This window comes from Musca vetustissima, unplaced genomic scaffold (assembly GCF_032173495.1).
Source record: "Musca vetustissima isolate MV318-11 ecotype Yass unplaced genomic scaffold, APGP_CSIRO_Mvet_v1 utg6842, whole genome shotgun sequence".
In the NCBI taxonomy this organism is placed as follows: Eukaryota; Metazoa; Arthropoda; class Insecta; order Diptera; family Muscidae; genus Musca; species Musca vetustissima.
The window spans coordinates 1-67,905 of NW_026885655.1; the positions used below are offsets into that span (position 1 = coordinate 1).

The 67,905-nt window shown below is 35.1% G+C and overlaps 4 protein-coding genes across 4 annotated transcripts; 2 read left to right on the top strand and 2 right to left on the bottom strand.

Moving 5' to 3' along the window:
• Positions 1–3,823: 3,823 nt before the first annotated feature.
• On the top strand, positions 3,824–11,656 carry LOC133332883 (uncharacterized). The gene is made up of 9 exons (XM_061541251.1): positions 3,824–4,602; positions 4,674–4,962; positions 6,899–7,170; positions 7,243–7,486; positions 7,542–7,679; positions 7,734–7,956; positions 10,353–10,634; positions 10,981–11,221; positions 11,281–11,656. The coding sequence occupies exons 1-9, from the start codon at positions 3,824–3,826 to the stop codon at positions 11,654–11,656; spliced, it is 2,844 nt and encodes a 947-aa protein (XP_061397235.1).
• Positions 11,657–17,659: 6,003 nt separating this feature from the next.
• LOC133332884 (pupal cuticle protein Edg-78E-like) lies at positions 17,660–18,405 on the top strand. Its single transcript, XM_061541252.1, has 2 exons — positions 17,660–17,712; positions 17,992–18,405. The coding sequence occupies exons 1-2, from the start codon at positions 17,701–17,703 to the stop codon at positions 18,403–18,405; spliced, it is 426 nt and encodes a 141-aa protein (XP_061397236.1). The 5' UTR covers positions 17,660–17,700.
• A 2,981-nt stretch (positions 18,406–21,386) lies between these two features.
• LOC133332885 (pupal cuticle protein Edg-78E-like) lies at positions 21,387–21,836 on the bottom strand. The gene is made up of 2 exons (XM_061541253.1): positions 21,825–21,836; positions 21,387–21,764 (listed from the first exon to the last, which is right to left on the bottom strand). Exons 1-2 carry the CDS (start codon positions 21,834–21,836, stop codon positions 21,387–21,389), a joined length of 390 nt encoding a protein of 129 aa, XP_061397237.1.
• An 8,640-nt stretch (positions 21,837–30,476) lies between these two features.
• On the bottom strand, positions 30,477–30,920 carry LOC133332886 (pupal cuticle protein-like). The gene is made up of 2 exons (XM_061541254.1): positions 30,909–30,920; positions 30,477–30,836 (listed from the first exon to the last, which is right to left on the bottom strand). The coding sequence occupies exons 1-2, from the start codon at positions 30,918–30,920 to the stop codon at positions 30,477–30,479; spliced, it is 372 nt and encodes a 123-aa protein (XP_061397238.1).
• Positions 30,921–67,905: the final 36,985 nt, after the last annotated feature.

Sequence of the window (67,905 nt, forward strand, 5' to 3'; positions counted from 1 at the left end):
GTATGATGCGAAGCACCCGATACCGAATCAGTTTCCTCATATTGGGGAAGATGTACCCTAGGAGTGGCCGGTTGATTGCTCGCTTGAGCAGGGACAGACGCTTTCGGGGAACCTCGAAGTTGATCCACTTTTCTATTAATGGAAGATAAAGTGTTCACATAAGCTTTATAGGCGACGTGATATTTACTCTCTACAGAGGTAAATTCGTCGTCAGACGGTTCATCGGCGGAGCGAAGGTCGTTCAAACATGTTTCACACCTATCTTTTACCTTAGCCCAAAGTTCTTTTACCTCAGAAGCTTGAATTTCTAAGGCGTATATGTCCATATTGTCACCTTGCAGATCACTAAAGTTCGCATCGAACTTAATAAGAGCATCAGTGGCTCTGATGAAAAAGTCCAGCGAAGTTAAAGGCATATTGGAAAAGTTAAAATAATCTTTTTGACCGAAAGAAATCAAAAAACCAAAATATCTCGAAGGACCACAAATAAAAATCGATATTTATTTGAAAAAATTAGAAAAAGGAAGCAGTAAAAAATCGAAAGTTGTAATAAATATAAGAAAAAACCCACAAAAAGATGTATTTTCTTGGCTAAATTGAACGAAAATTCAAGCCAATAATTTAAAATCAATAGCAGAATGCTAAAAACGAGCAATTGCAATGATGTATCGTAAATACAACACAATTTTTTTGAAAAATGTAGCGAAAACTACTCAAATTTGAACAAAAAAGCCAAAAAATAGATATGTAGTGTGCACGGACTGTAGGGTACACACAACCAAAATAAATTTTTAAAAATGGTTAAAATTTCAAAATATTTAAAAAATGTTAAAAAAACAAGTTAAAATAATATATATAATAAAATATAAAAATAATAAAATTATTTTATATATAAATAAGTTTTAACGTGGGCCGACTGTAGGGTGTACCACGATTTTCCAAAATTTTTTTTATATTTTTTCGAAAAAATTTACGAAAATAAATTTCAAAACGAAAAATTTAATTTTTCACAAAAAAATTATTTTTCAAAAATTTTTGTTCTAATTTAATAACCCTATTTGTCGTACACAAAGGTTTGAAGTGGGAACAGTGATATTACCATCCAACATTAACAACAACAACAATAATGGTTAATGCTGTTAATGCTGTTGTGTGGCTCACTCAGTGTCTGTAAATTTGTTATTGTATTTTTTTCTATTTTCTTTTGTGCGATAGCCTTATTTTTTTTATTATTCAAACAGAATGTAGGCTTTTTGTTTGTATAAACACGCACTGAACTATGACTAGACACTTTTTTCACTGTTCTCACTGTTTTTTATTTTATTATTCTCGTAGAGAAATATCACTTTGTGCACAAATGGGTTGCGAGAATATTAACAACAACAATAAGCCGCGTATTGTAAGACGACCGGAGATTATGTTTATTTGTTTGTATATTTTTGCGAAATAAAAACGAAACACTCCGAATGCACTCTCTTAAATCAAATTACGTACCTTGTAGTTTTTATTTAGTTGTAAATAAAGAAATGAGGATGAGAAATTTGATGAGATGTATGGTGATGATGGATGTATTGGCAGCTGGTTGAGCTTCTAGGGGAAGAAGAAGAATACTTTTTAATTAATTGTTGTAAACAACTAATTTATCCGGCTCGAAGGACCAAATGTTTGCGTAGCAACGTAAATAATAAAAAAGAGAAGAAATAAAAAACAAATTGGTTTTATAAATTTTGTCAATATTGACTTGTGGGGTTTTATTTATTATTTGGTAATATTATTGGAAATAATATTTTACCTTAGTTGTAATAGTGTTGTGTGGACGTAATCCAAGCAAGCGAATTAACAAAAGTTACAATGTAACTAGCATATATGATGCAAAGCGGCGCTAAAAACTCGTTAGAATTTGACAGTCCTTCAAGCACAAAGCTGTACTTAAGGGTAGTAACAAATTCTAACGTAGACAAATTGTACAACAATTAGCTTAAAATTAATTGGATAGGAATCCAATGAAATATGTGTTTTGAAATTAAACACCCTGAATGAAATCAAAACTTCACCGAAAACTATAGGCGTCGTCCTTGACCATAATCGGAACTTCATGTACAATTTCAAAGCGATCAGCGTGACATTTCCGTCCTCTAATGGAGTAATAGTAATAATATGCACATAGTCACCTTTACTTAATTACGTATAACTCCCGCATCGGAGTACATACAGCCATATAATTGATATCAAATTGAAGGTCAACAACTCATCTTGGACATAATATCAATATCTCGAGTATATGTCCTTCAGGAGCAAGTATATACGCCCCAGAATAAAAATTTTGTAACTTTTCACACAAAAGTCAGGGTCCATTTGAACCGCTAAATAAATGCTTATTCTTATTCTTAGGCCCGATCCTCTTCTCCATGTAAAATTTCACGATGTTCGGACATAACTGCGACCTCTGGAGCGACCAGAAAAACCGACAAAAATTTGGTCCATGTCTTCCCTTAATATTAACCGATCTTTACACAAAAAGCAATAGGGTCTTCATTGGCCAGAACCCATCCTACATGCATAATTTCGTGATGATTGGTCCATAACTGTGGCCTGTATCGAGTTTACAAATTATAATGGACAGACGGACGGACACACATGTCTGGATCGTCTCAGCTAGTCGAGATATGACGATCGGTATACTTAAAGGTGGGTCTAGGACCAATATTTCGCGGCGTTACAAGCTTTTTGGGCTGCACAAAGCTATAATACCCTGACAACATAGTTGTGTAGGGTATAAATATACCACGTGTTATAATACTTTAAAAATGTCCTTTAAAAAATAACGCCTAATAGCCCTTAAAAAATAATCTCTAAAAAATACTCATTCATAGACCTAAAAAAAAGGTATTTTTTTCAAAAAATCCACAATTAAATATTTTTTTAAATCCAAACCAACTAAAATTAAAACAAAATCTGCGACTTTTACCCTTTGTGGCCCGAATTTTTACCCGTGACAATAGAACTATTTTCTGTGCACAGATTTAAAGTAACTATCCTAAATACGATATGAACAAAAGTTCATGTCGCTTCATCCTTGCATTCGGGAGATATATTACATTCTTTTCGAAAAATAAAAGTATAATATCAACAAAAGCAAATACAATATCGAAGGGAAATATTTTGGACTGTATACACAATTTGGTACTGTAGTATTTTTGCACTCATCTATGTATTGGAAGGCGTATAACTTGACCAAAATTTTGATTCTTTTAACCTCCATGCCTTTCTTTAAATATTCTTTAAAATTCACACATGTCATAACCCCTTAAAAATATTATAACGGTTATATTATTATCTTAGCCAGAAAGTTGGGCCAATATTGACAATATAAAATTGTAGCCAATTCGTTTGAAAAACGCGCCCAAAATATCGAAATTTGAAAGCAATCGTTGTATGGGGTTTTCTTGTAAAAAGTTGACCAATATTGATAGTTTTCGGTACGAAGGTTTGTTGCCGAATGAGAATGAAAAAATACCTAATTACCATTATATGATATTTTCAATATCAAATATCCCGTGATTTCAAAATATACACACCAATTTTTTTCAATATTCTTGCATCAGAGTTGTTTTCGCAATTCCTTCACTTAGCCCAGACACGAACCTTTATGTATGGTGTCCGTTGCTAAGTAGCACAATATTTGTTTATCTAAACAAACATCCTTGCCTAAAACTTTATTTGAAGTAAATTTTCATCTCTTGTGAATCAAAAGATTCAATTTAATTGCACTAAAATGTCTTCAAATTATAATAAAAATTCTAAAAATCACCAAATACCAATAATGTGTGATACAAAAAGTGGCAGCCCTGAAAAGGAAATCAATTTAAATGAGTTTTTGGATTTTTTAAATTTGTCCTGTCATGTCAATGACATGATTTCTCAGACAACGACACAAATCGGAAAGGATAGTAGTAATCACTTGCATCATCAACATCATCATGGCGTTGGAAAAACTCCAAACACAGGTGCAATTTCAAAATCCCATAATTCCCAGAAGTCCATAGATTTTCAACAATTGGCCAATAATCGTTTGGTAAATGATTTATTTGGTTATCGAAATAGTCCGAGGCAAACAACAAATATCACCGATGAGGTGACAGACAGTGGTCCCAGTACTGGTAGTAGTGGAGGAAGTGGTGGTGGTGGTTTTACGACTGAGATAAACCGTTTGCGCAGACAAAATTCAATAACAATGGCCAAGGCAAAATCAAGCCATCCCGGCTCTGATGGAACTTTACATCCGAAATTAAATGAAAAATTAGATTTCATTCTCAATGAAGGTATTTTGGATGCCGTGTTGCCCTTCATATGTCCCGTACCATTGCCGGCTAATTACAATAACCGCTTAAAGCCCAAAGGTAAAGAAACGAACGGCAAAGCTTCATCCACAACTATAACTGAAGCAAAAAATACCACAGAAGGCGAAACTGAAGCATCAACATCAACAACAGGCAAGGAGTCGAATACCAATACTACAAAATCATCGGTCAAAGCTCCGACAACATTAAGTGTGGCAAAAACCATGACAACTATCCACACGGGTCCATCCAACAAAAAGGAGTGAGTATTTGATTTCAAATAAAAAAATATTATTTTTGAAATGTTAAAAACAATATATTTTTATATATTAGACCCGAGGTCATAATCCATGTCTGCGATGAGGTTAAGAACACCTCCAAAGATTTCCAGTGTCCTCAGAGTTTGTTAGTCAGCAAGATGGGCTATTTTGCCGATGTTACTGCCGGTCAAAAATTAGAGGACATGGACATATCCGTACATTGCGATATTCAAATATTCGATTGGCTTATGAAATGGGTAAAATCGGATTCCGTATCGAGTGCAGCTGATCTATCTGATGGGCCACCAAATTTGAATGTTAATAATGTGGTGCCCATATTGGTATCGGCCAGCTTTTTACAGGTAAGGACATGTTCGTGTTTCTCTTTTACCTCAACCTTCAGATAAAAAGGAAATGCGAACAGAACTCTTCTTCACCATCTTCTTTTTTGTCAATATTGGTTAAAAATTTGCCTTTGGAATAATATATCCAAAGTTAGGTCAAGATCGAAGTGACTATTGCTTTTGTTCTTAGGGAATTATAAGTCCACATACTCTAAGTGCGGAACCCTAATTTGTAATTTGACACTCCGGGAAGGGTGAGCAAAATCTTTGATGTAAATTACAGGACGAGAAAAATCTGTGCAGAACATTTTTGATATAAGTCCATTTGTCGATATATCCCTCCGAAGTGACTGTAAATTTCAGTTTCCTGGAGGGTGAGATATAATTTGGCAGAATATTTTTTGATAGAATCCCGAAATTGGGTTCTTTGAGGATAAGGAACTAATTTTTAATATAGGCCTTCTTATCGATGACCTGGACGTTATTATCGGTCTTCTTATGGAATACGTGGAGGCCCTCTTATAGAATACCTGAAGGTCTTCTTAGTTAAAACCACGAACTCTTCTTATCCAAGACCTTAAGCTCTTTTTATATAAGGCCTGGAAGTCTTCTTAAAGACGACCTTGAGCTCTTCTTATCTAAGACCTATACCTGAGGTCTTTTAGAAGGCCTTGAGGTTTTCTTATCGAGAGTCTTGATGTCTTCTGGAGGTCTTCTTATCGATGACCTAAAGCTCTTCTTATCGAATACCTGTAGGTCTATAGAAAGCCTTGAGATCTTCTTATCGAAGACTGCAGGTCTTCTTATCGAAGACTGCAGGTCTTCTTATCGAAGACTGCAGGTCTTCTTATCGAAGACTGTAGGTCTTCTTATCGAAGACCTGTAGGTCTTCTTATCGAATCTCTTCTTATAGATGATCTTAAGCTCTTCTAATAGATGACCTGAAGCTCTTCTTATCGAAGACGTGGCGGTCTTATATATGACCTTGATGACTTCTTATCGAAGATTTTGAAGACTACTTATCAAAGACCTAAAGATTTTCCTACGTAAGACCTGGCGGTATTTTTTTTAGAAGAAGTGGAGGTCTTCTTATTGAAGGTCTTCTTATAGAAGGCATAAACGTCTTCTTATCGACGCTGAAAGTTTTCTCATCGTAGATCTTGAGGTCTATCGAAGGACTTGAAATCTACTTATCGAAGAACTGTAGGTCTTCTTATCGAAGACCTGTGGGACTTTTTTGTAGAAGGCCTTGAGGTCTTCTTATCGATTACCTGAAGTTACTCTTATCGATCAAAGACCTGGTCGGAACCCTTAGCCTTATGCCAGAAATTTTGGTAGGATTTAGAAAATCAAATAAAAAATGGTACACGCTTAGTTTGGAAAATTCGGCTTATATCTTTAACATGCCGAAAATGGAGCGGGTCCATGTTAACCCTTTCAGTGTTTTTGTCGAATATATTCGACATTTAAAAATTCTCTCTTTCTTTGCGATTTTTCGGTTATCCTATGTACCGTTAACTTTGATGTTTTTGTTTTTGCTGAAAAACAGACGAAACTGTCCGAGGGTTAAAATGAAAATTGCTTTTTTTCTAAACTATATGCCTTTATATGATTTTAAGTACAAACTTTTAGATTTTTATTCCGACAAAAATTTTATTTGACACTGAAAGGGTTAAAATATGAACCAATGCCAATTTAGAAAAAATACATATTGGCTCAAGAAAATACCAAAAATTGGACAGAAAGAAGTTTGCTATTTTATCTTCAAAAATTCAGAAATGCCTATTAATAGAAGTATCGCTTGTAAAATAAGAGAACAGCAGCCCAAAAAAAGGCGGTACCTAGAGAAATATGAAAAGTTGGGAATTGCCCTCTAAGAACCCGAAATGTCAAATTACACGACTAATATTTCGAGCTTTGCTGTTTCTTTTCATGACTTTCTTTCACATTATAGATGGAACCTTTGCTATTGGATTGCCTGAGCTTTTGCCACTCGCGTCTGGGAGAAGTCGTTAAGGCCTCTACAAATCTGTCGTGCCTCAACGATTCGATTATCACTCGCCTGGCGGATATGTTTACAAATGTCGAATTGGAAATGGTGCGTGACAAAAAGGATCGTTTATTACCAAGGCTGTGGACGAAACTAATACAGAGTTTATGTGAACCAGAACCAGAGGCATTAAGGGGTCACTATTATAGTTTGGCTGGATTATTTCGTTGTTCCAAGTATGCAACATTTTCTATGCACAAAATTTTCAGAATTATTTTTTTTTATATTTCCGCGTGTTTTTTTTTCAGATGCAATCGCTGCCTGACCAACACCATGAAAACCTATGTCCCTTGTATACAGGGTAATGTGCGGCTGAATCGTTGGGGTCAGCTGATAAGTCATCATGTTCGTGATACCATGTGGGATTTGAATTTATACATTGCCCAGTTATTTAAAGAGTTGAAATCATGGCGTCGTGTCTATTGGAAATTATGGGGCCATGCCCACTACCTGTACTGTTGTTTGTGCGAAATGTATTTTCCTGTTTATCAGGTACAGTGGGGTGCCATAATTAGAATTTTAACTCACACTATTATGCATTTTCCAGATGTCTTGCTGTCGTTATCATCCTGAGGCGCCAACATTTCTGGGACCGGTGACTGATGGCCGTACAACTGGTCCCGCTGGCCGTTATCCTTGCTGTGGTCAACAGGCATTTCGTTTTGAAACTTTACCGGGACCAAATGTAACATTTCGTAATCTTTGAGAAAAATGTGAATTAAAAAATATATATTTTTAGGGATGTCAATTTCGTGAACATAGCGTTCTTGTGGAAACTGATCGTGAACGCTCCATTTTATCAATTGTTCAATTGGCCACTGAGGGACATGCTCTAGGTGATTGTCCTCCCCCGAAAATGTTGGAAACTATGGCGAGTGGAGAAACGGAATCCCGCTGGATGCTTTTATCGCTAATGCCGCAACGTTGCCGTCAAGGGCTATTGCCAGTCATAAATCCGGATGGTGAGTCCAAGAACAACGGTACCCATAATATTCGGTAATTTGATTATTGTAAGAGGTTTTCATGCGAGTCGGCTGTAACTTAGTATTTAATATTCTCATAGGATAGGAAATCACCCTACCAAATATTATAAAAATTAACATAAGTTTTCGCGTAGCTCTCATATAACGGTACCCAACATTATTCGGTATTTAGGGATTTTGGATACGTTTTTCTGCCGAAAAGGTCATAAGTAAAATCAGGTCTTTCTACAAAAAATATAGCCCGCTAATAAGAGCTCAGATAGATTTTAGACATTTGAAATGACCACTTCATTACGAATATATAAAAAGTTCAGACCGATTGAACTTAACGGTGTCGTTCAAGAACCACCGGAGAGAAGTAATCTCGATCCTCGAACTTAAAATTCGATTCAGAAATTCAAGTTCGACTGACTAACTGTCTTAGAATGCCGGATGAGCGAAGATACTGATAAGATGGTGGAAGAAGTGAGCAAGCTAACAGCAAAATAGTAGCAGTAATCTAGGACACAGAAACGGAAACTGGCGCTTTGTGCAGCCCCAAAAGTTTGTAACGCCGCGAAATATTGGTCCTAGACCCAACTTTAAGTATACCGATCATTATATCTCGTCTAGCTGAGTCGATCTAGACATGTGTGTGTCCGTCCGTCCGTCTGTCCATTATAATTTGTAAACACGATACAGGCCACAGTTATGGACCAATCTTCACGAAATTTTGCATGTAGAATGGGTTCTGGCCAATGAAGACCCCTATTGTTTTTGGAAAAGATCTGTTAATATTTAGGGGATGAAATGGACCAAAAACTTTATTTTTGTCGGTTTTTCTGGTCGCTCCTGAGGCCGCAATTATGGCCCAAACACCGCGAATTTTTGCATAGAGAAGGGGATCGGGCCAAGGAATAAGCATGCCTGTTTTGATAATGATCGGTCAATATTTAGCGGGTCAAATGACCCCTGACTTTTGTGTGAAAAATGACAAAATTTGTATTCTATGGCGTATATATTTGCCCCTGAAGGACCAAGGCCCGAGAAGTTTATAGTGTGTTCAAGAGGATTAGTTGACCTTTAAATTGATACCAATTATATGGTCGTATGTACTCAGATGTGGGAGTTACACTTAAATATTTACAGGAGCTTACGTATTCAGACATTATTTAGTAACCCAATACCACACTAGAGGGCGGAAATATAGCGCTGATCGCTTTGAAATGTTCAATGAGGATCCAGGTATGGTCAGGGATATCGGGTATAATTTTTGGTGATGATCAGATCAAAATTTTGGGATGAAGTGGACCGAAAACTTAATTTTTGTTTATATTTTTTTCGAGACGATCTATAGGCCACAATTATAATCCGAACATCACAACACAAGGGGATCTGAACAAGTAATTGAAGAGTTGTACTCAATATTGGGAATATTCGGTAAATATGTCAGTGTAAGGAAGAGGTGCTGTCGATCTTAAATCGGGCAAGAGGGTGCAATTATCAAGAAATATTGCCCACGCTCAGAATTAACGCATGTCAGGATAATCCGAAGAACCAGACGCAAACAACAGACTGATGCCCAGAACGATGAGTCTGACTTTTTTGCACTACCTAGGAAGAGGATTTGGTGTCCGGAAGAACGCCAAACCCGCAAGGAAGAAAATGAGCTTCCCGTTGGCTGATACAAAGAAAAAAATCTAAATTGAAGAGCAGACGGATGCCCAGAAGGATACGTTTGACATCCAAGGCAGCAGCGAAAAACAATTTGGAGCACAGAGGCGGAAACTGGGACACAGAAACGGAACTGCCCAGACTAAACCGGAGAAACAAGAGCGAATTGCAGATTGATGTCCAGAAGGATGAGTCTGATATTCCGTGCACTTCCTAGAAAGCGGCGAAGAGGATTAGGTCTCCGGAAGAGCAGACAAATACCAAATCCGCAATGTAGAAATAGAACTTCCAGTCGGCTGATACAAAGAAGAAAATCATCTTACCCAAAGTTAAACGAGACTGCCTCGGGAATCCATCGACTGCGGCCGGCAGACTGGCTATAGTATCGAGCAGACGAGCGTTGTATCGGAATTTACCATTTAGACCATGAATTCCAAAAGGACTAACCAGATTGTACAAAAGGGGAAGATTGTAGCAACAACAGGTAAGGATCCGACATTTTATTGGAAAAAGGTACCACACAAGGAGGTTCTACAGAGTCGAGCCCTACTACACAGTAATCGACGAAAATAGTGTATCCAATAAAGTGAAACAGGAACATCATAAGGAAATGGTGGATGCGGTCAACAATTAGATGTTGGATCTACGAACGAATTTCACCTCAAACTGGTGAGGAAATAGGAATTTCCTTAACTACAAAAGCCAAGTGTCTTCGTCAGCAGTTGTGGCAGCGAGCAAAAATAGTACGACCGGCAAAGTGAAACAGGAGATCCTTAAGAAGGAGTTCGATGCAATCAAAGATAAAATATTGGATCACCAGCTGCAAGGAGGCACCCTTTCGATTTGTCCAGCTGCAATTCAAGGTGTATTATCTAATTCGACAAACGTAACAATCAAACTCAAGCTGGAGAGGAAATTTGACATTCCTCCATTACAAAAGGCAACTGTCTTCGACAGAGGTTGTGGCAGCGAGTTCACAACCGAACGCATGCTCGAAGTCGTTGGTCTGTAGAACAAGACACTACTTGTGAAGAAGTGGGAAGACTTCAACAGGGAAAAAACGAGAATTGGACAATTTTTTAATGACAACTATAGACAAGACTAGGTTTCCAACGGTGTCTTTTACCAAATTGTGTAGGCAAGGATTGAAATTGTGTAGGCATGGAAGACACAAAATCAGCTATTGTGTTATCTCAAGGGTAAAAAACCTGCTGACAAAAATTTACCACGCATAGCACCCATGGTATGGTATTTAAAATTCATATTTTATGGTCAACAATCTAATCATAATAATTATAAAATGCCATATCTGACCGTAAATAAAATAATCTTCATTTTCATTTTCTCAAGAATCCCACAGCCGCATTGCCAGACGTGTACGACCGGCATCATCGAAATTTTTCGCTGACTCTAGCACCGAAACCGAAAGTACCGACAACACTTTGGAAAATCTACGAGCCAATTCACGTAAATTTGGATTAGGTGATTATGGCAGCAGTTTTTCGACGAGTAGCAGTGATGGTTGTGAATCATCCGATAGTAAAATTACCGCACCGAAAAAGCATTACAACAAGAAGAATAATCGAAAGAGGTAACAATGAAATAAATCGATTAACAATATGTGATTCGGCATTTTTCGTTAACCTACAGCAAACAACCTTTAAATCCTGGTCGCTATTGGTCTGGCGAATTGTCGGCACGCAGCAATCAAGATAATCAACGCGAGTTTGAAGAGAAGGTAATGAAACAGGTTATTGCGCTTGTGCGAAAAAAGAATGGCACCGATGTCAATGTCAACAAACCGAACCGGCCATTGGGTGGCATCTATGTTAAATTGGAACAGGAATGGAAGGACCAGTTGAAACAACGTTTCTACAACAACAACAACAACTCGACGGGGAATACGGCCAACAACGCTCAGGGGAATGGTAATAACTGCGGTGGCAGTATGACATCATTGTCGGTAAAGGCTTCACGTAAAAAGACAGACAATGCCAATGGTGGTGGTGGTGGCGGTGGTCAGTAGAGTAGTCAACAACAAAAGAAATGCATAACTAATTATGTAAAATAAATTAAAGAATATACATAAATATATAACGCTATTCCTGCCAAAAAGTTGGTTTTTTTAAAAACCATTTGTCGCCTTCTCTTAATCTCTTAAGAAATTCTTTAAAAAATATATTATTCGGAAAATTATTATATAGCCATAGGATAAGTTTTTGAGTTATTGCAGGTCATTTTTCAAACTCAGATCTTTAGTCAAATCAAATGAGCAATATTTTTGTAAAAAGTATCCTAATTCCATGACGACGAGTCCTTGTGTATCTTTCTCTTTCTCACACCTACACAAGGATTCATTAGCAGCAGTATAGGGTTTTGGGGCCATCACTGCAAATGTCATCAAAACATTTCAATGTTGAATAGTTCAAACCACAAAATCAATGATTCAAATCAATTACTTTGATTTCCAAATATTTTTTTTCTTATTTTATTTGATATAATTTCTAACAATGACTCAGCATGACATTTATCAAAAAATAAATAAATTATTAAATATATTTTTAATTGGAATTTTTGTTTTCATTTAAATACATTTTCGGATACCTTTACAAACAAAAACACTCCCCCACAGTTGAAAGTTTTGCCGAAAAACTATTAGAATGAATAATTATATTTCAATAATACCATTAAAGTTCACCGAAAATTATGAAAAAAAACAATCTGCAATAAATCATTGTTTTAACAACAGCAACAAAATTTGAATTTCAAATGAGACCACAAAAGAAGATAAATTATTCAGCAATTATGCAAAATCAAATCACATGACATTTATCGTCATATGCTGTTATTTGTTTTTATTTTTATGTTGTATACACACTTTAACATAAAATATTGATTAATTTATGTTTAAATTTTAAATGTAACAATTGTTCCGAGTATCGATATATTATATATACTTTTTTATAAAATATTATGATAATATGATACAATTTTAAGGAAAAATAAAATATATAATTATTAAAAATTTGACCACTATGACAATGTCCAGTGGCCGGTAGCGACAAGACCAGCGCCCATGTGTTCGGACGGTTAACGTTAGGGACCTTCATCAACATCGGTCTATGCTACGGTAAATTTTTATACTCTCAGCCTTATGAGGGTATATGGGAAATTACAAAATTCCTTTAAATCAGTTGAAATCAGTTGATGGCATGAGGTTTTCATATATACCGAATCAATCTCTTCCAATAATTATGCATTTTTCGAGGTTTCATTAAGAGGTCAAGTGTGCCGCTCGATGCACTTTACTGTGCAAAAACCCCAAAAATTACTAAAAATCCGATTTCAGTAATCTCCTATGAAAATACACAAAAGGACACCTTTTTTAAAAGGATCGGTTAAGAACCGCGGATGTGCCTCCACAATCGATTTTGGATAAAATACGCATATTATTCGCGTATCGATATATTTTTGACCTATTTTCACACAGGTTCGCGAATATGATAACACAAAAATGAATGTATGTGAAATCAATTCGAAGAAAATCGCGATTATTTACGCGAATTTGTCGAAATAAGTTTTTGCAGTTTTTCCTACATTCAAGGTATCTATATCCGCCGTTTTATTGGGCGGAATTGAACATGGATTATATCCGCCACGTAAAAAAACTAAAATCACACGGGGTTCCACGGAATTTGAATGGAATTTCTTAATTTTAGACTCAAAAAATATGTTTTTTATAAAAATTTACGCACCAAATTTTAGTCTTTGGAACCCAATTGCAAAGAACGTACGGTGAACACATGCATGAGATATACACTAAACGAAGCAAAATCTGGAGTTCTACAATCCTATAATTAGTTTAGTCCATTATCTGGATGAGCGTCCTAATTATAAGAAAAATTCAAAAAACAACGAAAATCCGGCTTCAAAATTTCAGCATCCATTTTAGGTGGATGCAGTGATTATATCGAAAAATCATACATTAGAACCATATTGTTCATGGGGTATTCTGCAACTTAGTCACTGATCACATGTGCGTGCGTTGTGTACTTTAGCCATAAATCAGGTAGGAACACAAAGAAACTCGTTGGCTTCAACACATTTTCACCCATTTTTTTACATTACCACCATCATAGCTTCCACGCAACTTATTATTTATTACCAATATTTTCAGATTTTGACAAGAACACTACATTTTATAGAAATGAATTTAAATTATATGCAATATGTTCATATTTCGCGAGTTATAACCTTGCAAACCTCAGTTTCAAGGAATTTAAAAGATTTTTGTAATTTCCCATATATACTTTGATACGGTGAAAATGAAAATGTGTCTCATCGAAATATTGGTTTTAGAATCCATGTTTCTGTCGTCTGTCTGTCTGGCTGGGAACTCTCGAAGGGAATAGACGATTTAATCCAAACTTTGCATATCCTAATATTTCGTCCACACTTAGTTTTGAAGTTCGAAGATGGGGATTATCGGTCCACTCCTTATGGTACCGCCACACAAAGTCAAAATTCTGGTGAAATTTAATTTTGTAATATCATGCGAGTTTGGTTCAAATCGAATAGTCCGATTTGAACCAAACCTTACACAACCTATTACCTTTACCAAACCTAGATCAAGTCCGAAGTGGGCATCCATTGGCCCACTTCTTCTGGTACCACCCCCGCAAATGGTCAACATTTTCAATATCTACAAATCCAATATCAGGCGAATGAAATGTCCGATTTGAAGTATACTTTGCACAACCTTTAAACTTTACTCAGCCTAGATCAAGTCCCAAAATGGGATCTATTGGTCCACTCCTTCTGGTAGCTTCCGATTTGAACCAAACTTTGCACAATCTATTATCTTCACCAAGTGTAGAAAAAGTCCAAAGATGGGATTCATTGGTTTACTCCTTCTGGGGACCACCCTCACGAAAGTGTCATCATTTTCAATATTTATAAATCAACATTATTTTTTTATTTTTATATATTTCTTGTTTTTTATTATTATTATCAATGTCAGGTGAAGGCACTATTCGATTTGAACCAAACTTTATACAAACTACTATTTTTGCCAAGCCTAGATCAAGTCCGAATATGGGACTAGTTGGTTCCCTCCTTCTGGTACACAAGGCCAATATTTTATGAGCATGTGAATTTAGTTTAAAGCTAAATGAATAATCGATTTGGTCGACATTAAATCCCAGATCTATTGGTTCACCCAAAATTCAAATTGTACCAAATTTAGTACACGTAATAGCGAATTTCCAAACTACCAACATACCTCAATTCTACAAAGCAGTAGTAATCTTATTTCGAAATTTCGGGATTCTAGCTGCATCCGTTTCTCCAAATTCAATTTGTACCAAATTTAGTACAGTTTGGTACTTTTCGTAAAAGTGGGTACACGCTATAAAACCACCTCCTTATATCGACTCTACTTCTTAACCTTAATTCGCCTTTAAAATTTAAATTTTTAAACCTATCCATTCACATTCTATGAAATTGTACCAAATTTAGTACATTTTAATACTTTTCGGGTATTTATAGTTCCAATGTTCAAAAACCCTTTGCTAGAAATATTTTAAACTTCATTAGTGTCCCTAATTTTAAATTTAAGAGTTCTAGCTCTATCGGTTCGCCAAATACAAATGGTTCCACATTTGGTGCTTTTCGTGCCGTTATAGTACGCATTTTCAAAAACCCAGCCTTGCCTTTGGACAAAGAGTACACATTGGAGTTATGGGGTCTACCCTAAAAAGTGGACAAATTCTGATAATATAGGTTGGGGAAAAGAAATCCATTTTTTATCGGAAGATGGCTGTACTGACAGATTTCTCGTAAAGTACCGATAAAACAATTTTAGATTTATGGTCGTTAGGGAGGGTGAGATTTCACAGTAATTTTTTTGGTATTTAATTGTGAGTTACAGGGTGTTAAAAATGGAAGTGAACAAAGAGAAAAATCGGTACATTTCAAAGTTTTTATTTGACAAAGGCGAAAATGCAAGCCATGCGGCTAAAAGTGTGAATGGTGTTTATGGTTACGATACAGGTAGGCCGGTCGTAGAAAATGTCGATAAAATCGGAGAAATGATTCAAGTTGAACGGCATGTTAGTAGTTGTAGCATCGGCCAGGAGCTAAAAGTGGACCATAAAACTTTTTAAAGCTGGATTTAAAAAGAAGTTCGATGTTTGGGTGTCACACCCATTAACAGAAAAAATTGCATGGTCGACAGCCAATTATGATGCACATCGTACAGGTAAGCCGGTCATAGAAAATGTCTATAAAATCGGAGAAATGATTCAAGTTGAACGGCATGTTAGCAGTTGTAACATCGGCCAGGAGCTAAAAGTCGACCATAAAACATTTTTAAAGCTGGATTCAAAAAGAAGCTTGATGTTTGGGTGTCACTCCCATTAACAGAAAAAATTGCATGGTCGAATTTCCATCTGCGAAGCCTTGGCCAGCCGGAATGGCATAGACCCATTTCTTAAACGGATGGTGGTTTTAGATGAGAAGTGGATCACATGCGATAACCCTTTGCGAATACGATCGTGGTCAAAGAGCGATGAAGCACCTCAAACGGTGGCCAAACCAGGACTAACGGCCACGAAGATTCTGCTATACATTTGGTGGGACTGGAAGAGAATTATTTATTATGAGTTGTTTCCATATGGCCAAACACTAAAATCTGATCTCTACTGTCAATCACTGGACATCTTTAAGTTAGCAATTGACCAGAAACGCCAGAATTGGCCAACAGGAAAGGTGTCGTGTTCCACCAGAGTAACGAGGCCACACACAACTACAGTGACTCGCCAGAAACTTCGGCAGCTTGGTTGGGAAGTTTTAATGCAGGGATGCACACGGTGAGAGGATGACAATTTGTGAATGTATGTGTGAGACTAGAACACAAAGATTAAGCGGACCACACACGGAAAGCATGTGCGTTCCATCGGTGTGAATGAAATAAAAAAGGGTCGTCATTGTCGCTGTCCAATTAAAATCTTTAAAACGAAATTAAGTTTCGTTGATTCGTTTGTGTCCTAGCAGCTTCACATCGATCAAACGTACATGTTTGACGTGTGTGGGCTGCTTAAGCGTAGCCGCAAAAATTATGTGCACCACAATAGACATGTTTACTTGTTGAAGTCTCAACAACGACTAAACAAATGAGCGTAAGAATCCGTGTGAGTTGAGTTGACCGCCAGAGTGCAAGGGCGTACATCCCTTTTTTAATGCATCCGCCATACAGTCCGGGTTTTTTATGAGGACCCTATGTCAAAATATGAACATATTGATTTTTTGCAGATCGTTGTCTGTAAAGGTATTTACACTGCTTGCTTCCCAACATAAACCCTCCCATATGCTTCAGATGTATGATAGATCCTCTCCAAACACAAATATGTGTATGTATATTTCTTATCAGGTCAGATCTACAACCTAAATACTGACTATCATGAAATGGTCTCATCCTTAATGGTCACCTATTATGTGCTAAAGAGACCAGCAACAATTCAGAAATTCTCACTCAACTGAAAGCCGGAATTGTGCCGGTTTACTATACCCACTCACCCGTCCACAAATACGTTGGGGATGAATACAAGTGTTGTAAACAATGGTGTTGCTATAAAACTTTATGAGAACTACCAAAATTCAACCTAAACCATAGCATTTTCAAAAAACAAAAGAAAAGAAAAAAAAAAACAATCAAGATTCACATGAGCCTAGCCCATATTTAGCATCTTCAACTCGAAATGTAGCGACAACAGCGGACAAGCCATAAAATGGCTCAAATTCGTTGTTGGAGAGGAAATAATGTGATACAAAAATAACAACAACAATGAGATGTCGGCATAACCCGGATTGCTGTAAAATGGCATCGCTGAATGAACGAACGAATGAATGAATGGCTGCCGGGTTAACTTTTATTGACCACAGCACCAATGAATCGCTATAAATTGTTCGATCACAGCAATGTTCGATATTAATTCTTAACCGAATCTAAAAGAGGAAACACCTCAAGCACCACCACCACACCAACTTATTGAAGAAATCATCAACCACAACATGGCCAAATTGGTAAGTATCGAATATTTTTGCTGGTTTGGCTGTCTGTCAATGACAACCATCAATGGGAATCGAATATTCAAACTAAAAACTGTCGCATCGTAACATTATAATACACCAAACATATATGTGCATGTGTATGTATGTTAGTAAAATCTACATTGTAGACTGACACTGGCATTGTTTGGTATATTCGAATCATTGGGAAACAAAAGGGTTTCTTTGTTTTTGAGGTTTTTGTTCAGTTACACCACATTTAATGCCATTCCATCTCTTTGTTGCTTCCCACAGTTCATTTGCTGTCTTGCCGTATTGTGTGCCGTAGCTGTGGCCCGACCCGATCAATATGATGCAGCTGCCGAGACACGCAGCTTCTCCTCTGACATTAAAGAGGATGGCAGCTATCAATATCAATTTGATACCACAAATGGCATTGCCGCCCAAGAGTCTGGAGTTGGTGGTTACTATGCCAGTGGCTCATCGGCCTACTATGCTCCCGATGGCCAATTAATCACCTTGACATATACGGCTGATGAAAATGGTTTCCAACCATCCGGTGATCATTTGCCCACACCACCACCAATTCCCAATGCCATTCTTAAGTCTTTGGAATACATTCGCACTCATCCCCATCAAGAGGAAAGACAAGGTGGCGCCCAAGTCAAACCTTTCAAACCTGGTCAGATTTATTATAATAAGAATTGATTTTTGTTGTGGCTTCATGGTGTCCTCTGATTAGATCTAGGGTTTTCCCCCAATCCATCTCCCATCCAACCACCTACAGTCCATCCTGTTTATATCCCATCCATCCAAACAACAAATATCCAAATAAAGCCTTTATTTGTCCAGCCATTGTTACATGTTATGAAAAAGAAAATAAAAAAAAAACAAATTAAAAAAACACATAAAATAATAAAAAATAAACGTATTAAAGAAATAAATAAAATTATTTTGTTTTTTTACTAGCCGAAATTGTAAAAAGAAATATTTTTAATTATTATTAATTAGTAGATATTCGAGGATACACTATCCGTTTTAAAATTTGTACCAAATCTGTTTCAGACTATTTGGAATCGTTTTTGAAATGACCGTCTGTGATGCGTAAGATAACTTACGAAGGAGAACCAAGTAACCCTGCACATCAATATTCTTTTTAAATTTAGATTATGTTTGAAAATGTGATAGCTCTTCCAAATAGCGCAATTTTTGAAGAAAAACTAATATATAATGTCATGCGATGGGTCCCTTTAGTCTAAACCTACTAGAACTTTTTTGGGATAGTATCTGGAGAAAATTATGTGAGTACTTGCCATTTTGCCTACCTTACAGTGGCTGAGCCACAGGCGGAATTACGTCCACCAGCGCACCAGCACCGAAGTGCTGTACCAATTGGAGAGCATAAGGAAGGCACACTATCCCCCCTTGGGCAGGGTCGAAACCACAAACTCCGCGAATCTCCTCAATTATCTGGCTGGATCGACAGATTCAGGGACACCTGACATCCGCGGTACGGATAACCTCCGATCCGACCGAAGCCTCTCCCCGTCCGGGCTGGTATCTCAATACATGTCCGGGCTGGTATCTCAATACAAAAACAGACACAATTCACTTACCACGTTTCCGCAGCAGCAACACCGCATGTGACAAGACGAACACTGCCACTGAAAGCAACAACAATGTACAAAAATACGGAACACAAACAATTAACATGCTGTCCTGGCGAACTGCACCATGGCCCCAAAGGACTGCGACAACGGACAACATAGCACAAACACTCAAAAAAAAAAAAGTGGAACCACGAGGAAGCCCACGACGCAACAGCCACCGGAAGCGAAATCGCTCCTCGCTAACCACCACCAGGTACAACCGACTGTCCTTCTCCTAAATGCTTCAGAAGAAAAACTACTTAAACAACTATGGGTCCGATCGTCTTCAAGAACCCTACTGAAATCCCACCCCGTCCCTCCATTCGATATACCCATGTTTGCTAAATATCTAATGTCTTCATAGCATTCCGTCAGTATATGCTTACAGTCTTCAATTATCCCGAACCCTCATAAATCCGTCTAGTACAGGCCTATTTTATGCAGAAACGCATTGAAAGAAACATGTCCCGCCAGTAAGAAACCAGTATTTAAGCCGAAGCCAAAGTCTGGCCGGTCCACTAAGAACATCACGAATAAATTCGTACGTCACCCTCCCTTTGCCACTGTCCGTCCACCTAGTCCTCCACCACGTAGTCCTCCACCTATCAACAACGCAATCCCGAGGTATATTTCGGTACTGACAACCATTCCCATTCACCAGAGCGGCTTGAGTAAATCATTTTCATCCATCTGAAAGCCACTCTTAAGCTTATTCTTGATAGTCTTACATCTCACATCAGGATCAAGCTGCACGGCGCCAAGCAGCACTTGCAAAGCCTCTGTGAATACAGTGCGACACACTGGCAAACATGCTTACATGACGACCCGCTGACACGAAAGGAGATTCTTCTGCCCTAAAACAGATGAGGCAGTTCTGTGCCATATAGGTGCACCATAAGTTGCACAGGCAACAAATAGCCCACCATATATGACACGCACAGCTCGCCTACTCAAGACCGAATCAGTTCGCAAAAAGACGATTGATGGTACCAACGACTTTTTCGGGACATTTGGACAAAGACTACCCAAAATACCAGTCATTTCGGTTGAAAAGCGTGACCAACATCCTCAAAATAACTAATTTTGAGGTGAACCTTTTTTTGGGAGGCTAAACGAAGTCGCGGGCTGATATATTCCATTCTTGGTCAGATTAAAATTCTATATCGGTCCATCCATATGTCCGCCTGTCTGTCTTTTGAAATCACTATTGGGATCGAAATATTAAAGATAGTCCATTTATCGTAATAACGGATATATCGGTCCACGTTTAGGTATAGGCCTCATAATAAAGCGCTGCACCATTTTTGGGATTTTATGTTATGTTATTTCAATGTTGTTTCAAAAGGTTCTTCCCAGAAAATTCGGCCCATAAATGTTTTCGCTTAATTTTCGGTACTTTGGAGTTCCAGTTTTCCATCCTTTGTGTCTGTAATTTATTTTTTCAGATCATATACAAATGCACACTACATGCTAAGTCCATCTTTTGACTTGTCCCTTATATAACGTTTCGGACCGATTTTAGGCATTTTTAACGCCAAGCTCATGATGGCAGGGAATTCCCTTGAAATTATATTTGGTTTGGCTTACAATCCAACTCGATTGATATCGACCCACTCTGATGCCTCGGATCGTAATATAAACCAGATACGATGTCCGGAAAATAAATTTCTGATACCCCGGATCTTAATACAAACCACAGACGATGTCCGGAAAATAAATTTTATTTCCGAGGAAAAAATAGATCTTACAGCATTTCAAAGTAGGCAAATTGAGGTTCAAATATGTCTCAACCTGACCAAGAATTCAGTAATTTTTAAACGAATTGAACGAACGTGATATATACAATGACTTTGTTCGACAGGGTACAAAGGGTTAAAAAGTCAACAATTTCATAATATGTGCAATAGAATGACAAATACATTTGAATATCACAAAATTTATTTGAATGTTATAAACAAATGGACCACATTTAAAATGTTATTATATCTAAACTAAAATATGCTAACTTTTTAAATTTAAAATACATCACTTTTTCACTATTTAATATCCTCCTCCTCCAGTTCTTCCTTCTTGTTGCGGATGTGTGCGTATATATTCAATAGATTTTAATATGGCTTCCGGTATTGGATGAGGTTTTGGTAAATGTTCTGCACTCGGGTGGAAACCAAGTTCATCGGCCTTATATGATAATTGATATAATTCTTCATTATCTGAATAGTAGGCAAATCCACCTTTGGCATAATGGCCACCCTCACCTTCTTCTTCTGCCGTAATACCATTTGAGGTCTCATAGTGATATTTATATGTACCACCGTGATTCAGTTCGTTAACGAAACGTATAATTTCCGTATGAGCATCCCCGTCTTCACTGACTGCAATGATACTGCAAACCGAACAGACGATTATCAGAAGACAAATCTAAAATATTCACAATCTTTTTTAATACATATCCTTTAAAACGAAAGTTATGAAGCTTACTAGTGATTTCATTGTGTCCTTGGATTAACCTCGAGTACCTAAAGTCTAGTTAGTTTATGCGGAATAAATTTTGGTCGATTTAGTTTTTTATAGATTTAGAAACATGGAATGCAATAGCAAAGCTATTATGACACGGAGTGTGTATATGAAAAAAGCTAGCATTTGCTCATTTATATTCCTCGTCAAAGAACCCCCGTAGAAGCAGATCCGGTTTTATTAGAAACACTTCAATTTTTAGTTTACTCTAATTGACATAAACTAATAACCTCTAAATGAAACTGAAACAAAAGTTATTTGAAAATTTTGTCTAAATGAAATACCTGATTTTTTTAAGTTGAGAAATTATATACGCTTTGTTCCCGTATATTTTTAAAGCATCTGCATATTAAATTTGTTATCCGCTCGAGAACCCATGAAGTATAAATATTTAGGATCAGAATAAAAAATTGAATGTTGATTTGACCATATTCTCTGCCCATCTGTTTGTCAGTCAGTCGGTAATTGTTTGCAGAACATTTTCAATATGGGATCATGTTTTGACCTAACCCTCATATATAATTCCCGCCATTTTTAAGGTATTTTTATGGCATTCGATGTATTTTCCAACCGAATTGGGAGTAATTTGCCAATCCGTGAAATTGTTAGGAGAAAAGCTTTTTATTTACAAAATGAGTTTAACATAGCCTGGCCGAATTTGTAATAAGTCAGTAATTTGGTATTTCGTAAATATAAAATATTAGATTGGGGAAAAAGAAATCCATTCGAACGTCGAAAATGTAAATAAAATCGGAGAAATGATCGAAGTTGACAGGCATCAGATATAAAACTGTTTTAAGGGACCCCCCCCCCCATTCACGGTGTCAAAATTTTTTTGATTTAATTCGAATCTACTCTAATTCTAGAATGTCCCGACAAAATTTTAAGTAAAAATCTCAAGAATTCTTGAAGATATACCTGATTTATTGTGTCAGCATCAAGGGACGGCAAGAGTGATTCTCAAACTTTAAACGCATTTCTCGAAGCGAATGGCGGGTACGATAACTCAAAAACTAAAAATCCAATCGGTCCCAAATTTTGACGCGTTTCTCTGGGAGTGTATAGCTCTCGTATGAACTAGGATAAAGCCAATCGGTGAAGATCTTCCTTATTTTTTAACCTAGTTTGTGGTCAAAAATAGGAGATTTTCCAAAAAATATATATATTGAAAGTTCCGCCATTTAGTTAATTGTTGTGCGAAGTCAATCATCCTAGTTGATACGAGAGCCAGACAAGTACTCTTTCTAACACCGTTTGAATTTTCGGATTCCGATGTTCAAGTGAGGAGTTATCATGCCCGCCATGAAAAGTAAGGACTTTTCTTTGATCACAAAAAACAACAACAAATTTTTGTAAATTATTTTTCTTCCTTTTTAAATCTTCAAATATATATATATATATATATATGCGAAGTTACAAACCTTAACAAGCATTAGTATTCATTTACCAGCCAATTTAAAATCTTAAAAATAAAAAAATCCAAAAGGGTGGGGGGGGGTTCCCTTAAACCATTTACACAAATCTAGATTCAAAAAGAAGCTCGATGTTTGAGTGCCACACCAATTAACAGAAAAAATATGATGGATCGAATTTCCATCTGCGATCAAATTCTATGTTGATTTATGCATGTCCGTCTGTTGAAATTACGATAGAGATCGGAATATTTAAGAACTTTTGTACAGTCTTTGCTAGTAATCCTAAAATGTTTGGTATTGCAAATAGGATATATCGGTCCAAGTTTTGGTGTAGCCCCCATATAACAGTATCGAAAATGTGAACAAATTCGAACATATGAACTACTCCGACATAAAATAGTTCACCTAATCGAGAGTTCACTGCATTTCCCAAAAATAATTCCAAATTTCATGATTCGAGCTCTATAGGTTCACCCAAATCTTAATATCAGCAAATTTAGTACCATTTAGTACACATTAATATAAATCCAATAGAAATCATATTTCCCAATTTCAGTTCACCCAAATTCACATTTGGTACCATTTAGTACACTTTAGTACAAATTTCCAAAAATGCTTACATATTCCATTCCTACACCGCAACAATCATCCTATATCCAAATTTGAGGATCCAGATCTATCGGTTCATCCAAGATTTAAATGGTAATTAGTACACATTAGTACCAATTTACACATTTCGTCCTACATAACTCTACTTTACATCCCAACAGTGATCTTAACATCAAATGTCAAGATTCCAGGTCTATTGGTTCACCCAAACCAACATTTGGTATAATTTATTACACATTAGTACGAATTTCCCAAACTTCCTACATAGGCCAAACCCACAACGATCCGTACTACAAATTTGAGGATTCCAGCTCGATCGGTTCACCCATAATTTAAATTTAGTACACATTAGTACGAATTTCCTACATACATAACAATTCCCTAATTCCAAATGTCAATATTCCAGCTCTATCAGATCACTCAATTCCAAATTGTACCAAATTTCGTACACATTAGTACGAATTTCCTACATATCTCAATCCTACACCCCAGCAATGATCCTGACTCCAAATTTCAGGATTCCAACTCTATGAGTTCATCCCAAATTCAAATTGTACAAAATATAGTACCATTTCGTACCCACAAGTAAAAATTTCTTAAACTGAATCCTTACTCCAATTCTACACTCCAACAGTAATCTTATTTCCAAATTTCAGTATTCCAGCACTATCGGTTCACCCAAATTCAAAATGTCCCAAATATAGTCCAATTCAGTACCTTTCTTACACATAGGTACAAAATTTCCAATCCACCTACATATCGCTATTCTACACTTCGACGGTAATGTTAATTTCAAATTTCAGGATTCCAGCTTCATCCGTTTCTTCAAATTAAAATTGTACCAAATTTAGTACAGTTTAGTTCTTTTCCTATAGGAATATATATGTGTATATATGTATGTACATATATGTATATATGAGTACACGCTTTCAAAACCACCTAATTATGTCGACATAACTTCTCAACCTAAACTTGCTGTCCAAATTTTACTTATAGTTCGAATGTCCAAAAGATTCTTTGCTACATCTATTCTGCACTCTACAAATTTAATAGATTTAGCTCCACAAATGATACCAAATTTAGTACTTTTTAGTAGTTTTACAAAAACCCAGCCTTATCTGACACCTTTGGACAAAGAGTGACCCTCACTAAAAATTTCAAGATTTTAGCTGCAGCTGTTTTATCTGGGCGTTGATGAATCGTTAAGTCAGCCAATCAGTGAATCAATCAGTCACTCAATCACATTACTATTTTATTAGTATAGATATATAGATATTCGAAGAATTTGACTACGAACTGGCTGTCCATTAATAAACATATTTAGTTAGCATATTTATTAATAAATGCGTATACATGTATTTTATTATTATTTAATATTATTTCTATTTTTTTTTTTTTTTTTTTTTTGTGAAACAACAATCGGAATTGTGTAAAAGCATTTATTGTTCTCCGAATTTTATTATGAACTTGACATTGAAACAATAAAACGGCAAACCAACAAGTATGACTGACTGTGATTTTTGAGAATACAGAAAATAAAATAGTTTTGAATAAATTAAAAAAAACTAGTTAGAAAGTAATAGATGGTGTAACCGATAGATAAAAAATAGAGTAAATATTTATCGAAACATTTGTATGTTAATTGGGATGAACAAGTGACGGGTCGAACAATTCTACTGTTCATTTCCGCAGCTATAGAATGCTAATATTTCAACTTTTAAAACCAATTGGAGACTTATTTTACGTTATTTCAGATTTATAATTTTTCAAAAAAAAAAAAAAAAAAAACTGTGGCAATTTACGGGGATGAACCTATATAAAAAATGTATGAACTATAAATCAGTGTTTAGAATAAATATAATGGTGTGCCAATTTTCAGCGAAAAAGTTTTCAATCATTCAAGAACAGGAGATGAAATTGTAGTTCCTTTTGGTTGTGAAAATGCCGTTCCTATGGAGAATATACCGAAATGTAAACCGATATATCCAATTTTCCATAACAAACATAATAGAAATAGTAGCAAAGATCATCCATAAAAATTGCGATCTCTATCACCATGAATCATGAATCATTTATGGGGTCTCCGGAAGGGTTACAAATATTTTTTGTAGAAATGGAAAAGGAAAAATGTTACCATTATTGGACGCAATAGAGGCAGGGGTATTTAAAGCATATTTTTCAAGGTCTCATCACAAGGGCGGATTTTTAACTAGCACCGGATTTTTATACAATATTTTTTTAAAGCCACAAACAAGGCTCGGATTTTTATAAAATATTTTTTAAGGATGTGGGTTTTTAATGAATATTTTTTCTTAGACCCAATAAGGGCACAATTGGTGGGTTTTTAAACAATATATTTTTAGAAACCAATTAGATGTGTTATTTTTAAACAATATTTTCTAGGACCTAACATAGGCGTGAATTTTCTAAAGAATATTTCTTTCATAATCCTAACCAGTAAGTAAAGTAGTAAAGTCGGACTGGGCCGACTATATGATACCCTTCACCACTTTGGGTATATTGTACATATGTATCCTTACAATTGTATGTTAATGTGTTTCTGCAACCTATGATAAATTTAATATCATTCAGGACGATTTAGAGTCGTCTGCGAGTCATGGGACAAATTTATGGAAAAAGATTTATAGCAAAATTGATACACGATATTTGGTACGCCGCACTGTTAAAAATGTAATTTCAATCAGACACCCTTTCGAAATATATATGGAAGCTATGGCTGCATCTGCACTAATCGGGCAAACATTAGGAGTTTGGTAAACCATTTGTGTAAAATCGGACAAAAATATATATGGGAGCTATATCTAAATCTGAACGGACCTTCACGAAACTTAGCACACATCATTATATACTCAATTCAGTACGATATGCCAAATTTCGTGCAAAACGAAAAATATACTCGGACTTCGGTGCACGTTTAAAAAAAAATCTGAGATATCTATATCTGAACCGATTTTCACGAAACTTGGCACACATATTTTCGATTTTCACGAAACATAGCACATTTTCGTCCGATTTACGACAAATGGTACACCAAAGTCCCTAAATATCTTTCGATTTGCACGAAATTTTGCATAGCGTACTGAATTAAGAGTAGAATGATGTGTGTTAAGTTTCGTGAAAATCGGTTCAGATTTAGATATAGCTCCCATATATATTTTCGTCCGATTTAATGTAAATGGTGCACCAAAGACCCTATATGTTCTTCGATTTGCACGAAATTTGGCAGTGCGTACCGCATTGATTTTCGATTTTCACGAAACATAGCACAATTTGGCAGTGCGTACCGCATTGAGTCTAGAATAATCGGACTCAATGCGGTACGCACTGCCAAATTTCGTGCAAATCGAAGAACATATAGGGTCTATGGTGCACCATTTACATTAAATCGGACGAAAATATATATGGGAGCTATATCTAACTCTGAACCGATTTTCACGAAACTTAACACACATTATTCTACTCTTAATTCAGTACGCTATGCAAAATTTCGTGCAAATCGAAAGATATTTAGGGACTTTGGTGTACCATTTGTCGTAAATCGGACGAAAATATGTATGGGAGATATCTAAATATGAACCGATTTTCAACAAAACCCAATATCGTCATTCAAGTCTCAATTTGACACATTGTGCAAAATTTCGTGTTAATCGGACAAACATTAGGAGTTTGGTGAACCACTTGTGTAAAATCGGACAAAAATATATATGGGAGCTATATCTTAATTCTAGAGTTAATTCAGTACACTATGCCAGATTTCGTTTACATTAAATCGGACGAAAAAAAAAGGGAGCTATATCTAAATCTAAACCAATTTTCCGAAGCCTAGCACACATCATTCTAGGCATAAGTTAGTACGCTGTACCAAATTTCGTACAAATCGAAAGATACTTACGGACCACAGTGTGCTGAAGGGTATAAAAAGGTGAGAATTTTTAGGAATATTTTTCCAAGGCCTAAAAACATTGAGGTTTTTGTTATTGAATGTTTTTAAAGGGCGTGGATTTTTAATGAATATTTTTCCCAAAAAAAGATGTCAATTATTTTAGCAATATTCTTTCAGGACCCAAAACATGTGTGAATTTTTTTAATGAACATTTTTCCAGGAAGTATGGGTTTTTAAAAAATATATTTTAAGCACACAATAGATGAGCGGATTTTTATAGAATATATTTCAGGGGCTCAATAAAGGGGTTGATGTGCATTTTTTAAACAAATTTTTTTTCAGCTCCCAACACAGTCGCGAATTTTTTAAAGAATATTTTTCCTTGATCAAAAAGTGGTGTGCATTTTTGGGAACACTTTTTCCAGCAGCCAAAATATTTGTAGATATTTTTTAAGGAATATTCCAATATTCCATGAACCAAAAAATATATAAATTTTTTAGGAATATTTTTTTCAGCACCCAAAATATGTGTGGACATTTCAAAGAATATTTTTTAATGTATATTTTTTCAGGAACCAAAACAGGCGTGGATTTTTAAAGATTTTTTTTCCAAGTCCCCTAGGGATTTGAAAAGAAAATTTTTCCAAGGATGTGGATTTTAAATATTTTTTAAGGTCCCAAAATGGTTGGGTATTTTAAAATGATTATTTTCAAATGATATGGATTTTTAAAGAATATTTTTTCCAGTTACAAACACAGTCTTGGATTTAGAATATGTTTAGAATATTTTTTTCAGGGCCCAAAACCGGTTTAAATCATATTTTTTTTAAAACCCTGAACCGGTATGGATATTTAAAAAAAAAATTTTTCAGAACCAGCGTGGATTTTAAAAAAAAAAAATTTATCACGACCAAAAATAAGTGGGGTTTTTTAAAGAATATTTTTTCCAGGGCCAACAAAAGTGTGAATTTTTCAACGATTAATATTTTCAAGACCCAAAAAAGATGTAATTTTTTTAAAAAATATTTTTTCCAGGACCCAAAATTGATGTAGATTTTTAAATAATATTTCAAGGAATTAACACAGGTGCGATTTAAAAAAAATGTATTTTCTCCATTATCCAAAAAAGGTTTGAATTTTTAAAGAATATTTTTCCAGGACCCAACAAAGGCTTCGATTTTAAAATAATTTTTTTTCGAGATTCCAAAATAGTTGGAGATTTTTAAAGAATATTTTATCCAGGGCCTAAAACAGTGTGGATTTTTTATATTTTTCAGTACCCAGCCTAGTCGTGTATTTGTCCAAGGCCCAAAAATATTTGGGTTTTGGAAAACATATTTTTTTAACGGACCGAACCAAGGCGTTTATTGCCCTACAGAGTCCATCGTCAGGGTATTATAGCTTTGAGCAGCAAAGAGTTTGCAAAATCGCGAAATATTGGTCCTAGACCCACCTTTAAGTACACCGATCGTCATTTCTCGACTAGATGAGCCCATCTAATTTGTAAACACTATACAGACCATAGTTATAAACCAATCTTCACGATATTTTGCAGGTAGGATGGGTTCAGGCCAATGAAAACCCCTATTTTTGGTAAAGATCGGTTAATATTTAAGGGATGAAATGGACCAAATACTTAATTATTTTCAGTTTTTCTGTTCGCTCCAGTGATCGCAATTATAGCTCTAACATCGCGAAATTTTACATGAAGAAAGGTATCGAGCCAAAGAATAAGCATATCAATTATATAATCGTATGTACTCGGATGTGGGAGTTACACTTAAATATTTACAGGTGCTTACGTACTCAGATATTATTTTAGTAACCCATTAATACACTAGAGGGCGGAAATATAGCGTTGATCGCTTTGAAATTTTCCATGAGGTTCCAGTTATGGTCAAGAACAACACCTATAATTTTCGGTGATGATCAGATTATAATTTTGGGATGAAGTGGACCGAAAATTTAAATTTTTTGTTTTTCTTTCGAGTCGATCTATAAACCACAATTATAAGCAGAATAGCGCAACACAGCCCACGGTGAAGTAATTACAAGGGCTGTACTGAATATTAGGACTATTTGGAAAATATGTCAGTGTAAGGAAGTGGTTATGTTCACCACTAATCGCCCGTCCAACTTGACTGCTCCGCTCACTGGTTAAAGAAAAAATTTAAAAAGGCACAATAGAGAAGGGGTTTTTAAAAAAATATTGTTTTGTGGAGCCCAATAGTAACCTGGATTGAAAAAAATATCTTATGTAACACCCTACAGTGATCTAAATTTTTTTTCTAGCAGAAACATATTTTTTCAAACCCCAACAGATGTCTTTGAATTATGAAATTTTTCACGAAATAAAATATGTTCACAGTAAATGTATGTTTGCAACAGCGTTTGTACTACCGGCTTGATTTGATCTACGGTGATTTTGTCGTTCTGAACTTTTAATTTACTCGCCATGGACTTTCATCACGATAAGGAATTTCCAACCCTAGAAAAGTCTTGTTACACAGTGTTATTTATTAAATTTGTTCATTTTCACAGTCCATGTTATACTCAGTACAACTCCGAATCATTCGATCCTTTTATTTTTCCATTATAACTATTAATTTCATTTTGGCACTTAGGAATTTTCAATTTGAAAATCTCACTAACTATAGCACATTCTTGGACTCTCTCCCTCCCATTCTCTTAATACTCCGGTTGATAATGATGAGTTCGAGAATATTCCAATGATTTTAAAATGGCCACTGGTATTGGTGGTGGTGTTGGCAAATGACTGCCAATCGGTTGGAAACCACTGGCATCGGCTGTATAAGAAACCTGAATCAACTCATGTTCTGGTGATTGGTAGGCAAAACCACCTTTGACAGCTTGTCCAGCTATGCCCTCTTCCTGTACCGTGATACCATTTGATGTTTCATAGTTGTAACTGTATTTGCCATCCTTTTGAATATCATTGACTAAGCGTACAATTTCGGCATGAGCATCTTCACTGTCGGCCGACACAGCACTGACGGCTACAGCAACAGCAATAAAAGTCAAAACTAACTGAAAATTTCGTTACAATATTTGTGAAATATTAATTCAGTGGTTAAGATACATTTCAAGAGAACTACTTACGAATTTATGCATTTTGTATGCAGTCTTATTTCTCTTCCTTTTTATCGTTGCAAAATGAAATGAAATTCCTTTCAACCAACAAAAGGGTCTGCATCTTTGAATTAAATGCTCTTTGATTTTTATAGAATTTTTGGTGTGGCTACAAAATAGCATCTGAGCATAAATAATTCTATAACCATTGGTTCTATTAATTTTTAATCCGGTTAGAGAATTTGCACAATAAAATTTTTATTATAATCTAAATGTTAAACAATTGTCTCAATATTGGCATAATTTTTAAAAACCGGAATTATTCTAAACAATAATCATCCGGCATATAATAAATAAATCGTCGACACTCGTGCGAGATCTATATATAGACTAGTTCAGAAAAATATAAGCGCTTGACTACACTGCATTCATAACAATCGAGATGGACTGAATATTAATTTATATGTGAAAATTCATTTAAAGGAAATTCTGCCGATTACCCTTAATGACACTGTGTCGGGGTCGCGGTCAGCAGGGTGGGAAAAATCCGTATGGGTATACAAGGCCTCGGGAAGTATAATTTCAAGTTTTTGAGTTATGACGTGACGAATTTGTTGCTGGTAACGCTAAAGTTCGTAAAGAAATATTAATATATAAAAGAGCTACGAGGGCAGTTGGGAAAGTTCTTAGTTTAGTACAAAAATCGTGGTATAAACAGAAAAAAGTTTAGTGTTTTAAAAACTTCCATCTCTGTTATGAAAACATGTTAAATTTTGTTTCGATCTGGCAACTCCTTCATATATATAGCAACAGGTGTTCATAAAAGACGCATTCGCAATTTTTTACAATGGAAAAATTTGAAATGCGTGCTTTCATTGTAAACCAGTAAGGAAAGTAGTAAAGTCGGACTGGGCCGACTATATGATACCCTCCACCACTTTGGATATATTCTACATATATATCCTAACAGACACATATATATATATATAGACCGATTTCAGGAAAACATTCTAGGCTTTTTCAGTATACTATGCCAAATGGACTTTGAACTTTGGTACACCACTTACCTTAAATCGGACGAAAATATATATGGGAGCTATATCTAAATCTGAACCGATTTTCACGAAACTTAGCACACATTATTATAGACTCAATTCACTACGCTATGCTAAATTTCGTGCAAATCAAAAGATATATAGGGTCTTTGGTACACCATTTACCTTAAATCGGTCGAAGATATATATGGGAGCTATATCTACTGAACCGATTTTCACGATACGGACGGACGGATGGATATGCATAAATCGACTCAGAAAGTGATTCTATGCATATTCTCAAAAGGAACCATGGGTCTATCTCGATTATTTTTACCTGTTACAAACATATGCACAAAGACATAATACCCTGTAGCACAGTGTGGTGAAGGGTATAAAAAATTGCGGATGCGTCTTTGCCAGATGCTATATGAAGGAGTTGCCAGAACGAAACTTAGCACACATCATTCTAGACTTAATTCAGTACGATTTGCCAAATTTCGTGCAAATCGAAAGATATATAGAGACATTGGTACACCATTTACCTTAAATCGGACGAAGATATATATGGGAGCTATATCTAAATCTGAACCGATTTTCACGAAACTTTGCACACATCACTATAGACCTTTTTCCCAATTTCAATAGGGTTTGTCCTTGGGCCGAACAAATGCGCTGTGCAAAATTTCATCCAATTCGGATCATAGATGCGACCTGTACTTTGTTTACAATTTAACATGGACAGACAGACGGACGGACGGATGGACATGCATAAATCGACTCAGAAAGTGATTCTATGCATATTCTCAAAAGGAACCATGGGTCTATCTCGATTATTTTTGCCTGTTACAAACATATGCACTGTACCACAGTGTGGTGAAGGGTATAAAAAATTGCCGATGCGTCTTTGCCAGATGCTATATGAAGGAGTTGCCAGAACGAAACAAAATTTAACATGTGTTCATAACAGAGATTTTTCTGTTTATACCGCTCTTTTTGTGGTAGGCTAAGAAATTTCCGAACTGCCCTCACACATTTGAGTGTGAGTTGTTGTTGACGTGCAGGCGTGAGATAATACTGTTTTTTTTTTGGAAATTTGAACTAGAAAGGCACGAAAAGTACTAAAATGTACTAAATATTGTACTCTTTGTATTAGGCAAACGGGAAGAGCTAGAATTCTGAAATTTGGAATGTGTCACACTGATGGAAAGTTAAAAAGATGTACCAAAGGGTTTTTGGGTCGAATGACCCATAAATATACGAAAGGTGGTAAACTTTACTAACGAAAATTATTATAAAATATAGTACAATTTAGATATTTGTGTGAACGGATAGGGCTGCGATCCTGAAATTTGAAATAATGATTACTCTTGGAATGTAAAACTGAGATATGGGAGCAGTTTTTAAAATTCATACTTATGTGTAGAGTAAACTGTACTAAATTTGGTACAATTTGATTTTGTGTGAACAGATAGAGCTTGACTCCTGAATTTTCGAATAAACATTACGCTTGGAGTGTAGAATTGAGGTAGTTTTGGAAATTCGTACTAATGGTTACAAAAAGTACTAAATTTGGTACAATTTGGTACCTATATCCACAGGTTAACAGATATAGTTGAAATCTTGAAATTGGGAATTAAAATGATGCAGTTAAAGAAAATTCGTACTTATGGGTACTAAATGATACTAAACCTAGAATATTGTATATTGCAAATACTTATGTGTACTAAATGGTACTATATTTTGTACAATATTGGATAGATATGGAATCCTAAATTTGCATATATATTGTATTCTTATGGGTACGAAAATTACTAAATGGTACAAAATATAGTACAATTAATATTTGTATGAACGGATAGGTCGGCGATCCTAAAATTTGAAATGGTGATTACTCTTGGAATGTAAAAGTGAGATAGGGGGGTAGTTTTTGAAATTCGTACCTATGGGTACGAAAAGTACTAAATTTAGTACAAGGTGGGTATAGCTTAAGAGATATAGTTGACATCTTGAAATTGGGAATTAAAATGACTGTAGGATTGATGCAGTTACGGAAATTCGTACTTATGGGTACTAAGTGATACGAAACCTAAAATATTGTATATTGCATGTACCTATGTGTACTTAATGGTACTTATGGAAACAAAAAGTACTAAATGGTACCAAATACTGTTCACTGAACTGATAGGGCTTGAATTCTTAAATTTGGAATTAAAAATACTGTTTGAATTTCGAATTAGCATATGGCCGAAGTTTTGACAATTCGTAATAATGTGTACTAAATGTTAGCGAATATCGATTCGGACCATTACCTTGTGGCAGCCAAGGTACGCACCCGTCTTAAAGTTTGTAGCAAAGGTGCGATCTAATACAACACGGAAACTCGACGTCGAAAAGCTGCAAACACAACAGGTAGCCGAGGAATACTCCGCTCAACTTACCCATCTGCTTGAAGAAAGCACTTCTTGTCCCGATAATAGTATAGAAGTACAATGGCAAAGAATTGCCCACTCCCTACAAACTGCAACAAAAGGAACACTTGGGTACCAAACAAACAACACTCTCGTATCAAATAGTGGCGATGAAGAAGATACCCCAGATCCAATAAAAGATGAGTTCATAAAAGCAATTAATCGGCTCAAGAACAACAAAGCAGCAGGAGCCGATAGGTTACCAGCCGAACTATTCAAGACTGGTGGCCAGATGCTGGTCATGAGCATGCACCAGCTGATTAGCACAATTTGGCTAGATGAATGCATGCCTAATGATTGGAACCTCAGCATCCTGTGTCCCGTGCACAAAAAAGGAGACAAGACGATATGTGCCAAATATAGAGGAATAAGTCTCCTTCCCATCGCATATAAAGTGCTATCCAGTGTGCTGTGTGAACGATTGAAGCCAATGGTCAAGGACATCATCGGACCATACCAATGCGGATTCACACCTGCAAATCCACCATTGACCAGATTTTCACTCTGCGCCTATTTGTCGACTATAAAGCCGCATTCGACAGCCCTATTCGTTCAGAGGGGTTTAAAGTCATGTCTGCGTTCTGCATTCCTGCAAAATTAATACGGTTATGCAGGATAACTTTAAGTGGCACAAGGTTAGCAGTTAAAGTAGGAAAGGACCTATCGGAGCACTACAATACCGAACGAGGATTCAGACAAGGTGACAGTTTGTCGTGTGATCTTTTCAACCTCCTGCTGGAAAAGGTCATGCGAGACGCAAAGGTGAACAGAAATGGCACTCTGTACACCAAACAACACATGTTTCTCGCCTACGCCGATGACATCGATATAATGGGTCGAACATTGCGAGCGGTAACAGCCACCTTTGAACAAATTGAAAAGGAGTCTGGCGGTAAACGGCGAGAAGACCAAGCTGATGGTATCAACGCGCAAGACGTCCAGTAGACTCGGACCAACTGTGGAACTTGAGAACTAGAGCTTCGAGGTAGTTAAAGACTTTATATAACTTGGTACCGCCATAAATAAAACGAATGACATCAGTTTTGAAATTCGGAGAAGGATTGTGATGGCCAACAAATGCTACCTACTATGGTCTAAGTAAGCAGTTTAGAAACAATGCCACCTCCTGCCAGACCAAACTCACACTTTACAAGACGCTGATACTACCCGTGCTGTTATATGGATATGGGTACTTGCGCAAGCAGTTCAGGCAGATCTTGGGGTGTTTGAAAGAAAAATTCTCCGAAAGATCTACGGGCCGATCTGCTTCGAAGGTGAATATCGGCGTCGAATGAACCACGATGGAACTGAAATTAGAAAATTTGGAAAAAAAATACTTTTGAATTTTGGATTAAAGTAATCATTGAAATTCGTACTATTTCGTAAAATTTACATTTAGGTGAACGGATGTTCACCTAAACCTTTCTTTTGGAAATTCATAGTTATTTACGGGTATGAAAAATACCAAATGGCTCTAAAATTGGTATAATTTGGATTTGGAAGAACTGATACACCTGGATTCCTGATATTGGGAATTAAAATTACTTTCAGAGTCTAGAATTGAGGAATTTTTTAAAGCCAATCTTATGGGTATGAAAAGTAATAAATGGTACTAAATTGGATAAAATTAGGATTTGTGGAAAAGGATGCAGCTTGAATCCTGAAATACGGAATTAAGATTACTTTTGGGGTGCAGGATTGAGGATGTTATGAAAAGTACTAATATATGGAATGTGGGTCACTGACGGGGAGTTCAAAACTGGTACTAAATATAGTGAAATTAGAAGTAAATTGATATATGGAGGTAGTCGTTATAATGTGTACTAATGTGTTCGAAAAGTGTTCAATGGAACTTTCTGTAAAACCTGTAGGCATTTGCTAAAATATATAATTGATCGCTTTGGATCTGTCTAATGGAAATAAGAAAGAAATTTAGGAAATTAGTGCATATGTGTATGAAGAGTACTAAATGGTAATAAACTTGATATTACATGTAAAAATAGAGAAGGAATTTGGAATTATAGCACAACAAAGTGTACAGTATGCACGATTTCCATATAAAAATTACTTATTTGTTTTGTATTCCCTTTCCGCATGCGAAGTAGCGGACACTTCGCTAGTAGCTTTATATATTTTTTAGAGGCTTTTGCAGGCAATTTTTGAGATGGAAATTCCACAGTCAAATCGAATGAGGAATATTTTTGTGAAACATATCCTCATTCTATCTCGAGTGCCTGTGGATCTTTGTGTTCTTATTTAGTTAAATAAATATCGAATGATGAGTTTTTATGAACTTCAAATATTCTACTAAAATGTAGCTCATATGATTTTAGATAGGGTCCCCAAAGACAAAAACTTGACATTCGCATATTTTCATCGTACTTTCCCATTTTTATTGAAACCTTTTTTAGAAACCCTTATACCTGTAAACACTAATAGATTTCAAATAAATTTTAAATTATAAAAAATTCAGGTGAAATATTTACTATAAATTGGTAATTACTTCTTTCTTCAAATGTGTATTTCTGTTTCGAGTCAAGCTTACTGATATCTGTTCTGACACCTGTTAGAGTGTATTTAGTTATATGTGGTAATTAATTATAGTGAAACTGTGTTAGCTTAAACAAAAAAGCGGTATCCCATTTGAATAAAAATATTCTTTAGATATTATAGAGAAGGAGTCACGCCGGTTATGTGATTTTTGCACAATGCTTGATAGAAAGTGAAACCAGTGAAAACACGTTTCTCATTGATTCTTAATACATAAATCGGTGACATTGCAAAAAAAAACTAGTCTTCTACAATAAATTTATTTCATTGCATGAAGCGGCAATGGCTAATGATATATGCATTATTTAAAAATATGGGTAAATTTGAGAATCTTTGAATCTTGAAAGAATTGGGCGGTAATTATCATTATTAGACAACGAACGTTATTTTGTATTTATCCTCCTTAAGGTTAAGTCTTCAAATACATGTATGCAAAGCTCTAAGTCTTTAATATATGCTAATTTACCAGCCTGTTGGAACTCGTCGAAATTTGAAATCGAGAATGGGTGGGGGTCTCCTCAGTATTTATACCCTTCACCACACTGGTACAGGGTATTATGTCTTTGTGCATATGTTTGTAACAGGGAAAAGGAAACGAGATAGACTCGTGGTCTATGCGTAGAATCACTTTCTGAGTCGATTTACGCATGTCCGTCTGTCCGTCCGTCCGTCTGTCCATGTTAAATTGTATACAAAGTACAGGTCGCATTTATGATCCGAATTAGATTAAATTTAGCATAGGTGACTTATTTGGCCCAAGGACGAACCCTATTGAAATTGAGAAAAATCGGTTTAGATTTAGATATAGCTCCCATATATATTTTCGTCCGATTTAATGTAAATGGAGTACCAAAGTCCCTATATGTCTTTCGATTTGCACGAAATTTGGCATAGCGTAATGAATTAGGTCTAGACTGATGTGTGTCAAGTTTCCTAAAAATCGGTCCAGATTTAGATATAGCTCCCATATATATTTTCGTCCTATTTAATGTAAATGGTTTACCAAAGTCCCTATATATCTTTCGATTTGCACGAAATTTGGCATAGCGTAATGAATTAGGTCGAGACTGATTTGTGCCAAGTTTCCTGAAAATCGGTCCAGATTTAGATATAGCTCCCATATATATTTTCGTCCGATTTAATGTAAATGGTGTATCAAAGTCCCTATATATATTTCGATTTGCACGAAATTTGACATAGCGTAATGATTTAGATTTAGATATAGCTCCCATATATATTTTCCTCCGTTTTAATGTAAATGGTGCACCAAAGTCAATATATATCTTTCGATTTGCACGGCATACCGTAATGAATTAGGTCTAGAATGATGTGTGTTAAGTGTCGTGAAAATCGGTTCAGATTTAGATATAGCTCCTATATATCTTTTCTTCCGATTTTATGTAAATTGTGCACTAAAGACCCCAAGTTTGTCCTATTGTCACACAATTTTGTACAATGAAGTGTAGTTAATATAAGTTAATCTCTGACAAGTCTCATTGAAATCGGTTCACAATATATATATATATAGCAACTCTATATCTGACCAAATGAAAAATTTAGTATAGGTTGCAGAATGACATGTTTACGGATCCATTTTCGTGTTTATGGTCCTTCAACGTCTGTTAGCATTCATCTGTTGAATATACCCAAAGTGGTGACATAAGTATACCCTACACAACTATGTTGTCAGGGTATTATAGCTTTGTGCAACTCCAAGAGTTTGTAACACCGCAAAATATTGGTCCTAGAACCAACTTTAAGTATACCGATCGTTGTATCTCCATTAGCTTTGTCGATCTGCACATGTGTGTCCGTCCGTCCAGGCCACAACTATGGACTTCTTGCCACGAAATTTTGCATGCAGAATGGGTTCTGGCCAAAGAGATGAAATGGATCAAAAACTTTATTTTTGTCTGTTGACCCGAACATCACGAAATTTTACAGGTGTTTGTGCAAGAATAATCAGGACTTGTTAATGAAGATCGGTGAATATTTACTGGGTCAAATGTACCCAGACTATGTGTTATGGTGCCTATGTGTTATGTTATGGTTTAGCATTACTATTACCCCACTAGAAGGCGGAAATGTAGTGCTGATAGGTTTGAAATTGTACATGAAGTTCCGGATATGGTTAAGGACGACGACTATAATTTTCGGTAATGTTGTGGTTATATCTAGGTGGTGCAATAAACTGGAAACTTTATTTTTGTCAGATTTTGTGGTCGCTTTACACGATGAACGGGATCTGTCCTAATACTTAGAACATTTGTTTAGATGACGATCGGCCAATATTCCGAGGGTCACAAATTTTTATTTTTTAATGTAAATATTCACCTCGGGGAAACAAGATTTGGATTAGAAAGTGGAGCTGTTGACCTATAATCGGTCCAAAGGGTGCAAATATCGCGAAATATAGCCCAGGGTATCATATGGTTGGCCCAGTCCGATTATACTGCTCCGCTCACTATTTTTAATACCTTCCACAATAGTATGGAGGGAACAATAGTTTTGTTATTCCGTGTTTTTCAACCGAATTTGCTGAAATTTGGTACAATGGGTTCTAATTAGGTACCAAATATCTCCACTAAAAATTATACACATTGGTAAATTTTTTCTGGTAGCCCCCACATAAGTGTACCCTCCGGTATTTTGAGGTCCCTGAGCGCGTTTTTCAACCGAATTCACTGTAATTTGATATTTTGTAGTCGTATATGATAAGAAATTTCCCTACAAAAAATTATTAATATTCACCTCCTTTTAGAGGTAGGGGGCTACCAAGAGTGGCCTTTAAAATTCAAAATTTATACCGTCCGTCTGCCGTCCATCAGTCTGTCCATGTTAAATTGTAAACAAAGTACAGGTCGCATTTATGATCCGAATTGGATGAAATTTGGCATATGTCACTTATTTGGCCCAAGGACGAACCCTATTGAAATTTGGAAAAATCGGTTCAGATTTAGATATAGCTCCCATATATATTTTCGTCCGATTTAAGGTAAATGGTGTACCAAAATCCCTATATATCTTTCGATTTGCACGAAATTTGGCACAGCGTAATGAATTAGGTCTAGAATGATGTGTGTTAAGTTTCCTGGAAATCGGTTCAGATTTAGATATACCTCCCATATATATTTTCGTCCGATTTAAGGTAAATTGTGTACCAAAGTCCCTATACATCTTTCGATTTGCACGAAATTTGGTACAGCGTAATGAATTAGGTCTAGAATGATGTGTGTTAAGTTTCCTGAAAATTGGTTCAGATTTACATATAGCTCCCATATTTATTTTCGTCCGATTTAAGGTAAATGGTGCACCAAAGTCCCTATATATCTTTCGATTTGCACGATTGACATCAAATTTTGCACAACTTACAAAATTGAGCATAGAATTACGTAGTTGCGTTTTCTAGATGTACAGACATAGCCCAACGGATGACCTATTTATATTTGGTTGAAGTCGATTTACATACTTTATGGATAGATCTAGGTAGATTCACATTTAGATAAATATCACGTATTTTATTTCATCCAATTTCATGTTAATAGTCCTGTTTAATATACCCATAGTGGTGAAGGGTATCATATAGTCGGCCCCGTCCGACTTTACTACTTTCCTTACTGGTTTTGTATATAACAGAACCCCAGTTAGGACCTTCACAATAACGAAAATGGGGCGGTACCGTTATATGAGAGGATCTGACGTTGACCGATATATCACATCAATACCAAACATCATAGGAGTTGTAGCAACGTTTATGCAAAACTCCAAAGCTCGATCTTAAGGGGCCCCCCCCCCCCATTCTCGGGGTCAAAAATTTTGTTGATTTAATTTGAATCTACACTAATTCAAGAATGTCCCTACAAAATTTCAAGTGAAAATCTCAAGAACTCTAATGACGACTAATAGGCTTCTTAAACTTTAAACGGGGTTTTCTCTTTTGTGAATGGCGGGCACGATAACTCAAAAACTAATAACCCAATCGATTCCAAAATTTTACACGTTTCTCTGTGAGTGTATAGCTATCGTATGAACTAGGATAAAGCCAAACGGTGAAGATCTTCCTTATTTGTTAACTTGGTTTTTGCTCAAAAATCGGCGATTTTCCAAAAATATTTTTTCAAAGGTCCACCATTTTGTTAGTTTTAGAGCGAAGTCAATAATCCTAGTTCATACGAGAGCCAGACATGTACTCTTTCTAACACCGTTGGAATTTTCGGATTTCGATGTTTTAGCGAGGAGTTATCATGCCCGCCATCAAAAATAAGGACTTTTCTTTAATTACAAAAAACAATAACAAAACTATAACAAAAATGTTTTTAAATTATTTTTCTTCACATTTAAATCTTCAAATATATATGTGCAAAGTTACAAACCTTAATAATCATTGGTATTGATTTACCAGCCCATTAAAAATCTTGAAAAATTAGAATCGAGAATGGGTGGGGTTCCCTTAAATGTTCATGTAGTATTCCGAATAGTTGTTCATTCTAGGCCATATCTACTCATCCCCGCACGGGAACTGGTGCCCTTTATATATATATATATATATATATGTAATGTCTGATGACTGATCTTTACCAAGCCTATATCAAGTCCGAAGGTGGTACCCGTCGGTCCTCTCCTTCTGATACCTCTGTAAATTAAATTTGAAGCGAAAAAGCCATGTCTGCGTTTGGCATTCTTGCAAAATGAATAGGCTATGCAGGATAACTTTAACAGCAGTTAAAGTCGGAAAGGACCTTTCAGAGCCCTTCAAAACCGAACGAGGATTCAGACAAAGTGACAGTGGTCTGAGTATGTAACTGAAAAGCAAGGCCACCTCTCGCCAGACCAAACTCACACTCTACAAGACGCTTGTATGGATCTGAAGCATGGATTCTTGCGAAAGCAGATGGGTCAACACTTGGAGTGTTTAAGAGAAAAATTCTCCGGTAGACTACAGGCCGATCTGCGTCGACGATGAATATCGCCATCGAAAGAATAAACCATGAGATGTACTATCTTTTCTCTAACTTAGACATTGACATATCGAGCTGTAGCGGCTACGTATAAAAGCGAGCCAACTGATGGTTAACGCAGAAGGGGAAGGCCACGAATCCGACGGAAAGATCAAGTAAAAGACAACATTTCGAAACATGGTATTTTAAATTGGAAGAGCTGCGGACAAGACCGACGCGCCTGTAAATCTTTTTTAAGCTCGGCTTATGGAACAAACGTTCTGTCACAAACCAGCTAAGTACGTAAGTAAGCATATCTTTGTCACAGGCAAAAATAAACGAGATTGACCCATGGTTACATTTTACATGTTGCTAAAACACCATATTCATACAAAAATATTATTTTTTATTTGTATATGTGGTTATCTCACATTTAAATTCAAATACCAGCCTAAAACAAATCTAAATGCTAATTAAGTGTTATCACACAACAAATTGGAGCAATCGATCGATATCATTTTATTAAATGATTCAAATAACCTTGAATTCACAGTATCAGTAGGTATTTTAGCCCACGGCTCAAAATAGAAAGCGAATCATCCAACGGTCCATCAATGGTAGCAATAAATATCATATGGATTCGGAAAGACAATCCCCGACATCATTCACACACCAAAAAAAAATATGAGGCAAATGAACTTGGATAGTTAAATGAGCAGCAAGCCGGTGATAAATCAAATTCTAAATGGCAAAGATGCCGATGTCAATGGTGAATATGATATCACTTAATTCACACTAGCCCGCATGAATGAAAACATTTTTTTTTATTTTATGATATGCTAACTTATGTTAAATTTTAATGCCAAAAAACTGATTGATTTATTTTTGCTATGAAATGATTGATTGGTTATTTGCTATAAAATTGAATGCTATAATCTCATATTCGACACACGGAATATATTTCAATAATATTGGTGTAGATCCTCCGCCGAACTCATCTCTAAAAATGAACAAATTTGTGATTTGTATTTTTGTTTTCTTTTTATCCTTTAAAGGACAACGAACAAAATATGACAACGAAATTGGATCGGAGGGTAATTACGAATATAACTATGAAACATCGAATGGCATCAGTGCCATAGAAAATGGTATAGACATTGCTGCCACATAAGGGTACCCCCCAATTTTCTGTATTTTAGGGTTCTTGAGCGCGGGTTTCAATCGAATTCGCTGAAATTTGGTACATTGGGTTCTTATTGGGTACCAAATTTCCCCACTGAATTGACTGTAATTTAGTAATTTGAGTTCTTATTTGGTAGCAAATCTCTCCACCAAAAATTTTAAATATAGGTAAATTTTTTCGGGTAGCCCCCATATAGGGGTATCCCCAATTTTCGGTATTTTAGGGTTATTGAGCGCGGTTTTCAACCGAATTCTCTGAAATTTGGTACATTGGGTTCTTATTGGGTACTAAATTTCCCCACTAAAAATTATAAATATAGGTCCACTTTTTCTGATAGCCCTCATATAAGGGTACCTCCCAATTTCCAGTTTTTGGGGGGTTTTGACCGGATTTTTTCAACGAATTTGCTGTATTTTAGTAATATGAGTTCTTCCCACAAAAAAATTATAAATATAGGTCAACACCCAATTTTCGATATTTTGAGGTTCTTGAGCGCGTTTTTTCAACCGAATTCGCTGAAATTTGGTATTTTGTAGTCGTATATGGCAACAAATCTCCCCACCAACAATTATTAATATTCACCCCTTATTAGTGGTAGTCCCCATATAACCCCCTTTTTTATATTAAAATAGTTAGCTGATTTGTTCCATGTGTTGGGATTGGGTAGTCGTTACGTTAAATAGTCAATTTCTACCCTACAAAGACGTTTTAAGCATCTGTTGTAAGCATTCCGCCTTCTAAGGATAAGTAAACTCAAACATGACAATAATGAAATATATAGGCAGACATTTAGGCATCTCCTCAATATAGTGATACCTCCTGAAGGAAAGAATTGAGATGAACAATTAAAATATTGGGTTCAAAATTGGCATATACCGGTCATAAATTAGGCATAGCCCTCATATAATGATATCCCCAAATATTCACTACTTCCTACACTATGTAATCAATATTGGTCCCCCAATATCAGTATCAGTCCACTTTTTGGAGCTTACATATTTTAGGAAAAATCCCCATTTAAATTTCTGAAATTTGTATTTGGTATACATAATGGTTTACATAAATCGGATTGTAGAATTATCGGTATATGCCCACTTTTTGGTATGTTCCCTATATTTTCATTGCATGTATCTGTCAGTATAACTATGGTGGAGGGTATCCAAAGTTCGGCCCGGCCGAACTTAACGCTTTTTTACTTGTATCCCTTATTATACCCTTCACCACACTGTGGTACAGGGTATTATGTCTTTGTGCATATGTTTGTAACAGGCAAAAATAATCGAGTTAGACCCATAGTTCCTTTTGAGAATATGCATAGAATAACTTTCTGAGTCGATTTATGCATGTCCGTCCGTCTGTCCATGTTAAATTGTAAACAAAGTACAGGCATTTAGGATTCGAATTGGATGAAATTTGGCACAGCTCATTTGTTTGGCCCATGGACGAACCCTATTGAAAAATCGGTTCAGATTTAGATATAGCTCCCCATAGTCCCTATATATCTTTCGATTTGCACGAAATTTGGCACAGCGTACTGAATTAGGTCTACAATGATGTGTGTTAAGTTGTCCTGAAAATCGGTCCAGATTTAGATATAGCTCCCATATATATTTTCGTCCGATTTAATGTAAATGGTGTACAAAAGTCCCTATATATCTTTCGATTTGCACGAAATTTGACAAAGCGTACTTAATTAGGTCTAGAATGATGTGTGTTAGGCTTCCTGAAATCGGTCCAGATTTAGATATATATTTTCGTCCAATTTAATGTGAATGGTTCATCAAAGTCCCTATATATCTTTCGATTTGGACGAAATTTAGCATAGCGTACTAAATTGAGTGCAGTATGATGTGTGTAAAGTTTCGTGAAAATCGGTACAGTTTTAGATATAGCTCTCATATAAAGTTTCGTCCGATTTAATGTAAGTTGTTCATCAAAGTCCCTATATATCTTTCGATTTGGCATAGCGTATTTAATAAAGTCTAGAATGATGTGTTAGGTTTCGTGAAAATGGGTTCAGATTTACATATAGCACCCATATATATTTTCGCCCGATTTAATGTTAGTGGAGTATCAAAGTATCTGTCCGAATGAAGTGAAATTTAGCATAGGTTGTAGAAAGGCATATGTATGGATTGGGGTTAGTCGGTTCACTTATATATAAAGTTGGCATATTTTAAATTTTCCTTGAAGGAATATTGACATGAAATTGGTAGGATACATATGTGGAATATACCCAAAGTGGTGAAGGGTATCCTATAGTCGGCCCAGCCCGACTTTACTACTTTCCTTACTGTTTTTTTTTTTTTTTCAAAAAAAAATAACTATTTGGAGGAAGGGTAAATGAATATGAAAGCCCTTGGTGAGTATATTGAAGTCCCCGAAGGACAAATTCGCCATAGGTCATAGATTTTTGAGTTATGGCGTGATTAATTTTTTGCTGATAACTCTAAAGGACATAAAGAAAATCCTTCCCTTATTGCAGGCTATTTTTGAGATCACATGCCGTCAGTCAAAACAAATGAGGAATATATTTGCAAAACTTATCATCCTTCCATGTTGAGCCCTTGTGCGCTTTTTTTGACCTGGGTTTCATTAACTGAAATCTAAATACCACAAAACGAGATTTTTTGAACAGATATGTCTGAAATGTGAATCATAAATATATTTTAATAATTCGCGGGAGAGAGATGCGGAACGCTGAACCCAACCTTCAGATCATAATGCCCATTTTTTTCAGACGAATCGGTCAGTTGTTTCAAAATTTACAATTTATGCAAAATTTAAATAAAATCAATGATCTGGACTCAAAATGATATTCCATATATATTTCCAATTTATATAATAGCGATATAGCGCCCTGTAAAGTCCTAACATCGCGCCATCTAGTGAAAATATAAAAACCAATAATTTGGAATTTTAGTGTGGTGGTGGTTGTCTTAGAAATAACATTGTTGGTAGAGTTGCTTTTTTTTGTTTACCATGAATATTATAGTTTCAAATATAGATGGCACTTCGTATAACTAGAAATTTAATTTTTCCCCAAACAAAAAGTATTTTACTTAAAATCAAAATTTATATATGTATTTACCTTAAATTAAAACCAGTAAGGAAACTAGCAAAGTCGGACGGGGCCGACTATATGATACCCTTCACCACTTTAGGTATATTCAACAGATGGTCGCATTTTTGAAGGACCATTAATAGGAAATTAAACAGGTCTTTCTGCAACCTACAAATTTTGGTCAGATATACACCCCTATTCCGTATGTCGTCGTCGTTGTCGACGACGTTTCTCTTTCGACATCACTTCGCATCGACATCGACATCACTTCGACACTGATTTGGTATTCTGTAACACTCATGCGACGATGTCGACTATTTATCGATAATATCAATAAAAACAAAAAAATTGTTGCATATTTTTGGGCAAAAATGTGTTTGTATCCGTCACCTCACTGTGGCACAGGGTAAATGTGTCTGCAATGACCAAAAAGAAACGGGATAGACCCATAGTTTCTTTTTATTATATATGTACATAGAATTATTTTTCAGTCGATTTATGCATGTCCCTCCATCCATGTATTATTTTAAACAAGTTACATGCCACCATTATGATCCGAATGGGATGAAATTTGGAAAAGTGCATCCAATTGGGATGAAATTTTATTTGGCGCATAGACGATTCCTGTTGATATTGGTCAAAATCGGTACAGATTTATATATAGATCCCATATATTTTTCTTTATTTACACTTTATTTTGCATTAAGTATTGAATAGATTCTAGAATGATGTATCCTGTTCTTGTCCAGTCATGTTTTTTTTTAATTTCTAAAAAAAAAAAAAAATGTTCAAACGCTTCAGTCGTCAACAAAAGCTATGACGAAGAAATCTTCGACATCGTCGTCGTCACACATTGTTACGGAATACCAAAAATGTTTCAATAGTTATCGATAAATGTCGACAACGACATAGGGAATACCACTTTGCAAAAGACGACTCTCTTCGACGTCGTTTCGTGTCGACGACGTCATACGGAATAGGGGTGATAGAGTTGCTTCTTACAATAGAGCAAATTTATGTAAACTAATTTAAAGCAAAATATCTAAATATAAACCGATTTCATCGAAACTTGTCACATGCTAAGTTACACTTATTTTAGTATGTTTTGTGCCTTCGGCCACATTTTGAGTTCTTTATTATATATAAAAACATATATGGACTTTGCACCATTTACATATATGGACTTTGCACCATTTACGAACAAAAATATATATGGGATCTATATATAAATCTGAACTGATTTTTACGAAACTAAAAACACATATTTCTAGACTTAATTCAGTACGCTATGCCAAATTTCGTGCAAATCGAAGGATATATAGGACTTTGGTGCACCATTTACCTATAATCGGACGAAAATATATATGGGAGCTATATCCAAATTTGAACCGATTTTTATGAAATTTTACACACATCATTCTAGACCCAATTCATTACGCTGTGCCAAATCGAAAGGTATATAGAGTCTTTTGTACACCATTTACATTAAATCGGACGAAAATATATATGGGAGCTATATCTAAATCTGAACCGATTTTCATGAAACTTAACGCACATCATTCTAGACCTAATTCATTACGCTGTGTCAAATTTCGGGCAAATCGAAAGATATATAGGGACTTTGGTGCACCATTTACATTAAATCGGACGAAAATATATATGGGAGCTATATCTAAATCTGAACCGATTTTTCCCAATTTCAATAGGGTTCGTCCTTGGGCCAAACGAGTGACCTATGCCAAATTTCATCCAATTCGGATCATAAATGCGACCTGTACTTTGTTTACAATTTAACATGGACAGACGTCCACCACATGGGGTGCATTCAAAATGGTGTCCCAAATTACAGACAATCTAGTTGGAAAACTTAAACGGTACTTTTTTGCTTATTTTTTATTCACCACGAATTCGATATTTCAAATGACAGCTCATTCCATGAGAAAATTCCGTTAAAAAATTAATAATATCGAAATTAAAGCGGAACTTATAGCTGGGGCCAGCGAGTCACCTTAGCCCATTGTGTAAAATTAATAGGGCTGCTACAACAACAACCTTGACGCATCGTTTCCACGACAGAGGGGTTTATAGTCCAATGTTAGTTACAGATAATTAAATAATAATAATTTTTTCATCATACCTTGTAATAATCTTCAATGGAAATTTTGACTTACTCTTCATATATAAGTTTGATAACCAAAGGGAACTAGATTAGTAGCTAAATATGAATACACAGAACATAAAGTCTTCAACGAACATTAATGACATTTACCCATTTCCATTATTTACAATCATCACGCTAATATGTTACTGGGCGAACACATTGGACTGTTTGCCTCCGAGGTATTTAAATAAAATGAGAATTTTAAACATCCTAAAATCAGAACAATAATGGGTATTCCACAACTTGATGTTGCCATTATAATTATAATTTATTAAATATTATAATTCAGTTTTTATTTATTGCATTTATATAAGTTAAATTAAAAAGAAATACATTTAACAGTTTAAAAAAAATGACTAGAATTCATTGTAATTAAAAAAAATTAAATTGCAGAAGTGTTTTTCGTGGAATGTATATGGAATAGTTAATGTACTAATAATATAATCTAATTCTAAAATATTACATGTATGTGTAAATAAATGTTCCAGACATTTTGCTTTAAATCTAATCGAGAGGCTCTTCTTTGGGTATTAATAATGGCTGTTCGCTAATACTATCATTATTTGGTAAATTATTCACATTTGTTGTTGTTGCTGTTGTTCGAACTTTTGTATTTACAACAGTGCCGGCGGCCGCCGTAGATGTGGCCACCGACGATGGTACCATAGTGGTTATTAACAATTTAGGCGGTATCATTATTTGTTGTCCTTGATTTTGTATAGTAGCTGTTGCAGGATGATTGGCTGTCGCTGTTGTAAATATTTGTTGCGTTGTTGTTGTCGACCTTTGTTGGGCTTGATTTTGTTGCAGCTGTTGTTGCAATAATTGTTGTTGAATTTTTTGATTCTGTTCGAATATTCCTATGAATTTTTCAGCTATCGTGCGCTCGAATTGTAAACGTTCACGTTCGAGGGCCAAACGTTGTGCGGCCATTTCATTAGATTCTTCTTTGGCTTTTAGCAGTCGCTGTAGAGTACTTTTAATGCCTGTAATGAAAGAAAAAAAATCAGTATTATTTGATGATTTTTTTCAAAATCTGTAGATATATTTGGCTGGGATTTGGATAGCTGTGGAAAAATGTTATTTTTATGAAATTATCTTGAAAAAATTAAATAAAGAAATTGTTTCTCACCTGTACCCACCACTAGATGTTGGAGGATGATTGGAATATAGTGATGCTGTTCTAGCTTGATTGTGAAAACGGTTCGATAAAATCAACGATTTCGTTCGAGAACATTAGAGATAACAATCTAAGTGGGCAGCAGTCTTAGACCATTGCCATTTTTTGGGAAAATCTAACCCCTATCCCTTGTTTTAGAACGTTTTTACGGATGATCACAATGGACGACAGGTCTCCGAGTGAAGTAATTTGAATACATTCTACAATTCAACCGTATACGGAATAATATAGGTATATGGTATTAGAACCGTAGAACAGGAAGTGTCAAAGGATTGGGAAATTGGCTATTGAAGAAGGAGTCGTCCGTAGGAAGCATTGCTTAATGAAATCTGATGACTTCACAGATTGAGGTAAGTGGAAGTTCCAATAAATATGCAGTTACGGACAGTCAACGAGTCTCGTAGGAAATAACCTAGCGCAAATGATCCTTGGAGGGATGAGGCGATCATTGACGCTCCTCAACCAGTACTTTTTTTTGAATGAGTCAGGTGATGACGCCTTGGCGAGAACGATTTCTCTCCTAAGGTTACAGCCGAGTTGAGGAAAGCATTCCTGCCATATATGATACTACGTTAAGAAATTGTGTCACCATTTGGTCAGCAGGGATCGTCACCCATTTTAGGCATGGATGTAATTGAAAAAAAACGATAGTTTCACGTTTTGTCGACTGCAAGGCGGTGCTTCAGGGACAGACCGGCATGACGGAAAAAGGAGTCGCGAGCGGAAGCCCAAAAGTTATTTTAGATCAATGACAACAATATGTCGACAAACCTCCGAATTAAATAACCGAGAAGGGATTCCTACGAATTAGATAGTGAGGAAATATGAACGAGACTCTTCAAACAAGATCTAAAGGGAAATTCTAGTCGAAAGAATTTCCACCTCGCGTACAGTGGCTACCAATGTCGAAACCAATGGAAGGACGAATGTCGAACCAAACGGTAAGACTTCGCAGGAACCTTCTCAGCCAAACCGTAACATTCGCAAACAACAATTCGGCAGATAGTTCCGGATGACCAGAGAGTAGCGGTAATTGCTCAATCCGATTCTAATAGGCTGCTGAAAGTAATTGGCTATTGAACATTGTAGTTTTAAAACTCACTTCGTATATAATTTAAGCTTAAGTTCACCAAAATACCGACATATAAATAGCATTATATGGTGGCTTCCCTAAATGGTGGATCAAGAATGTTTTTTGTAGGAAACTTTACTACAACGCCATGATCCAAAATATAAAATTTCAGTCAATTTGGTTAAAACATGTGCCCAAAACCTCAAAATAGCGTATATTTGGATCTACCATTATATAGGTGCTAACCCAAAACATGGGCCAATGTTGATCATTTTTTGTAGGCGATCTGAAACCCAACGTGAATTCAAAATACTAAAGAAGATTTTGTTGAAAGAGTAGCCCAAAAACATCAAAATACCGAATAATGGGAGATACCGTTATATGGGGCTACCCTAAAAAGTCAACCTAATGAACAAAATACCAAAATATAAATTTAAATGGTACTCATTTAAGTAGACACCACACAATTTTCATTTAGATAATTTTTTGAATAATTATGTTTCTTTATAATAAAAAAATCTTTAATATTAACTTCCCCATTAATAAAAATTCCTTAATATAAATTATTATTATTTTTTTATTTATTTATTTTTTTTTTTTTTTTTTTGCATATATTATTTCTTAATTTTTTGAATTTATACTGATACATTTAAAACAAATTATATCTGATATACTTTTATAAAATAAATTCCCTGTATACTATATTAACTAAAAACCGTGCTAATAATTAGAAATATATAAAAATATATATATTTTGTTTCAAATACCAAATTATTTTAACCTAATGTATTTTTATAAATAAAAATTATATATAAAAACATTCTTTTACTCTCCAATTAAAAAGTCCAATGGTCAAATTAATAATATATGAATCAGAAAAAAATATAAAAAGAAAATCAGCTAAAAAATTATGATTATGATTTTTTTAAAAAATCAATAAGAGCCGTTTGAACTGCCGCTTCTCGATTAACAAAACTTTTCAATATTTCTTTCTTTTCTTCTTCAATGTCTAATAATTTCTTCATATCATTATGCATTTCTTCTATACTATTTTCGAAATGTTTAAAAACTTCTGCTACATTTTCTATTTTGGGAATTTTTAATTCAATTGGGTCATTTGGTGGCATTTCAGATGATTCTTCCCGCGACATTGATTGTGATAAAGAAGAAGGAGGAGGAGAAGAAAAATGGTTATTGGACACATCAGTTGTTATCGCATTTGCTTCATCTGAAAGAAAACAACATTAATAGCTTAAAGAGTTTGAAGAGTTCATAATATTATTACTTACTTTGAACATAATCAATAGTTATATCGTCAGGGTTGAAACACTTTTCTGGATCCAATAGCTTATCAACATCTTCAAAAATTTCCCAATCTGAGGGAGAGCCAGTACTTGCCATATACAGCTTTTCTTTTCTGTTAAAAATGTATATAACATATATATTTCTTTTACCATTAACATACATAACAAACGAATTACGGCTTACTTGTATCGTGCCGTCAGATTGTGCATTTTTGTTTTCAGCTCTTCAGCCGTATAGCGGAAACCTTGGCTCTGCAATACTGCCGCCATTTCTTGCATTATGTGGCGATTTTTTCTGCAGCCTCGTAGTTGTTCCATATGCGCATACCATACTACCAAAAAAGCACGCTCGCTGTTCGGATTCCATCGGCTTGCGCTTTTACGACTACTAACACTCCACCTTTTTTCAAATAGTTGACTAACTAAAATCATAAGTCATTTTACTATATTAACTATTTATTTGATTAAATGTACTTACCATTTGCCTCCATTATCTCCATAGGTTCTAATTTTATTTCACATTCTTCTGAATACACAGCCATATCAAGGGATAATAATATTTGTGGTAAATAACAAAGAAACAACTCTAACAACTCCAGGCGCAGAAATATCTTCGAAAAAATTAATAATTTGATTAACTAAACAATCTTCTTGAAATATTTTGCAACATATTCAACGTCGGAAAATGACATAGGCAATGATGGTTTGGTGCGAATATGATCGAAAACATTGGCCTTTCACAAAATAAATAATCGAAAGAAGAACGATATTAGACTCGCTGGACGTGTTCTTTCAATATTCCCAGGGAAGACTGACATATGGGAGTTATTTCAAACCGTTAACTGAATACGAGCGAATTCGTTTAAATAATGTGCCCAAAACCACCAAAATAGGGGAAGCCATAATCCGGAAACATGGGCAAATGATAATTTTTGGTAGGCAGATTTGCTACTCTATGTGAATACAGAATATAAAATTGCTCCCATAATTGATTCTAACATGTGCTCAAGCTCACCAAAATACCGAAGTTTGGGAAGTAGCATCAAATGGCGTCTTCCCTAAAAGGTGAGTCAAGAGTAATGATTTTTTGTAGTAAGATTTGCCAAATTAAAGTCAATCAGATTTAAAAATCTGACCAAAAACCTCAAAATACCGAAATATGGGGGTACCGTTATATGGGGGCTAGACCGAAACATGGGCCAATATTAATCATTTATCGTAGGCAGATCTGATACCCAATGTGAATCAAAAATACTAAATTACAGCTGATCCTGTTGAAAAACAAGTCCAAAAACCACAAAATACCGAATAATGAGGGATGCCGTTATATGGGGGCTACCCTAAAAGTTAACCAATGTTGGTAATTTTTGTGTGACCTAATGCGAACCCAAAATACCAAATAATAGCCAAATCGGTAGAAAAACCTACCAAAAATTCCTAAAATACTGAATATTCGGGGGTACCATTATATGGGAGCTATTTTATAACGTGAACCGATATATCCCATTTTTCCATACCAAGCATCCTAGTGGTAATAAGAACGTATGGGCAAAATTATAAAACTCTATCTTAAATATTGCGTTGTTGTTATTTCAACAGATGGAAACGCATAAATCGACATAGAATTTTATTCTGATCGAATATATGTATATAATTTATAGGCTCCCCGGTGAATATTTCTAGGTGTTGCAAACGGAATGACAAAATTATCAATCGACCAATTTTCATCACTAAGCGGGATTCCGCCTTTACTTCTTAACCCAGACTTAGTAACTTAAACTTAATATGTTCCATAATATTAAAAAAAAAATCAAAACTCAACAGACGGACATAAGGATGGATATTTCCTCTACAGTGGAATGGTGTATGAAGGGTGACTGATGGTCAATAATGTTTGCTAATATTTATTACAACAATAATCAGTTAAGAAGATGCAAATGTTATGTGCACTCCACTACATTCCTAACACAATACAGTTGAGCTGTTACGCGTTAAACAACAATCCTAGGATCAAACTAGGTATTTAATTTTGGTCAGTTCCAGAAAGGTAATTTCTGCTGCTATTATTTACTTGATAAATTTGAAATCTTTTGTCAGTATTTTTATTCAGCGCATTTGTTTAATGTTGCAAAAATTGAAAATATATCGCAGATTGTCTTTTAGGTTGTTGTTTCTTCTTTAATTTGCTTTTATTACACTCTTCGTCAACAAACACTTCTCTTTGTATTGCACTACTTTGTTGTATTCGCATTTTCAATGTCTTTTGATTATTACATTGTTATCGAAAAATCGATACATTTCGATAACAATTACGAAGATAATGCGTCACTCAGTAATTAGTTACGTACGTACGTAACGTAATTTCGTAAAACTCCGAATTCGAAATTGTGTTCGCGGGATATAATTGAAATACTACAACAAAATAAAAATAAATAACACCTTACCTGCTAATTCACGTTTTCTCAACGTATCTCTATCCGGTGATGTGGACTCCAAAATACGCTTTCGGGCTGAATTATTTTTAATACCGCTATTATTAGCGGTATTATTCTGCGAGGAATTCATCTTCTGCTGCTGCTGCGGTTGTGGCATGCAATTGTTTTTTTGTTGTTGCGTTTTATTGTTCTGAGCCATTGCTGGCAATGTTGCTGCCGTTGTTGCAATTTGTGGTCCACGACAATCTGCGGTTGTGTTGACTAAAATGAATTTCATGCCATTGGCTGCTGTTACGGTCTGCCTTGCCGTTGAAGATGCCAATAACGCTTGAAGATTACCACTAATCTGCATTGGACGTGGTGATTGGGTATTCATAACAGTTGCTGTTGTTGCTTGACCCGTTGATGGCATGAGAATCGTCGGTGATACTACCGAAATTTTAGATGGTGTCACAGGTGTTACCGTTGAACTTGTGCTGGTTGTGTGGCTCTGTGTTTGAGGTTTATTTAATATTCTTACCAAATGTGAGGTCGAATTTGTTTTACTCTCACATTGGAATTCCTCGTCATCGACATCGATAGGTTCAACTTTGGGCACCAATAGCTCTTCATCATTGGCTTGTCCCTTTTGCAAGTCTTGCGTTTTGGTTTGTTTTACTTCAGGTTCGTTTACTGTTAAATATTCTTCAGATTCTATTTCCATTTTAATCATCATTTCATCATCCGTAGCTTGGCTAGTTTCTAAAAAATGAAACAACATTAATGCCTGCTTAATATTATGTTGGGTATATCCACTTACTGTTTTTATTTCCTTTGTTTGCGTTATTATTATTATGTTGGTTTCCACCTTTCTCAATTGCCGCCAATGTTTCTTCATCAACTTCAAGCTCAATTTCAGCATGAGGTTCTATAATATCGTGTTCATTACTCTTTGAGTTTCTTCTAGCAGCTGGTACTGCTAAAACATCTTCTATGTCATCATCACTGTCGGAAACATTAATGCCTAAAGGATGTAGATAGATAAATATATTTAAATGTTAGAATGTACAACTTTTTACTACGATAACAATTTTTCCTTTATTGTATCGAAGAAAATAGTAAAAATTAGTAGAAAACGAATGTCATTACGGGAACAGACCAATATATAGGTCATAAAATCGTAGACTATACGAAAATATGTAAGGTGCCTACCCCGAAACTTAAGCCAATATTGATAATTTTTGGTAGAGATAATAATTTAATGATAATTTAAAAACGTGCCCCAACCCCCCAAAATACTCATAATTTGCTAGGTACCGTTATATGGTAGATACCCTTAAAAGTGGACCGATATTCATAATAAAAATACTATACCAAACATATATTCTATTTTCAATACCAATCGATTTCAATAAAATCCAATACCCGTCATACTAGACTCATATTGGAACCTTGTGCAAAATGTCATCAAAATGGCGGGAACTTTAAGTGCAATTAGAAACAATGGGATCAAATCGATCGATAATATATATATGGGAGCTATATATAAATATCAACCGATTTCCACTAAACTTCACATACAGTAATCTATACTTAATTCAGTACGTTATGCGAAATTTTGTGTCAGTAACCTTGGCACCTTGGGAGTTTGGTGCAGCATTTATCTTAAATCGGACCAAACTATATATGAGATCTATATCTAAATTTGAACCAATTTCAGCAATAGGGTTCGTCCATGGGCAAATAAGTCCATGGGCCAATTGGAATCATAAATGTGACCTGTACTTTGTGTACAAAAATGCATGGACAGACGGACGGACATCAATAAATCGACTCAGAAAGTGATTATATGCATTTTCTTAAAAGTAACCGTGGGTCTATCTCGTTTCTTATTGCTATTACATATGGGAAATTACAAAATTCTTTTAAAATTCCATTAAAAAATGTTTGAAACATTTTTTTGCGAGCACATTCATGATTTTTGGTACATAGGTTAAGAAAAATATGCTGATTCGAAAAAATATGTTTTTTATAAAAATTTACGCACCAAATTTTCGTCTTTGGAACCCAATTGCAAAGAAGCTACGGTGAGCACATTCATGAGATATACACTAAACGAAGCAAAATCACGAGTTCTACAATCCTATAATCAGTTTAGTTCATTATCTGAATGCGCATCCTAATTATAAGAATAATTCAAAAAACACCGAAAATCCGGCTTCAAAATGTCAGCATCCATTTTGGGTGGATCCATTGATTATATCGAAAAATCATACATTAGAACCATATTGTCCATGGGGTATTCTGCAACTTAGTCACTGATCACATGTGCGTGTGTTATGTAGTTTATCCACAAATCATGAAGGAACACAAAAAACTCGTTGGCTTCAACACATTTTCACCAATTTTTTACATTACCACCATCACAGCTTCCACCAAACTTATTATTTATTACCAATATTTTAAGATTTTGACAAGAACATTTCATTTTATAGAAATGAATTTAAATTATATGCAATATGTTCATATTTCGCGAGTTATAACCTTGCAAACCTCAGCTTCAAGGAATTTAAAAGATTTTTGTAATTTCCCATATAAACATATGAACAACTCCAGTGTAGAAAGACGATCAGATTTTTTTGAAACAATTATCCAGATGTAGGTATTATTGTCCTAGTTATTGGGATATGCTGTATTCAGGTTCTAACCTGAATAAAAAATAAATACAGCCACAAATGCACCATTTTGGGACAGGATTGGTGAGGGACTATAATGGACCCTTGATCGACTTATAGAGAACCACACGCTGGAACAAATTTTTGTTTTTTTCTTTAGAGCATATCCGACTTTGGGTTAAAGCATAACGCAATCTAACTGCCGCTTAGAAAATCCGCTTAAGTTACGTTTGATACTAAACAAGACATTTCGATTAATAAGATCGATTATTATTATTCGATATGCCATGGTAATCGACTCAACATTGCAACCACTGTCTTATAATAATAAACAAAACATAAAAGGTCGTTTACATTGAACCGGATTTGGTTAACCGAGTGGGTTTAAATTTTCAATTCCTTTGAATACATGCCAAATAAATCCTCATAAAGTAGGTTAACCCTGTAAAAAGTTCTAATGTAAAAGGTCGTTTACATTTAACCGGATTTGGTTAACCCAGTGGGTTTAAATTTTCAATTCCTTTGAATATATGCCAAATAAATCCTCATAAAGTAGGTTAACCCGGTAAAAAGTTCTAATGTAAATGCCGTATAAATGCCGTATAAACATCCAATGGTTCATTTTCAGAATTACAGGCGCAATTCATTACAAATAAAATGGAATAGTTAGGAATAAATATGGCTTCTAGGTTCTTAATATTGTTGATAGCTCTTATACCAAGAATATACTACCTATACCCTTAGCTTGTAATATTAAAACCCGAAATATACGCTGCAAAACAAATCCCCCCTTTCCGACAAAAACTCACCCTCTTCTTCTGCTTTGCGCTTGCGTTCCTTTCTCTTCTCCTCCTCCTGTTCCATTAGATATTTAAGCGACGGTGCCGGTACCTCATTCGGACGTACACTAAATATGGGCCGTGTCATAATGGCATCCATATCGGCATAATGACGCCACGACGGATCCATGTCCTTATTCAATTCCATTTCTTTTTTCAAGCGATTATAGAAACATTTCATGTTCTTGATGCGCGTCGTTATCTCTTCGGGTGAACGATGGTAGCCGTACTCTTCCATTTTGCTAGCCAGCTGAGCAATAACCAAATGCTTTTTGTGTGTTGTAATCAGTTCACGTTGCACCTTGGGATCACCCCACAATTGTATCAGCAGCTTTGTTTCATCGGTGTCGAAATTTGGATTACGATATATGGGGCAATTGCGTTTCGACTTGGTGGGGTTGAGAACTCGATTTTTCGATACCCAAGGGTCGCCTGGCTTTCGTTTAATTTTCAAACGCGCACTCTGTTTGGAACTCATGTTTGAGTTGTATATTTTATAGTAAAATCAATTTATTTATTGTTAAACTTTCTTTGGTCGTTTACAAACAATTTCCCGGTTATCAGCATTAACTCTCAAAACATGTGATGACCTGTAACCAAACACAAATGAAATTTCATTTCAATTACTTCAGCCGAATACAATAACAAACAATAACAGAATAACGAAACGACAAGACAACTGCACGACACACGCAAACACAATCGACTGGCAGGGCCACTGCTGTATGAGCTGAGCTGGGTGCATAGGCGAAACCACGGCGCATATGCAAACTGAGTATACTACCGAATCGAAGGCACACAGTGTTTTCCAATCGAGAAAATAATCACCCTTAAGAAATGATAAGGGAAAAATGTGATTGGACTATTGTAATACATTATTATTTATGTATGTATAGATAGGTATATTTATTTGATCTGCAAGAATCTACTATTTATTCATATTTTTTCCCTTTATAAACATGAATTAAAAAAACACTGAAATAAAAAAATGTCTTTTAATTATTTGTATATCTGTTTTAAGATCTAGTAAAGATATAATAGTCCTTCGCATGCTATTATAAAGGGTTCTCTAAAATAATTTAAAATATTCTACTCATAACGTCATATGCCGACCTTCTTAAAATTAAAGGATATGTAAATATGAGCAAACGATAACACTTTTGTGTAGATCGAGTCGATCAAATTAAAATTGGTTGCGATAAGAGTATCCAAAGTAAGAACTCGGCGTGTGTGTTTGTACATAGATAAAAACTTCAAGCGCATTTTTATATCCTGGTGGAAGATGAAGTGTATATTAAGTTAGTCATTCTGTTTGCAGCACATCGAAAGATTCACCTGAGAGCCCATAAAATGCAATGCAATGTCGTTTTAGCAATGCTCGTCCGTCTGCCTGTTAAAATCGCAATAGAGCTCGCAATATTGAAGATAGAGCATTGCAATTTTGCAGATACATTGTTATTATTCCTAGGATGTTTCATATTAAAAATGGGTTATATAGGGTATTTTTAGGTCTTGGGGTTTTCAACATAATTTACTGCAATTTGGTATCAAGTATTCATCGGATACTAAAAAAGATATACATTGGTCCACTTTTTAGGATAGCCTCCTATATAACCATACCCCCAACATTTCGACATTTTAAGGCATAATTGGACGTAATTTCGTATTTTGGATTGAAAATCTTCCTACAAAAACTTTGCAATATTGGTCAACTTTTTATGGAGACCCTTAATAGAGCCGTACGCCCAACATTTGGTATTTTAAAGCTTTTGAACAACTTTTTCGACACAATTGGTTGTAATTTGAAATTAGGGATTTGCAATTAGCACAAATTCCCTCTACGAAAAACAATCAATATTATTAGTTCATGTTAAGGGGGTAGCCGAACGTTACCCCCAATATTCTGTATTTTGGAGTTTTTATTTGCACATTTTTACCTAATCATCTATAATATAGTATTTAGAGTTCCCTTTGGGTAGCAAATCTCCCTCCCACAAATAATCAATATTGGACCACTTTTTAGGATAACCCCCATATAACGCTACATCCCAAATGTTGGTAGTTTAGTCACGAGTTTAAAGCTAATTGATCTTTGAGTAAAAAACCTCCCCACCAAAAATTATCAAAATTGGTCCAAGTTTCCGGTTGTTTGTGCATGATACAATAACAAGTTGTTATATCAAAACAAAAACAACTGTTTTTTATTCGACCATCTGTAAAATTTTATCTAGTAATAGGTTCGTTCGTTTTCTTTCACAGTTAAAATTTACTCAGTAAGAATTAGCAGAGAGTAAATACGAATTTTTCGTTCTCAAGAGAGAAAATTGCAAAAAGTAAACGAAGAACATCCAGTAAAAAGATTGTATCGACACAGCTGATTAAAACAAACAAATATTTGGCTCAAAATCCATTATTGTGAATTTACAGTACGTTTACATTTAACAGGATTTCGTTAACCCAGTGGGTTTCAATTGTCATTTCCTTTGCATATATGTCAAATAAATCCTCATAAAGTAGGTTAACCCGGTAAAAAGTTCTAATGCACAAGGAGTTTTACTTCCATTATGAAAACGTAAACAAACACCAAAGTACCGATTTAGACTTGAGAAAAAATAGCTGACATTCGCTAGCTGGGTAACCTTATTATAGATCTTGGTACAATAAAATTCTTACTGTGTAAAATTTCTCTGTAAAAATTTGCAAATACTCAGTAACACATCTGTCAAATTTCCTCTCTTAATTCACACTCTTTTTCTGGACTTTTGGGTAAACGAAGAACTAAGGACTATAAATAAGGTCGTCCAGGGAGACCAGCTGGATATTAGCTGCCTCTCAAGTTTGTTGTCAAAATCCATTATTGAGAATTGCTTTTCATTATGAAAACGTAAACAAAGGCCAAAGTTTTTACTTTAGACTTGAGAAAAAACAGCTGACATTCGCTAGGTGGGTAACCTTATTAACAGATCTTGCGAAGAACATTTTGTAATAATTTGAACACATTTTTGAGTAAACGAACGAACCTAATATTTGCAATAAATTCCTTGTTGATTTCATTAATGTTAATTTAACAACTTGTAGAAATGTGACGAAATCTTTAATAAGACTGCATCTTATTAGTATTTCGTCAAAGACAAAATAATTATACATCGAATTCTACTATTAATTACAAAAGAAAATATTTTTGTAAAAGAAAATATTTCTAAAAAAATCTATTGGTCTGTTCCCGTAGTGCAAGAATCTACCAGATTATACTATTTTCTTCGATATCATAAAGGAAAATTCGTTATCGTAGTAAAAAGTAGTAGATTCCGGCAGTATGGGAACAGGTCTTATATCTATTTCTCGTTTCATCAAATTTCCACATCTGTATATTTCAACATATCGAGAGATATTTCATACAAAACTCCAACTATAACCACTGTGTACTTACGATATTCCCACCAGCTGTTTCTGTTTATTCATTCAAGATACTACCCTTCCCTAACCTAGTATACACCATAGTTGAATTGGCAACCCCCATTATTTTCACAATTTTTATTTTTCGTGAAAAACATGCTCCTGGTACTCACGCTTTACTTACAGCTAGCTTGCGTTGATGTCGTTGTTGTTATTACAGTTTCATTTTTGTTGTGTTATTAGGTATACTACGCCTGTATTTATGTCGTCGGATTGTAAGAGTGTGTGCGGTTGTGTGTGTGAGTATATGAAAATCCTTTGCTTAAACAATTATCCTTACGGTCTTCGGTTGCTTTGAATTTTGGTTCCTTTTGCGACGATATGTGTTCAGCAACTGAGCATGTGGCGTTCTGTATCCTTTATTTTATTACGGATCTGCTATATGAAATGAAAAAAACCATAGATGTGAGTGAGTGTGTTTGAATGGCACGATTTGGGCCAACAATTTTATGCAGCAATTGTTTTGATTGTGGTGCGCAGTTCAGCATGCGTACTGTACTAACATGTATCGATTAATTGAGAGGTTCTCTCTGAGTGTTTAAGGTTAATTAATAATAAAATTATTGTTTTTTGTGTTACTTATGGGTCAAATTTATGTAAAACATATTAATCCATTTAAAAAAAAACGCCATATTATATTAAATGAAAAAATATATATGCATATAATTGTTATTTGTTTCGAATTTGTATTTCGTCTTATGAACGAAAGGTTCAATTTCGATTTTGCGCATTAGTGTATATGAGCGAAATCCAAGGCGAGGAAACAAACCTAATATTATTTTAGTTCCACCTTCCCCCCTACCTCTTTGTAAGTGTCCTTCATTAGTGGTTAAACTTATTTAGATTTTCGAAGATAATTCGATGTATCAACCATATGCAGACTTGCTACATATTTACGTATCCTTGTTTCACAAGTTAAGTTAATAACACTGTATTACCAAACAATACTCTTTAAAGTGACATTGTAATAAAGTGATATATAATATCACGTTATTACAATGTCACTTTAAATCATCGTGAATTTTTTAAAAATTTATTATGAATTTCTATCAATAAGAAGCCTATTAATGGTTATTATTTTTCAAAACATCTTTACAGGATATTATGTCTTTTTGGAACCCATTGAAAATATTTCATTTTTAAACGACTTCATGATTTTTTTATATTTCTAAAATACCTATAAAAAAAGTAGTAAAAAGCAATTATACACTCTTTGTATGTTCCGTACTGCAAGAATCTATCATTTTTTGATATCATAAAGGAAAAATTGTTATTAGTAAAAACTAGGAGATTTTTGTAGTACGTCAACATGCCATCTATCAAATACGTTCTACAGTAGATATCGGATATAAGAAACTCAAAAAAAAGCCGAAGATTTCTTTCTTATATGCGTTTTTTCTTATATGGAATTATTGGATATAATAAAGTATAAGGTCGGTGTTTTTGATAATCTTTCTTATATGAGATGTGGTTATATCCGATATCTACTGTACATTGAAAATAGGTTTGCCAATGTCATTATAATTGGAGGTGGCAAAGTTGTATCTGCAGTCCTGATAACGGGTCATTATAAGATGCACAAAATAGCATAAATTTTAATATCGGTCACTTTTTACATGGTCAAATATTGAACTCTTAGATCTTTACCATTTATTAGCGTTCAATAAATTTTATATTCCATAACCTCAAATATTTTCTTACGCTCTCTTATAGTACATATTTCCCAAACTACCTACATATCTCAACATTACACACAAATTCTGAACTCAACAAAAAATCTAGCTCTATACTAAATTACCATTTATTACTCTTTCAGAAAAAATTTTCAAATATAGCTTCATCGAAATACAAATTTAGTACCTTAGTACACCTTTATATAAATTTCCATAGCTACCTACTTTAACCCCACGGTCAATAACCAACAAATTATACGTAGATCAATAACGGAAGTACCCATCCAAAGATAGCTCTGTAATTCTTTAAAAATTGGTCTATCGTGAGGTTTTTTGTTTTAAATTAGTCTATACGGATCTGATCTAGATGTAGGAACTCAAAATTATATATACATTAAAATAATATATATTTAAATCCATGCTTAAATGATAATTTATCTAAAACAATCATAGTAAATTCGTTATAGCTTTCGAATGGGTTGAGCTTTTTAGTTATTATACCCTACACAACTATGTTATCAGGGTATTATAGCTTTGTGCAGCCCCAAAAGTTTGTAACGCCGCAAAATATAGGTCCTTGACCCACCTTTAATTATACCGATCGTCATATCTCGACTAGCTGAGTCGACCTAGACATGTGTGTCCGTCCGTCCATCCGTCTGTCCATTATAATTTGTAAACACGATACAGGCCAGAGTTATAGACCAATCTTCACGAAATTTTGTATGTAGGATGGGTTCTGGCCAATGAAGACCCCTATTGTTTTTGGAAAATATCGTTAATATTTAGGGGATGAAATGGACCAAAAACTATATTTTTGTCGTTTTTTCTGGTCGCTCCAGAGGCCGCAATTATGGCAAATTTTTGCATGGAGAAGGGGATCGGGTCAACGAATAAGCATGCCTGTTTTGATAAAGATCGGTCAATATTTAGCGGGTCAAATGGACCCTAACTTTTGTGTGAAAATGACAAATTTGTATTCTGTGGCATTTATATTTGCCCCTGAAGGGCATAGACCCGAGAAGTTTATAGTATATTCAGAAGAGTTGTTGACCTTCAAATTGATACCAATTATATGACTGTATGAACTCTGATGTGGAAGTTATACATAATTAGATAAAGGTGACTATGTGCATAGTACTACTATTACTCCATTAGAGGACGGAAATATAGCGCTGAATGCTTTCAAATTGTACATGAAGTTCCGATTATGGTCAAGGGTGACGCCTATAGTTTTCGGTGAAGTTGAGATTTCATTCAGGGGGTGCAATAAACCGAAAACTTTAATTTTGTCAGATTTTCCAGTCGCTCTAGAGGCAATTACTATATGCAGAAAATCACGTATTTTACAAGGTGAAGGGGATCTGACCAAATACTTAGAGCGGTTTTTTAGATGATGATCGGTCAAAATTCCGAGGGTTAAATCAACCAAAAGCTAAAGTGACCAATTTTTTATCTTATGGTTAAAAAGTGAAGTTGTTGATCTATAATCGGTAAAAAGGGTGCAAATATCACGAAATATTACCCAGGCTCAGAATATAGAACCGCAGAAAGTTTGCTTTTCGTGGTAGTTGTGTGGGGTATCATATGGTCGGCCCCTTCCGACTATACTGCTCCGCTCACTGTTTTTTTATTGGGATTTTATTTAGGTGTTCCCCAACCGCTCTGCAAATGTTTGTGGCCCTAGACAACATGGTGCCATCAGGGCGACTCTTGTAAGTCAGAAACTATCTATTAAAAATTTTATAGGATTTTTATTAAAAAAAAAGGTACAAATGTACCCGGTTATTGACCGTAGGGATAACAATCATAAGTACAAATTTCCAAAACTTCCTATATACCCCAATCTTAATTCCCAATTTCAGTATTCTATCGCTTCACCTAAATCGAATTTGTATTAAATTTATTACCATTTAGTACTCATAAGTAAAAAATGTCCCTTACCTACATCATGCAACGAAACGGAAATATTATTGCCCAATTTCATCATTCCAGCTCTATCGGTTCACTCTTAATCTAAATTGTGCCAAATTTAGTGTCATTTAGTAAATATTAGTAGACATTTCCAAAACTTCCTACATACCCCAATCCAGTAATCCTAACTCCACATGTCAAGATTCCAGTTCTATCGGTTCACCTAAATCCAAATTTGGTACCATTTAGTACACATTAGTACGAATTTCCAAAACTTCCAACATACCCCAGCCCAGATCCCAACAATGCTCCTAACTTAAAATTTCGGGATCCCAGCTCTATCAGTTCCCCCTAAATTCAAATTATACCAAAAATTTAGTACCCATAAGAATGAGTTTCCAAAACTACATCCATACCACAATCCATAGCGTTAATGTTATATTTTTACGGAACATATACGGACTGGGCCGACTATATGATACCCTTCACCACTTTGGGTATATTCTGCATATCGACGCCTCCGAACCATAATATGCTAAGTCTTAGCATGTTTTAAAGTTCTTTACGTTTTTAGATACTACGGTCCTTAATTTAAATTCTCTGAAATTTTGGTAATCATCGGCCAATCCAAACCAAAGTTATAAGCAAACATGTACTTAGCATGGCACGTAAGATATAAGAAACTTCCATACTTTGAGAGCTTCTAATGAAAAACTTACTTTTCAGACTTAGCATACTATTCTTCGGAGGCGTCGATATGTCTTCTAACAGACGTCGCCTATTCGAATGAACATTGACATGAAATTGAACGAACTCGAATACGTGATATTTATGTCTTTCTGGAACCTATGCTAAATTTCATTTTATTTGGGCGAGTTCAGAGTCGTTTGCATGCAATGTGACAAATTTATGTATATCGATTAAGAGCAAACTTGATACACATTATTCGGTAGGCCGTCTGAAATATATTCGATTCGTTGTGCAAAATTTCGTGTCAATCGGTGCACCATTTACCTAAAATTCAACGAAAATATATATGGGAGATATATATCTAAATCTGAACCGACTTCAACGAAACCTACCAGAGATTAATTTATATTAACTTCAGTACATTGTACAAAATTGTGCGCCAATCGGACAAACTTTGGGTCTTTTGCGCACAATTTACATAAAATCGGAATAAAATACATTTGGGAGTTATATCTAATTTTGAACCAATAATCACGAAACTTTACACACATCATTCTAGACTCAATTCAGTACGCTATGCCAAATTTGGTGGAAATCAAAAGATTTATAGGGACTTTGGTAAACCATTTACCTTAAATCGGCCGAAAATATATATGGGAGCTATACATAAATCTGAACCGATTTCAGGAAATTTTACATACATCATTCTAGAAAGATAGGCAGGGACTTTAGTACACCATTTACCTTAAATCGGACGAAAATATATATGCGAGCTATATCTAAATCTGAACGGATTTTCACAAAACTTAATACACATCATTCTAGATTTAATTCAGTAAGCTATGCCAGATTTGGTGAAAATCGAAAGATATATAGGAAAGAAAGATATATCTAAATCTGAACCGATTTTTTCCCAATTTCAATAGGGTTCATCCTTGAGGCAAATATATGAGCTGTGCCAAATTTCATCCAATTCGGATCATAAATGCGACCTGTACTTTGTTTACAATTTAACATAGACGGACGGACATGCATAAATTGACTTAGAAAGTGATTCTATGCATATTCTCAAAAGGAACCATGTGTCTGTCTCGTTTTCTTTTTGCCCGTTACAAACATATGCACAAGGACATTACCCTGTACCACAGTGTGGTAAAGGGTATAAAAATGTCATAAAATTAAAGGGGGAAACCTCTTTAAAAACTCTACAACACTCTAAATGGTTACGCTCCTTTATTCGAATAGAATTTATTTACTGTTATTATAAATGCATTTAAATCTTAATGGTCAGAACTTAAAGGGCATTATTAACATATTAATAATTCGATAAGTCTTTACTGACATCATAATTATATTCCTTAACATATTTTAAATATTAGCCCAAAGAACTACTCTTTTGGACTGCACGGACAGTATGGAAACAATCTACTGTTAAAGCATCTATGTTTCCAATAAAAGATACTTTGACCCAATGCCCAAGTCTGGTTAAATATTAACATTTGTTATTGATGGAATTAATTTTGCATATATAAACGATTTATATCAATCATTCCCATTTATTTGTATCCACTATATTGTTCGCATTTGTGGATCTCATGGTTTGATTGTACAATTTACATACATATATAAAGATATTCATAGCTATGTAGTTGTTGCCCATGATCCGATGGATGAAATATTTGATTTTAATTAAAATTTGATTTTGTTTTCATTTGTATTCAGTTTATAATTAGTAGGACTTGCTAATAAATTGTGACTCATAAAATACATAATTTTATTTATATTTATTTATTTTTTTGAAATATTATTTATATTTTAGGCCAATATGTCGAAGTTTTTGTGACACTGATGTGATCTAGATGATGACCTATTGAAGTTTTTTTTTGGTATATCTGATGTTTGCCTATATTAAAGGTCAAAGAGCTGATAATAAATGTAAATGAACAAACCTCGGATATTTGTTCTAATAATCAGGAATTTCGATATTAATACCCTCTACTGTAAGGTGAGAATGCGAAATTTTTTGGAACAGTACTGAGTTTCGATACTTTGAAGGATTTATTCCCATTTCCAACCTAAGGTATTTCGCGAACATTTCAAGTTCTTTGAACATAAAATACATACACATTTTAATATGGCGCCCAATTAAATGTCCGCCCTATTTGTGCTATTTTTAAGGAGAATTTTTGTAATAATTTTTAAGGAGAATTTTTGTAATAATATATTTTTTACTTTGAGATAAACAAAAAATTGGATTTCTAGAGAATATTTTTTTAAGTAACAAAAGCGCGGATTCTCCGAAGAATATATTTAAAGGATCAATACAAGCCCGGAGCAAAATGGATGTCTCAAAACATATTATATATGAGGCTATATATCAAAGGAGCAATAGGATCGATTCTGCTAGGAA

Coding starts and splice junctions, on each gene's coding strand:
- LOC133332883 (XM_061541251.1), top strand. CDS start 3,824: ATGTGTGATACAAAAAGTGGCAGCCCTGAAAAGGAAATCAATTTAAAT. Junction 7,171..7,242: donor GGATTATTTCGTTGTTCCAA/GTATGCAACATT, acceptor TTTTTTTTTCAG/ATGCAATCGCTGCCTGACCA. Junction 7,957..10,352: donor GCCAGTCATAAATCCGGATG/GTGAGTCCAAGA, acceptor CTTCGTCAGCAG/TTGTGGCAGCGAGCAAAAAT.